At 38.1% G+C, this 72,089-nt stretch overlaps 1 long non-coding RNA gene across 1 annotated transcript; it reads left to right on the top strand.

Annotated features, from left to right (window-relative positions):
- Positions 1-16,244: 16,244 nt before the first annotated feature.
- On the top strand, positions 16,245-44,087 carry LOC138441493 (uncharacterized). The gene is made up of 3 exons (XR_011257430.1): positions 16,245-16,338; positions 18,148-18,204; positions 43,969-44,087. It is a non-coding gene; the product is annotated as an uncharacterized lncRNA (long non-coding RNA).
- The last annotated feature ends 28,002 nt before the right edge of the window (positions 44,088-72,089 follow it).

The following is a 72,089-nucleotide window of genomic DNA, read 5'->3' as shown; positions in this document are numbered from 1 at the left end:
ATGATAGGAGACTGGAATGCAAAAGTAGGAGGTCAAGAAACACCTGGAGTAACAGGCAAATTTGGCCTTGGAGTACAGAGTGAAGCAGGGCAGTTTTGCCAAGAAAACGCACTGGTCATAGCAAACACCCTCTTCCAACAATACAAGAGTAAACTCTACACATGGACATCACCAGATGGCCAACACCAAAATCAGGCTGATGATATTCTTCTCAGCCAAGATGGAGAAGCTCTATACAGTCAGCAAAAACAAGACCGGGAGCTGACTGTGGCTCAGATCATGAACTCCTTACTGCAAAATTCAGATTTATTTTAAAGAAAGTGGGGAAAAACACTAGGCCATTCAGGTATGACTTAAACCAAATCTCTTATGATTATACAGTGGAAGTGAGAAACAGATTTAAGGGCTTAGATCTGATAGAGAGAGTGCCTCATGAACTATGGACCAAGGTTCATAACATTGTCCAGGGGATAGGGATCAAGACCATCCCCAAGAAAAGGAAATGCAAATAAGCAAAATGGCTGTCTGAAGAGGGCTTACAAATAGCTGTGAAAAGAAAAGAAGCAAGGAGAAAGGAGAAAAGGAAAGATATACGCATTTGAATGCAGAGTTCCAAAGAAGAGCAAGGAGAGATAGAAAGCCTTCCTCAGTGATCAGTGAAAAGAAATAGAGGAAAACAACAGAATAAGAAAGACTAGAGATCTCTTCAAGAAAATTAGAGACACCAAAGGAACATTTCATGCAAAGATGGGCACAATAAAGAACAGAAATGGTCTGGACCGAACAGAAGCAGAAGATATTAAGAAGAGGTGGCAAGAATACGCAGAAGAACTGTATAAAAAAAGATCTTCATGACCCAGATAATCACGATGGTGTGATCACTCACCTAGAGCCAGACATCCTGGAATGTAAAGTCAAATGGGCCTTAGGAAGCATCACTACAAACAAAGTTAGTGGAGGTGATGAAATTCCAGTTGAGCTATTTAAAATCCTAAAAGATGATGCTGTGAAAGTGTAGCACTCAATATGATGGCAAATTTGGGAAATTCAGCAGTGGCCACAAGCATGAAAATGTCAGTTTTCATTCCAATCCCAAAGAAAGGCAATGCCAAAGAATGCTCAAACTACCACACAATTGCACTCATCTCACACGCTAGCAAAGTAATGCTCAAAATTCTCCAAGCCAGTCTTTAAAAATATATGAACTGTGAACTCTGAAATGTTTAAGCTGGATTTAGAAAAGGCAGAAGAACCAGAGATCAAATTGCCAACATCCACTGGATCATCAAAAAAGCAAGAGAGTTCTAGAAAAACATCTATTTCTGCTTTATTGACTATGCCAAAGACTTTGACTGTGTGGATCACAGCCAACTGTGGAAATATTCTGAAAGAGATGGGAATACTAGACCACCTGACCTGCCTCTTGAGAAACCTACATGCAGGTCAGGAAGCAACAGTTAGAACTGGACATGGGATAACAGACTGGTTCCAAATAAGAAAAGGAGTATGCCAAGGCTGTATATTGTCACCCTGCTTATTTAACTTATATGCAGAGTATATCATAAAAAACGCTGGTCTGGAGGAAGCACCAGCTGGAATCCAGATTGCTAGGAGAAATATCAGTAACCTCACAAATGCAGATGACACCATCCTTTTGGCAGGAAGTGAAGAACTAAAGAGCCTCTTGATGAAAGTGAAAGAGGAGAGTGTAAAAGTTGGCTTAAAGCTCAACATTCAGAAAATTAAGATCATGGCATCCAGTCCCATCACTTCATGGCAAATAAGTGGGGAAACAGTGAAAACAGTGTCAGAGTTTATTTTTAGGGGCTCCAAAATCACTGCAGATTTTGATTGCAGCCATGAAATTAAAAGACGCTTACTCCTTGGAAGGAAAGTCTTGACCAACCTAGACAGCATATTAAAAAGCAGAGACACTACTCTGCCACCTTAAGTCCTTCTAGTGAAGGCTATAGTTTTTCCAGTAGTCATGTACTGATGTGAGAATTGGACTATAAAGTCAAGCATCAAAGTATTGATGCTTTTGTACTGTGGTGTTGGAGAAGACACTTGAGAGCCTCTTGTACTGTAAGGAGATCCAGCTAGTTTATCTTAAAGGAGATCAGTCCAGAGTGTTCATTGGAAGGACTGATGCTGAAGCTGAAACTCCAATACTTTGGCCTGATGGGAAGAGCTGACTCGTTTGAAAAGACCCTGATGCTGGGAAAGATTGAGGGCAAGAGGAGAAGGGGATGCCAGAGGATGAGATGGTTGGATGGCATTACTGACTCAATGGACATGAGTTTGGGTAAACTCTTGAAGTTGGTGATGGGCAGGGAGGCCTGCTGTGTTGGACATGACTATCTGAACTCAATGATTACTGATACTGAAATGTTAAATAGCTCAAGTATGTTCATCTGGATTAGAAAATAACCATCTTATTTCCTATAAATTTTTCTCAAGTTTGTTGTTATTTTGTAACTTTAGTATTTATTTTTTCCTCTATATAAAGAAGGACTCATTTTATAAGTTGTTTGAGTAAATAACAATATAGGTGATACACCAAGGAAGACTGATCGATTAAGAGATTCAAGATTGACAAGCGAATCTACTAAGAGAGATTAATTAACAGCAAAGGATCCACCACAGGATTTCTGTAAGAAACATGACTGTATAATATGCTTTATATACAAAAACATGGTTATACATAATTTCCAAGAAGACAGGTGCAATATAAGAATGTACCTATTCTGAAATGGGAAAAAATGGTGGTACTCTAAGGATTTTGGAAAACTACATTTTCCTTTTTCATGTCTTTCATTAGTTGGGATTATTTCAGACATATTATTATCCTATGATAGAAAACTCTAGTCCATACCACATAGAAAATGCTCAGTCGGCAAATGAACAGTGAAAAGTCAGAATGAAGAAATTTGAAGCAATTTTTCATTCACATGAGAAAATGTTTCCAAGCCAAGCCTTAGTTGTGCTGTTTTTTGAAAATTACTTCATCATTTGGATCAGTTCTGTGGTGTGATGTACCGTTGTCTAGTTGTGATTATAAAGTAACTGCTTTTACTTTAGAGGCGTTTCAAAGCAGTAGTTTGGGTTCACATTACATGTGCACAGTCTTCTGTTTTGAAGAGAATCAACATTTCATGTAAAAAAAACTTTCCTGCCAATACCCCTTCCAAACCTGAAGGGCTTATGACTGAAATATCATCAGCATATGCCTGAGCCACTGCAATTTCTTTCTACCTAATGCCTCCCCACAATCTCTACTCACTCTAATTTGGCTTTTGACCTTCTGCTAAATTAAATTCCACAAGATCCTTCATGCAATATATTTTAATAAATTTTGAAAAAAAATTAATATGTTCTGCTGGAGTTCCAACCACCTTAGATTATAAACTAGTTTTACAGGCCCCTCAGACCCTAGGATTGAGGAATATGCAGGAATAAGGTACTCAAGAAAATGCTAAATAACAGAGAGCATGCTATCTGCTTCCAGTCCCTTACTTGGATTACTGACTACTTAAGTCAAATAAGTGTCAGTGTCCCCTTTTCATAAGTGAGGACAATAGCAGTATTTACATCATAGCATTATTCTGAAAATTAAATTAACAATCTGTGTGACACATTTAGCATAGTAGCTGCCACATATTAAGGCGTCCTGAATATTGCTACAGATTGATTGCTACTAGTGTTAATAGGAAGTTATCCTCCAATCCTTCCCTGACACCTTGTCATCCAAAAAAAAAAAAAGAAAGAAAAGAAAAAATACATACCCCTTACTATTCATATAAAGGAATGTCTCAATAGCTCATGGACAAGAAAGAACCTAGTGAGTAGACTGCTCACAGAACATATGGAATTTGCCATGAGATGGGATGGAGTGGGTCTAATCCTGAGTCTTCACTCAGGTTATCTTTTTTGAATCAAAGCATTTTTAATAACTACCTTGAGAGATAGTTATAAAGATTAACCATTATGTAGTACAAATTGCTAATAATTACTTATCTACTTACTTACTCTGAGCCTCAAGCTTCTCATCTGGAAAACGGGAATAATAATATATATCTTGCATGGAAGTTGGGAAAATTAGAAATGATAATTCTGAAATTGAAAGTAAAAGTCACTCAGTTGCGTCTGAATCTTTGCTACCCCATGGACTATATAGTCCATGGAATTCTTCAGGCCAGAATACTGGAGTGGGTAGCCCTTCCCTCCTCCAGGGGATCTTCTCAACCCACGGATCAAACCCAGGTCTCCAGTGTTGCAGGCAGATTCTTTACCAGCTGACCCACAAGGGAAGCCCTAATGATAATACTAATACTTCATTAATACTTACTATGTGCTAGGCACTGTGCTAAGCCCTTTATGTAGACTGGATTCAATAGTGTGTGCCCAATGGTGGGCACACAGTAGGCACTCAGTAAATGTTAGCTATTGTTATCGGCAATAGTGATCTAACCTAAGTTCCATCAACAGGTGAAAAAAAATGTTGTTATATATATATATACACACACACACACACACACACACACACACACACACACAAATGATGAAATATTACTCAGCCATAAAAATGACTGCAATTTTGCCATCTGCAGCAGCATGCATGTACTTGGAGGGCATTACGCTAAGTAAAATAAGTCAAAGAAAGACAAATACCACATGATATCACTGATCTAGTGGTGACCAGAGGGGGTGGGGGAGGGGTAGTGAAAAGATAGTGAAATAAGAGATACAAATTATCAGGTATAAAATAAGCTACAAGGATATATTGTACAACATGGGTAATATAGCCAATATTTTACAATAACTATAACTGGAATATAGCTTCTAAAAACTATGCATCACTATATTGTATATCTGTAGCACACAGTATTATATATATACATCAACAAAAATAAATTTAAAGAAAATGGTCTCATTATCTTAGTATTTTATTCTCCAAATAATATTTAATTTTAAATTAAATATGTATTTAAAAATATATATTTCCCTATGGATGGTAATTTCTAGTTTCATGATAAATAATTTATGACAGTTTTTCAGGCCATGGAATTGGTTAAGTGGGAGCCACAATAGAAGAAATGATCAAGATAAAAAATGTGTGATAATCATAGCGAATGTGTTTGTGGAAGCTGGGTTTCAGAATTCCTTGAAGTAACTGCTTTAGATACATGGGCGGTAGAGTTGGAGCATTTATTCTATTTATTAATATTTAAGGTATTTTCTCATCCCCTCCCCCTCCTCTTCCTCCTCCTTGTAGGAGACAGGAAGAATAAAAGAAAAGCAGGCCCCGGCAAGGGCTGCAAAAGAAATTTATAATTATTGATAAATTGGATGCTATAAGGCATGAGACTTGGAACAAGTCCAGAGGGAACAGTTCATAATCTTGAAAAAGACCCCAGACTGTTTCTCAACTGGTGTCTCGGAGTCACATGTTTTACGTATCTGGTGGAAAAATCTATAGATAAGAATATTAGTCTTAGTTACTGATTTGTTATTGATTACTGTTTCCTAATTACTCAATGGTTAATGATCATTTTGTTCTTTGGCCCTGAAGGCCACATGAGTTATAGTTTAACTCCTCGCATATTCTTTCACTCACGGCTGAGAGTATAATAAAGCTGGCTTGGATTCAGTTCTGGCACCTTCACCTCGGAGCTGTGTTGGTCTCCTGATCCTCGCCTTTCTCTGAATTCTTGGGTCTTGTTTCTCATTCGCTTGCCGAATCACGTTTTCGGAAACCCTGCTTGTCAGCTGGTCTTGACACTCCTCTTCCTCTTGTTATTATCTTATTGGCACTATTTTTATTTCCCTGATCCACTCATGGTAAGTGTAGGGATATGACAAAGTAACTTGAAACACAAGGCATTATAGTCAGAGATGAATTTCGTCAGTTTCCTAACTTGAGCTACAGAATGAGACCTCATATTTATAGCTCATTTGTGCCTGATAAGCAATTTCTGAATAAATTTTGTATCCTTTAATAATTCTTTTTTTTTTTTTTTGCTGACTTGAAACAAAATAGGGGAAAAAGTAAGTGAAAATTTGCTGTTTTATGTGTGTGTGTTCTCATTCTTAGGTAATTTAAGCTATTATCTCAGAGAATTCCTCAAACTGAAATTCTCCTGAGGTATACACAATAAAGCATGTTATACAATTTAACTAATACACATTTGAATTGTTAATGATCAAACAAACGAAACAATTTGTCAATCTCATCTATTTTTCTTTAAAAACGCAGTAAAAGAATCATAGTTAAAATGAAAAAATAAAAATGTATTGATAGTTACTAATCATATTTTTGAATAGCTATCCATATGGAGATCTTATGAATATAGCATTTTTTTCTAGTGACAAGGAAATTAAAATGGAATTAAAATCAATTGTGAAATGGTGAAATAGAATTGACCTACAGCTACAGCTCCATCTCAAGGAAATTAAAGAAAAAAGTCCACTACACCTTACTTTCCTTAGATATTTATAAATGCTTTACCAGGATGGGATAGAGCAGTTGATAAAACAATTTCTGCTAGCAAGACACGAAGAAAAAATACCAATAAATTAATTTTCCAACTTGCAAATATTTACCTAATATAGATAATTTACTTCAGTGCCAAAATGAGATATTTTCACAATTTTTTAAGCATCTCTTATTTCATGTCCTATCTTGAAAACACAGATGGTTTTGCCCTCTGTATTTCCTAAGTAGTAAAAAAATCCTTGTGCTCTTTCCTGATGCAACATCCCCATCTGGTGAATATAGATCTTCACAGTCAATCGCTCATTAAGGTAGGAGCCATTGGTGGCATTTGCAGACATAAATAAAGTTACCCTAGCATAAAAGGTCATACCACTAACTTTGTTTTTAAAGACCATTTTGAAATGACTTGCTTTAGATTCAAGTTAAAAAAATTACAACAATTTTTGTTGTTGTTGTTGGGGGAGGACAGTAGGGAAGTTTCAGGAAGAGAAGACCGTTTCAGGTGCAATTATAATTGGTTAAATCTGGGATGCATTTTAGTCCTCCATCACTTGGCAAAAACTAATACTGAATCATTTTAGAAATGGTGAAATAACGTGCAGTCAAATAAACAATGACAAGGAAAATGCAAAACTGTGGACAAAAAAAAATATCGGATATTTCATTGCTTCTTAATATTTTTCAGTGAAAAAGAAGCATAAATGATAAGACAAATGATTCACCATTGGTACTAACTGCAAAAACTAGACAGTGAGTGAGCCAGAAAACTAGACGTATGATGTTTGGTGAGACACTTTCTTCACAGTTTTCCATGTTCTCAGTGTTCCTACTACTAGAGCTAATGAACAGTTGGTCCTACTATTACACATGTTCAAAAAGACAAATAACACATATTTAATTGTTCCTTAACTCTAGCCTGTATTTAAAGAGGCAGTTTGTGAAAAATATGTGAGAACTATCAAAATATGAGTAGATATTTAAGCTGTTTTTAGAGAAGGAAATGACAACCCACTCCAGTGTTCTTGCCTGGAGAATCCCAGGGACGGGGGAGCCTGGTGGGCTGCCTGTCTGTGGGGTCACACAGAGTCAGACATGACTGAAGCAACTTAGCAGCAGCAGCAGTATGCTTTTTGAATGATTTGTGAAAGAATATATTACAAATACTCTTGATAGACCTAATTTTTTGTGTCCTAGAAAAAAGTATATGAGATTGAGGTAAGTGAAGATTAGGAGAGAAGGTGGAAATTTTCATCACAGAGACAATAGATAAAATATCTCTAGGTTGTCCATTACCAGCTGAGAATAATAATTCTTGGCATCCCCCAATTTTTTTCTCCCTCTCTCCTCTGTTTCTCCGTATATACATACATAGTATGTGCGCTGTAATATATATATATCATATATATTATATATAATCTGTAATATCATATCTATCTGTCTATCTATCTATCTATCAATACAGTCTTCCTTGATAGCTCAGCTGGTAAAGAATCCACCTGCAATACAGGAGACTTGGGTTTGATCCCTGGGTTGGGAAGATACACTGGAGGAGGGAAAGGTTACCCATTGTAGTATTCTGGCCTGGAGAATTCCATGGACAGAGGTGCCTGGCGGGCTACAGTTCATGGGGTTGCAAAAGTGTCAGACATGATCTAGCTACTAAACAACAACATCTATATGTAGAAAATACATTTACACATATTTATTTCTATTCCTCCTATCTCCACAGGTGTTTTGTGGTTAACTACAATTAAATACAGGTATATTATAGCTATGAAATAACTGACTGCATATATATTTATACAAATATATATGCAGTCAGTTGTTTATATATGTATACAAACAAGGACTTTCTCCATGGCTCAGCAGTAAAGAAAGTGCCTTCAATGCAGGAGACACAGCTTTGATCCCTAGATCAGGAAGATTCCCTGGACAAGGGCATGGCAACCCACTCCAGTATTCCTGCCTGGAGAACTCCGTGGGCAAAGGAGCCTGGTGGGTTACAGTTCCTGGGTACAGTTCATTGCAAAGAGTGGGACAGGACTGAAGCAACTTAGCATACATGCACATGTATACAGACAAGCGCACAAGTACTATGATGGCTCTGGCAAATTGGGTAATGAATTTGACTAGAACCTTTGGAGATTTTTTTTTAGAAAGACTTAAAACTCTATAAGCTGCCAGTCAACTGTTTGTTAGTTTAGTTCTATATTCATACACAGCTGTGTTGTCAGTACTATCATCTCTCATCCTCTCTGTGTCCCTCTTTATTTATAGCTCAGTCTCTGAGTCATACTATAGGAAAGAGCAATTTTTGTTCTTAGAAAAATGGCTTTCTTATTTTATTTGCACATTAGTGACTAATGTATAAAAGCCCTTTATCTGGCTAACAGCTCAATTTAATTTTTATTCCATTAAAGTTCTATAAGATTTTAATGTTGCTATTGTTCACAGAATAATAGAAAAAATAACCTAAATTAAAAAAAATTGTGCTTAAAAGAATAAAACACTCATTTATATTTGAAAGAGCAGAAGCCTTCTTAGTGGGTAGAAATATATGTAATAAATTAAATACAAACTAAATACAAATTAAATACAAACAATATATTTAAAATAGGTGAAAAGTATCACTGTGAAATTAAAATAGTTGCATTTAATGATTTTTGGAGTTTCTGGTTCTAAAATACTAATACAGCTTTTTCTCAGATCTTATGTCCTTGGCAAGTAAAAAGCTGAGTTATATAGTTATCCCGTCTCTTTTCTGACTTTTCTGCTGCCAGTTCCTGTTTCTACATACGTAACAATATTATGCAACCCCTTTAAAGAGGACACTTAAAATATAAACAGCAGATTGAGACAAGGCACAGTTTCTATGCTTCATTTTCCCCATCTAAAAAATATTTTATATATGCTGCTGCTAATTATGTAATTAAAAATAATTAAATAGAAAGAACAGTGCCTGCCAGATAAGATTGTTCTATACATTCAAGTAATGATTTATATCAGCCTGGAAATTTCTATTGAATCATTAATTCTAAGTATTCATGGATTACCTTTCTAACTAATTTTGCATTGTTTCAGTAAGTCCCTTGAATAAACAAAGGGTTTAGTATATAATTTTAATGATACTTTGGAAGAAAATAACTATTGTTTATTTCTAGTAGTCTAAGAAATTGATTTAAGCCCAGTACAATATATAGTAAAAGAATATTTTTAATGTTTAAAAATATGTGTTCTCACAGATTGCTTCCTCTTTCTTATTAAAGTTCCTATTTAGAAAGTTGGTTCAGCTATTTCTTTCAAACTGGTGCTGATTTTCAGTGAAACTGGGGCTATTATCTATACTTCAGTAGACAATTCTATTACATATCACATATCAGTGTCTATATATTGACAATTTTTAAAGAAAATCTTTTACTAACCTCTTAAGAAGTACAGTATTAAAACTGAAGTGACTAAGGCTACAAATGGAAAATTTTATTTAAGCACTTAAATTGAGATAGACCATCCAGGATTTCAGGAAAGTCATGGACCAGCATAGGTCCATGCGTTGAGCTGTCATCCAAAACCACACAACTTGGGCTTCCCTGGTGGCTCAGAGGTTAAAACATATGCTTGCAATGTGGGAGACCTAGTTTCGATCCCTGGATGGGGAAGAAATCCCTGGAGATGGAAATGGCAACCCACTCCAGCATTCTTGCCTGGTGAATCCCGTGGATGGAGGAGCCTGGTGGGCTACAGTCCATGGGGTCGCAAAGAGTCGGACACGACTGAGCGACTTCACTTCACTTCATCATTTCTTTGAAGTTTAAATTGTGTCATGTTAGAAACAGTTTGAAACACTGAACACTTCTAAAGTATTTCAGATCATTTTGCATTTTCATTCCATAAGCAGAAACTTCTAGTTAAAGATTTTTAGCAAAGGGTTGAGATTAATTTATTAGATGTAATGGGCAGGGAAAGTGAGAGAAAAAGTCTCTCTTAGTGTACCAAACTGCTATATTTCCTCAAAATTATTAAAGCTTTTCACTGTGGAGTCTCCAGGTCAATGAAATCTAAATTACAAAAAAATATATGTAAAGTCAGGACTTTGAAAGTATAGACATGAGACACAAACCCATTTTAAGCCTTCTGGTGGCCTGAAGGTTTTTAAACATTATCCAGCGATGCTGAGTACTTTGTCCTACCAGAGATTTCTGATTTAGAGAGTATTTCTACTCTGTAATAACACCCACAAAAGAAAGTTATAGTTGTATACAAACTATTTGTGCAATCTCAAAAATGACAGAATGATCTCTGCTTGTTTTGAAGGCAAATCAATCAATATCATAGTAATCCAGCCTATGCCCCAACCAGTAATGCTGAAGAAGCTGATGTTGAAAGGTTCTATGAAGACCCACAAGACCTTTTAGAACTAACACCCAAAGACGATATCCTTTTCATTATAGGGGACTGCAATGCTAAAGTAGAAAGTCAAGAAATACCTGGAGTAATGGGCAAATTTGGCCTTGGAGTACAGAATGAAGCAGGTCAAAGGCTAACAGTTTTGCTAAGACAATGCACTGGTCATAGTAAATACCCCTTTCCAACAACACAAGAGAAGACTCTACTCATAGACATCACCAGATGGTCAAAACCAAAATCAGATTGATTATATTCTTTGCAGCCAAAGATGGAAAGCTCTATACTGTTCAATTCAGTTGCTCAGTCGTATCCGACACTTTGTGACCCCATGAATTGCAGCATGAGAGGCTTCCCTGTCCATTACCATCTCCCGGAGTTCACTCAGACTCACTTCCATCGAGTCTGTGATGCCATCCAGCCATCTCATCCTCTGCCGTCCCCTTTTCCTCCTGCCCCCAAACCCTCCCAGCATCAGAGTCTTTTCCAATGAGTCAACTCTTCGCATGAGGTGGCCAAAGTACTGGAGTTTCAGCTTTAGCATCATTCCATCCAAAGAAATCCCAGGGCTGATCTCCTTCAGAATGGACTGGTTGGATCTCCTTGCAGTCCAAAGACTCTCAAGACTCTTCTCCAACAACACAGTTCAAAAGCATGCATTCTTTGGTGCTCAGCCTTCTTTACAGGCCAACTCTCACATCAATACATGACCACAGGTAAAACCATAGCCTTGACTAGACGGACCTTAGTCGGCAAAGTAATGTCTCTGCTTTTGAATATACTATCTAGGTTGGTCATAACTTTTCTTCCAAGGAGTAACCGCCTCTTAATTTCATGGCTGCAGTTACCATCTGTAGTGATTTTGAAGCCCCCAAAAATACAGTCTGACACTGTTTCCACTGTTTCCCCATCTATTTCCCATGAAGTGATGGGACCGGATGCCATGATCTTCGTTTTCTGAATGTTGAGCTTTAAGCCAACTTTTTCACTCTCCTCTTTCACTTTCATCAAGAGGCTTTTTAGCTTCTCTTCACTTTCTGCCATAAGGGTGGTGTCATCTGCATATCTGAGGTTATTGATATTTCTCCCAGCAATCTTGATTCCAGCTTGTGTTTCTTCCAGTCCAGCGTTTCTCATGATGTACTCTGCATAGAAGTTAAATAAGCAGGGTGACCATATACAGCCTTGACGTACTCCTTTTCCTATTTGGAACTAGTCTGTGGTTCCATGTCCAGTTCTAACTGTTGCTTCCTGACCTGCTTACAGGTTTCTCAAGAGGCAGGTCAGGTGGTCTGGTATTCCCATCTCTTTCAGAATTTTCCACAGTTGATTGTGATCCACACAGTCAAAGGCTTTGGCATAGACAACAAAACAGAAATAGATGTTTTTCTGAAACTCTCTTACTTTTTCCGTGATCCAGTGGATGTTGGCAATTTGTTCTCTGGTTCCTCTGCCTTTTCTAAAACCAGCTTGAACATCAGGGAGTTCACGGTTCACGTATTGCTGAAGCCTGGCTTGGAGAATTTTGAGCATTACTTTTCTAGCATGTGAGATGAGTGCAATTGTGTGGTAGTTTGAGCATTGTTTGGCCTTTCCTTTCTTTGGTACTGGAATGAAAACTGACCTTTTCCAGTCCTGTGGCCACTGCTGAGTTTTCCAAATGTGCTGGCATATTGAGTGCAGCACTTTCACAGCATCATCTTTCAGGATTTGAAACAGCTCAACTGGAATTCCATCACCTCCACTAGCTTTGTTCGTTGTGATTCTTTCTAAGGCCCACTTGACTTCACATTCCAAGATGTCTGGCTCTAGATTAGTGATCACATCATCATGATTATCTGGGTCATGAAGATCTTTTTTGTACAGTTCTTCCGTGTATTCTTGCCACCTTTTCTTAATATCTTCTGCTTCTGTTAGGTCCAGACCATTTCTGTCCTTTATCAAGCCCATCTTTGCATGAAATGTTCCCTTGGTATCTCCAATTTTCTTGAAGAGATCTCTAGTCTTTCCCATTCTGTTGTTTTCCTCTATTTCTTTGCATTGATCGCTGAAGAAGGCTTTCTTGTCTCTTTTTGCTATTCTTTGGAACTCTGCATTCAGAAGCTCTATACAGTCAGCAAATATAAGATCAGGGGCTGACTCAGGCTCAGATCATGAACTCCTTACTGCAAAATTCAGACTTAAATTGAAAGAAGTAGGGAAAACCACTAGACTATTCAGGTGTGACCTAAATCAAATCCCTTACAATTACACAGTGGAAGAAACAAAGAGATTCAAGGGATTAGATCTGATAGAGTCCCTGAAGAAATATGGACAGAAGTTGGTGACAAGAGACAGTGATCTAGACCATTCACAAGAAAAAGAAATGCAAAAAGGCAAAATGATTTTCTGAGGAGGGCTTACAAATAGCTTAGAAAAGAAAAGAAACCAAAGGCAAAGGAGAAAAGGAAAGATATAAGCATTTGAATGCAGAGTTCCAAAGAATAGCAAGGAGAGAAAAGAAAGCTTTCCTCAGTGATCAGTGTAAATAAATAGAGGAAAACAATAGAATGGGAAAGACTAGAGAGCTATTCAAGAAAAGTAGAGATACCAAGGGACCATTTCTTGCAAAGATGGGCACAATAAAGGACAGAAATGATATGGATCTAACAGAAGCAGACAATATTAAGAAGAGGTGACAAGAATACACAGAAGAACTATACAAAAAAGATCTTCACGACCCAGATAATCACACTGGTGTGATCACTCACCTAGACCCAGACATCCTGGAATATGAAGTCAAGTGGGCCTTAGGAAGTATCACTACAAGCAAAGCTAGCAGATGTGATGGAATTCCAGTTGAGCTATTTCAAATCCTAAAAGATGATGCTCTGAAGGTGTGGCACTCAATATACCAGCAAACGTGGAAAACTCAGCAGTAGCCACAGGCATGGGAAAGGTCAGTTTTCATTCCAATCCCAAATAAAGGCAATGCCAAAGAATGCTCAAACTACCGCACAATTGCACTCATCTCACACACTGGCAAAAATAATGTTCAAAATCTTCCAAGCCAGCATTCAACAGTGTGTGAACCATGAACTTCCAAACATTCAAACTGGATTCAGAAAAGGCAGAGGAACCAGAGATCAAATTGCTAACACCCGTTGGATCATCAAAAAAGCAAGAGAGTTCCAGAAAAACATCTACTTCTGCTTTATTGACTAGGCCAAAGCCTTTGACTGTGTGGATCACAATAAACTGTGGAAAATTCTTCAAGAGATGGGAATACACACCACCTGACCTGCCTCCTGAGAAATCTGTATGCAGGTCAAGAAGCAATAGTTAGAATTGGACATGGAACAACAGACTGGTTCCAAATTGGGAAAGAAGTTCATCAAGGGTGTATATTGTCACCCTGTTTATTTAACTTCTATGCAAAGTGCATCATGAGAAATACAGGGCAGGATGAGGCACAGGCTGAAGTCAAGATTGCTGGGAGAAATATCAATAACCTCAGATATGCAGATGACACCACACTTATGGCAGAAAGTGAAGAACTAAAGAGACTCTTGATGAAAGTGACAGAGGAGAGTGAAAAAGTTGGCTTAAAGTTCAACAGTCAAAAAACTAAGATCATGGCATCTGGTCCCATCACTTCATGGCAAATAGATGGGGAAACAATGGAAATAGCGAGAGACTATTTTGGGGGGCTTCAAAATAACTGCAGATGGTGACTGCAGCCATGAAATTAAAAGACACTTGCTCCTTGGAAAAAAAACTATGACCAATCTAGACAGCATGTTAAAAAGCAGAGACATTACTTTGCCAGCTAATGTCCATCTAACCAAAGCTATGGTTTTTCCAGTAGTCATGTATGAATGTACAAGTTGAACTGTAAAGAAAGTTGAGTGCCGAAAAATTGATGCTTTTGAACTATGGTGTTGGAGAAGACTCTTGAAGAGTTTCTTGGACTGCAAGGAGATCCAACGAGTCCATCCTAAAGGAGGTCAGTCCTGAGTGTTCATTGGAAGGACTGATGTTGAAGCTGAAGCTCCAATATTTGGAGCTTCAAATATTTGGCCAATATTTGGCCAAACAAATATTTTTTCTTCTAAAATAGGATCCTGAAATCACACTTGACTGTCTACACCTTTATTTCTCATTTTTAGTTAGTCATTAGGTCCTGACAATCTTCCTTGGAAACGTTGAACCTGGTTTCTTTTCAGATAGTCTGCCCATTTGGTGTTGGAGAAGATCTTGAGAGTCCCTTGGACTGCAAGGAGATCCAACCAGTCCATCCTAAAGGAAATCAGTCCTGAATATTCATTGGAAGCATTGATGCTGAAGCTGAAATTCCAAAACTTTGACCAACTGATGTGAAGAACTGACTCATTGGAAAAGACCATGATGCTGAGAAAGATTGAAGGCAGAAGGAGAAGGGGATGAGAGAGGATGAAAAGGTTGGATGGCATCCCTGACTTGATGGACATGAGTTTGAGTAGGCTCTGGGAGTTGATGATGGACAGAGAAGCCTGATCTGTAGCAGTCCATGGGGTCCCAAAGAGTCGAACATGATTGAGTGACTGATAGTTGGATATAAACAAGGCTGAATTAACATTCTAATAACTTTAAAATTGCAAACTCCAACGATGTCCCTTGGACAGCAAGGAGATCAAGCCAATCGATCTTAAAGGAAATCAACCCTGAATATTCATTGGAAGGACTAATGCTGAAGCTGAATCTCTAATAGTTGAGCCACCTGATGTGAAGTGCTGACTCATTTGAAAATACCCTAATGCTGGGAAAGACTGAGGGCAGGAGGAAATGGGGGAAACAGAGGAAGGGATGGATAGATGCCATCATCAACTCAATGGACATGAAATTGAGCAAACTCTGGGAGATAATGAAGGACAGGGAAGCCTGGTGTGCTGTAGTCCATGGGGTCGTAAAGTGTCAGGCACGACTGAGTGACTGAACAGAAACAACCATTATACGATTTTAAACGGCAGGTGTTCATTTCCATGGGTATCAAACTTAATAAGTGGTCAGTCTTGAAAAACATTGCATTAAAATATCAGATGATATTACATGTGGAATCTAAATAAATGTACAAGTGAACTTATCTACAGAACAGACTAGCTATAGATGTAGAAAACAAACATGATTACCAAGGGGAAAGGGAGGAAGGGATGAATTGGGAGACTGGGACTGACATATACACACTGCTATATATAAAGAAAAGTGAAAGTGTTCATTGCTCAGTCATGTCTGACTCGTTGTGACCCCATGGACTGTAGGTCCCAAGGCTCCTCTGTCCCTGGATTCTCCAGGCAAGAACACTGGAGTGCATTGCCATTTCCTTCTCCAGGGGATCCTCTTGACCCAGGGATTGAATCCAGTTCTTCCACACTGCAGGCAGATTCTCTACCATCTGAGTCACCAGGGACATCCTGCCAAGGAGGGTAAGATCATGTAAAAGGAAATTTTGGAACAAAATAAGTCTTAGAGTTGGGTGGATGGAGGTTTGGAAAAACATCAAAGGTGGGATGTTACCGTGGCAAAGATTTAACTGAGACACAATATAAGTTATTAAAATTGATAAATTTTCCCCTCAAATTACATATTTTAGGTGTAGGGGTGAATTGGGAGTGGAATTGGTTTTATAAACTAATAATAAGCATATTTAATCTATTTAATCTATCTTTGTTGATCTTTTGAAAGGCAGAGAAATTGTATAAACAAACCCCTCAAAAACTTGGAAGATATATATTAATAATGTGATCTTTAAAGACTGATCTAATCAAATTTCAAGGAATGATATATTTTGACTGCTGTTTGTTGTTGAGTCTTTAAGTTTATCCAATTCTATTGTGATCCCATGGACTGTAGCCAGCCAGGCTTCTCTGTCCATGGGATTTCCCAGGCAAGAATACTGGAGGAGATTGCCATTTCCTTCTCCAGGGGATCTTCCTGACCCAGGGATCAAACCCTCATCTCCAGGGTTGACATGTGGATTCTCCACCACTGAGCCACCAGGGAAGCCCTTTAACTCCTTATCCTTTATCAATGATACAAATGTTATAATTATACAAATGTTTTAATGTTAGTATTGTGAATTTTGAAGTTTAAAATGGTCCTCAAACCATTCCTTGGGCATTTCTACGTTTAGGGATTCAGGGATTTAGCATTTTGGAGGACAGAAGTAATTTCCAGATCATTGGATAAGCAGAAACTGGGCTGCCCATATGTGAAAGGAGCTGAACTAAAATAATGGGAAGACATTGTTGCTTGCCTATTTTATACATAGTGGTTTATGTCTCTTGATCTCATACCTCTAATTTTCCCCTCCTCCCTCACTCAGTCGTTTGGTAATCACTGGTTTATTTCCCACATCTGTGAATATGTTTCTCTTCTGCACATACGTTGTTATTTATTTTTTGTTATTTGTATTATTCTTTAGATTTCACATATAAATGGTATTATACAGTAATTTTCTTTCTCTAGACAAACAGCAAGAATATACTGTATGGCACTGGGAATTGTAGAAAATTTCTTGTAATAACTTTCAATGGAGTATAATCTGTAAAGCTCTGAATCACTATGCTGTACCCCAGAACCTAATCAGTTCAGTTCAGTCACTCAGTCATGTCCAACTCTTTGTGACCCCATAGACTGCAGCACACCAGGCTTCCCTGTCCATCATCAACTCCCAGAGCTTACTTAAACTCATGTCCATAGAGTCAGTGATGCCATCCAACCATAGCATCCTCTGCTGTCCCCTTCTCTTTGCCTTCAATCTGTCTCAGCATCAGGGTCTTTTCCAATGAGTCAGCTCTTCACATCTGGTGGCCAAAGTTTTGGAGTTTCAGCTTCAGCATCAATGCTTCCAATGAATATTCAGGACTGATTTCCTTTAGGATGGACTGGTTGGATCTCCTTGCAGTCCAAGGGACTCTCAAGATCTTCTCCGACACCAAATGGGCAGACTATCTGAAAAGAAACCAGGTTCAACGTTTCCAAGGAAGATTGGCAGGACCTAATGACTATCTAAAAATGAGAAATAAAGGTGTAGACAGTCAAGTGTGATTTCAGGATCCTATTTTAGAAGAAAAAATATTTGTTTGTGCTATTAATGATATTAGAAAAATAAGAGAAGTGAAAGGGAGGGAAGAGATAAGTTCATAATTGGATATGATGCTTTTGAAGATGTGAATAAAATGGCTGGTGGGCAATAGGATATATGCATTCAGAATACTTTTTTTTTTTTTAAGGTACTTTGGAAAGTCTGTTTTGGCATGAAAATTGAGAAAGTAGCCAAAGAAGTAAACGTAAGTACGGTGCTTTGTGCTGTGTGCTCAGTCATGTCTGCCTCTTTGTGACCCCATGGTTCCTAGGTTCTTGGTTTCTCTGTGCATGGAATTTTCCAGGCAAGAATAACGGAGTGGGTTGCCATTCCCTTCTCATCCAAGGGACTGAACCCACAACTCTTGCATCTCCTGCACTGGCAGGTGGATCCGTTACTGCTGCATTCCAGGAAAGCCCCATATAAGTATTTTTTTTAGTAAAGGGAAACAAGAAAAGGAAGTAAGTATAACAAAAGGCATGTTTGTTTTGTTTTGAATTTTTGGGAAAGTGGAATCTAAGATGGTTCTCAATGAGTCTTACCATGGTTTGATCCTCTCCAATTTAGATGTGAAGAAGACCTGTCAATACGATATGTCACTCAATTGATTATGGTAATTAATATGGCAAAAAGGTGATGGTCCTGTTGATTCTAACCTAATCAAGAAGCCTTTTGAAAAAAGAGTTTCTCCAGTTGATCTGAGATGAGGAAGTCAAAGGGATGTGCTCCAAATGGTCTAGAAGAAATCAAAAATCAATTTTGTGAACTGCCTATAGAGGGTTATTGGTGAGGAACTGGAGGCACCCTCTACAAACAGCCTCCAGTTATTAGACAGAAAGAAAACAGGGACATCAGTACTACACCTCAAAGAACTACATGTTGCCAACAAGATATTTCTTTTAATTTAGTTGGTTTGGCATATTGTCCAAAGAAACTAAGCTTAGGTCCAAAGATTTAAAAAAAATTGAACCCTATATGAAGCTCATAAACAGAACTTAATGGTTACTAGTAAATATTGACAAATTTATTATTTATATATTTTACGAGAAATGAAATTTTAACAACCTTATTTTTCTCAGATGCAATAATCAATGGGCCCAATAGACACATAAAAGAGAAATGAAGTTTTCTTTGGTTAAATACACATTTTAAAATATAAGAGCAGATCTTATCAGATATGACCTATGATTCACTGATGGTCTTTAAAAAGGGAACAGAAAAAGGGGAACTCTCCTTTTGAATATAGTGTAGTGTGTTAAGTCGATCAGTCTTGTCTGACTCATTGCGATCCCATGGATTGTGGCCCATCAGACTTCTCTGTCCATGGGATTCTCCAGGCAAGAATACTGCAGTGGGTTGCAATCCCCTTCTCCACAGGATCTTTCTGACCCAGAGATTGAACCTGGGTCTCCTCTTTACCATGTGAGCTCCAGGGAAGAGCTTTTGAATGTGGGCACACTTATATCAGATGTAATGGAAGGTCCGAGGTTTTGAGAATAGAACCCAACTCATTGTTCTGCTCATACTTGTAACACATAGTTTCCTACATTATGTTCTCTCAGTTAATAACAGATTGTGGGTTGCTTTTGGTACTTCTATTTTACTATCCTGTATAATCGAAAGGGATTTGATTTAGGTCATACCTGAATGGTCTACTGGTATTCCCTACTTTCTTCAATTTCAGTCAGAATTTGGCAGTAAGGAGTTCATGATCTGAGCCACAGTCAGCTCCCGGTCTTGTAATATAGAGCTTCTCCATCTTTGGCTGCGAACAAAGTAGTCAATCTAATTTCGATATTGACCATCTGGTGTTGCCCATATGTAGAGTCTTCTTTTGTGTTGTTGGAAGAGGGTGTTTGCTATGACCAGTGTGTTCTCTTGGCAAAAATCTGTTAGCCTTTGACTGGCTTCGTTTTGTACTCCAAAGCCAAATTTACCTGTTACACGAGGTATCTCTTGACTTCCTACTTTTGCATTCCAATCCCCTATAATGAAAAGGACACTTTTTTTTATTTTATATTAGTTCTAGAAGTAGAACTTCATAGAACTGTTCAACTTCAGCTTCTTTAGCACTATTATTTGGGGCATAGAATTGGATTACAGTGATATTGAATGGTTTGCCTTGGAAATGAACAGAGATCATTCTGTCATTTTTGAGATTGCATCCAAGTATTGCCTTTCAGACTCCTTTGTCGACTGTGAAGACTACTCCATTTCTTCTAAGGGATTCTTGCCCACAGTAGTAGACATAATGGTCATCTGAGTTAATTTCACCCATTCCAGTCCATTTTAGTTCACTGATTCTTAAAATGTCGATGTTCACTCTTGCCATCTCCTGTTTGACCACTTCCAATTTGCCTTGATTCATGGACCTAATATTCCAGATTCTTATGCAATATTGTTCCTTACAGCACCAGACTTTTTACTTGCAACACCTGTCACATCCACTACTGTGTTGTTTTTACTTTGGCTCCATCTCTTCATTATTTCTAGAGTTATTTCTCCACTCTTCTCCAGTAACATATTGGGCACCTACTGACCTGGGGAGTTCAAGTTTTAGTGTCCTATCTTTTTGCCTTTTCATACTCTTCATGAAGTTCTCAAGGCAAGAATACTGAAGTGGTTTGCCATTCCTTTCTCCAGTGGACCACATTTTGTCAGAACTCTCTAACATGACCTATCTGTCTTGGGTGGCCCATAGTTTCATTGAGTTAGTCAAGACTGTGGTCCATGTGATCAGACTGGTTAGTTTTCTGTGATTGTGGTTTTCATTCTATCTGCCCTCTGATTGAGAAGGATAAGAGGCTTATGGAACCTTCCTGATGGGAGATACTGACTGAGGGGGAAACTGAATCCTGTTCTGATTGAGGAGGGACATGCTCAGTAAATCTTTAATCCAATTTTCTCTTGATGGGCAGAGCTGTGATCCCTTCTTTTTGTTTGACCTGAGGCCAAACTATGGTGGAGGGAATGAAGATAATGGCGACCTCCTTCAAAAGATCCCATGCACACACTACTGCAGTCAGTGCCTCCAACCCTGCAGCAGGCCACTGCCTCCCCACAGCTCTGCCAGAGACTACTAGACAATCATGGGCAAGTCTGGGTTAGCCTTTTATGGGGTCATTGCTTCTTTCTCCTGGGTCCTGGTGCTTGCAAGCTTTTGTTTGTGCCCACCAAGAGTCTGTTTCCCCAGTACTGTGTAAGTTCTGGCAGCTCTGTGGTGGGGTTAAAGGTGACGTCCTCCAAGAGGATTTATGCCATACCCAGGTCTGCACTCACAGCCCCTTTCTAAATCAAATCCCTTACAATTTCACAGTGGAAGTGACAAATAGATTCAGTGGGTTAGATCTGATAGACAGACTGGTTGAAGAACAATGGACGGAGGTTAGTGACATTGTACAAGAGGTAGTGATCAAGACCATCCACAAGAAAAAGAAATTCAAAAAGGCAAAATGGTTGTCTCAGGAGGCCTTACAAATATCTGAGAAAGAAAAAATGCAAAAGGCAAAGGAGAAAAGGAACGATATACCCATTTGAATGCAGAGTTCCAAAGAATAGCAAGGAGAGATAAGAAAGCCTTCCTCAGTGACCAATGCAAAGAAATAGAGGGAAACAAAAGAATGGGAAAGACTAGAGAGCTATTCAAGAAAGCTAGAGATACCAAGGGAACATTTCATGCAAAGATGGGCTCGATAAAGGACAGAAATGGTATGGACCCAACAGAAGCAGAAGATATTAAGAAGAGGTGGCAAGAATACACAGAAGAACTATAAAAAAAAAATCTTCATGACCCAGATAATCACAATGGTGTAATCACTCATCTAGTGCCAGACATCCTGGAATGTGAAGTCAACTGAGCCTTAAGAAGCATCACTACAAACAAAGCTAGTGGAAGTGATGGAATTCCAGTTGAGCTATTTCAAATCCTAAAAGATGATACTATGAAAGTGTGGCACTCAGTATGTCAACAAATTTGGAAAACTCATCAGTAGCCACAGGCATGGAAAATGTCTGTTTTCATTCCAGTCCCTAAGAAAGGCAATGCCAAAGAATGCTCAAACTACCGCACAATTGCGCTCATCTCACACATTAGCAAAATAATACTCAAAATCTTCCAAGCCAGGATTCAACAGTACATGAACCATGAACTTCCAGATGTTCAAGCTGGATTTAGAAGAGGCAGAGGAACCAGAGGTCAAACTGTCAACACCCGTTGGATCATCAAAAAAGTGAGAGAGTTCCAGAAAAACATCTATTTCTGCTTTCTTAACTGTGCCAAAGCTTTTGACTGTGTGGATCACAACAAACTGTGGAAAATTCTTCAAAAGATGGGAATACCACACCACCTGACCTGTCTCCTGAGAAATCTGTATGCAGGTCAAGAAGCAATAGTTAGAATTGGACATGGAACAATAGACTGGTTCCAAATAGGGAAAGGAATCCATCAAGGCTGTATATTGTCACCCTGTTTATTTAACTTATATGCAGAGTACTTTATGAGAAATACGGGGCTGGATGAAGCACTAGCTGGAGTCAAGATTGCTGGGAGAAATATCAATAACCTCAGATGTACAGATAACACTACTCTTATGGCAGAAAGTGAAGAAGAACTAAAGAGCCTCTTGATGAAAGTGACAGAGGAGAGTGAAAAAGTTGGCTTAAAGTTCAACAGTCAAAAAACTAAGGTCATGGTATCTGGTCCTGTCACTTCATGGCAAATAGATGGAGAAACAATGAAAACAGGAAAATGCTCCAAAATAACTGCAGTTGGTGACTGCAGCCATGAAATTAAAAGACACTTGCTCCTTGGAAGAAAAGCTATGGCCAATGTGGACAGCATATTAAAAAGCAAAGACATTACTTTGGCAGCAAAATTCCATCTAGTCAAAGCTGTTTTTCCTAGTAGTCATGTATGGATGTGAGAGTTGGACTATAAAGAAAACTAAGCATGAAATAATTGATGCTTTTGAATTGTGGTGTTGGAGAAGATTCTTGAGAGTACTTTGGACTGCAAGGAGAGCCAACCAGTTCATCTTAAAGGAAATCAGCCCTGAATATTAACTGGAGGGACAGATGCTGAAGCTGAAACTCTAATACTTTGGCCACGTGATGCAAAGAACTGATTCATTGAAAAAGACCCTGATGGGGAAAGATTGAAGGTGGGAGGAGAGGGGATGGCAGAGGGTGCGATGGTTGGATGGCATCACTGACTCTATGGACAAGAGTTTGAGTTGGTGATGGATAGGGAAGCCTGGCGTGCTGCAGTCCATGGCACTGCAAAGAGTCAGACATGACTGAGCAACTGAAATGACAGATTTTACTATCCTACTGGGGCTTCCCTGGTAGCTCAGTAGTAAAGAATTCACCTGCAATGGAGCAGATGTGGATTTGTGGAGCAGATTTCTCTCAGTAGGAGGATCTCCTGGAGAAGGAAACAACAACCCACTCCAGTATTCTTGCCTGGGAAATCTCATGGATAGAGGGGCCAGGGGGGTGGGTTGTACAGTTCATGGGGGTGAAAAGAGTCAGATAGGACTTACTGATGAGACAGCAACTAATTTATTACCACCATAACTTTTTTTTCACTCCTTGTCCTTCATATCTTTTTTCACTGTTCTCTGTGTCTTTTTCACCATGAGGCTGTGAGACACTGGTCAAATATCCAGATTTAGAAACTGTTTTATGAGATGTCCCATAGTTTTACAATTCATATAAAGGGATGAAAGCACTAGAATAAACTATAGGAAAAAGAGAGTACTTACAATGTTTCAACTTAATGTTAATAGAAGAGAAGAGACTATTTTTGTTGCTATTGTTCTTGCTCTGTGCTTGGCACTATTTAATATTTGCTCACTGTATATTTGTTGAATTACTAAAGCCTTGTTTCATTGTGTTTCACTTCACTGAGCTTTGCAAATTATATATTTTTTAAAAAGTGAAGGTTTGTGGCAACCCTGCCTCCGCCAAGTCAATGGCACCATTTTCCCAACAGAATTTGTTCACTTCCTGTCTCTGTGTCTTATTTGGTAACTTTCACAATATTTCAAACCTTTTCATTTTTACTGTATGTGTTATGGTGATCTGTGTGTGATAAACGATCTTTGATATTGTAATTGTTCTGAGCTGCCAAAAACTGTGCCCATGTAAGACAGCAAACTTAATCAATAAATGTTATATGCGCTCTGATTGCTCCATAGACCAGCTATTCTGTCTCACTCTCCTTCTCCTTGAGCCTGCCTATTCCCTGAGACACAACAATATTGAAATTAGCTCAATTAATAACCTTAAATAGACTTTAAGTGAAAAAGATAGTTGCACATCTCTCACTTTAATCGAAAGCTAGAAATGATTAAGCGTAGTGAGGAAGACACATTGAAAGCAGAGTTAGGCCTCTTGCACCAAATAGCTAATTGTGAATGTAAAGGAAATTTTCTTGAAGGAAATTAAAAGTGCTACTCCAGTGAACACATAGATGATAAGAGAAATAGCATTATTGTTGATATGTAGAGAGTTTTAAAAGATCAAACAGTCACCACATTTCCTTAAGCCAAAGCTTAATCCAGAACAAAACTTGACTCTTTTTAAATCTGTGAGGACTGAGAGACGTAAGGGAGCTGCAGAAGAAAAGTTTGAAGCTAGCAAATGTTAGTTCACAAGGTTTAAGGGAAGAAGCCTTCTCCATAACACAAAAGTGTAAAGTGAAGCAGCAAGTGCCATTGTAGAACTTAACTGCAGTAAGTTATCTAGAAGATCTAACTAAGAGAACGAATGAAGGTGACTATACTAAACAACAGATTTTCCATATAGATCAAACAGCATTTTATTGGAAAAATATGTCTTCTAGGACTTTTCATATCTCGAGAATAGAAATCAATGCCTGGCTCAAAGCTTCAAAGGACAGGCTGGCTGTCTCGTTAGGCACTAATGCAGCTGGTGACTTTAAGTTGAAGCCAGTGTTCATTTACCATTTTGAAAATGCAAGGCTCCTTAAGAACTATGCTAAATCGACTCTGCCTGTGCTCTACATCCAACAAAGTTTGGGTGTAGCACACCTGCTTATAATATAGTTTAGTGGATATTTCAAGCCCACTGTTGAGAAAAAAAACATTCTTTTCAAAATATTACTGTCCATTGACAATGAACCTGGTTACCCAAGAGCTCTGATGGAGATGTACAATGAGCTTAATGTTTTCATGCCTGCTAACACAACATCCATCCTGCAGCACATAGATGAAGGAGTGCTTTCAACTTCTACGTCTTATAGTTTAAGAAATACATTTTTAAGGCTCTAGCTATCACAGATAGTGATCACTGTGATGGGTCTGAACAAAGTCACTGGAAATCTGGAAATGATTCACCATTCTAGATTCTATTAAGAACCTTCATTAAAAAAAAAAAAAAAACAACTTTGTGACTCATGGGAAGGGATCAAAATTATCAACAATAAGAGGAGTTTGAAAGAAGTTGATTCCAGCCCTCAAGGATAACTTTAAGGGGTTTAAGACTTCAGTGGAGGCTGTAACTGAACACATGGTAGAAACAGGACTAGAATTAAAAGTGGAGCCTGAAGATGTGTCTGAATCACTGTGATCTCATGGTAAAACTTTAAAGGATGAGGAGTTGCTTGTTATAGATGAACAAAGAATGCAGTTTCTTGCGATGGAAACTACTCCTAGTAAAGATGCTGTAGATTGTTGAAATGATGACCAAAGATTTAGAATATTACATGTGGCAGTGGCAGAGTTTGAGAGGACTAACAATTGTGCAAGTAATTCTACTATGGGTAAAATGATATCAAATAGCATTGCATGCTACAGAGAAATCGTTTGTAAAAGGAAGAGTAAATAGATGTGGCAAATCTTATATTTTGTTTTAAGAAGTTGCCACAGCCACCCCCCTCCCCCCCAACCTTCAGGATGCTACTACCACCCTGATCAGTCAGCAGCCATCAGCTCTGAAGCAAACCCCTTTAGTAGCGAGAAGATTTTGACTTTCTGAAGTCTCAAGTGATAGTTAGCATTTTTTAGAATAAGGTATTTTTACTAAATCATGGATATTGTTTTTTCAGACATAATGCACACTTAATAGACTACTTTATAGTATAAAAATAACTTTTTTGAGTACCGGGAAAGCAAAAGTTTCATATGATTCACTTTACTGTGATATTTGCTGCATTGAAGTCATCTAGAACTGAACCCACAATATCTCTATGGTATGACTCCACAACATTATAAAGTATAGAGTATATTGATAAATAATTAAGAAGAATAAAGGTCATAGATGTTTCTTCAGGTTTATTTTTGATAGCAGATATTTCAAGTTGACATTCTAACTCAAGCCTTTGTAAAGAATCCTTGAATATACTTTCTGGTAAAATTTCAGGTTTCTAGATATTTTCTAAATGTACATAGCCAGAAAAAAAATTTATTCTTAAAATGTAAAGTAATTGTTAAAGATTAACCATTCAGCAGAGTAAAAAGGATCAAGTTCATGATGTCTCTATTTTTTTTGTTAGTTCACCCTCTAGCTCTCATCTTATAATAGTAGTTAGTTAACAGAGATAGAGAACATCAAATGTTACCAAGTAGAACGTGGCACTGTCAAACTCAGGGGGAAGAAGATTAGTAGCTTTCCAAATTTATTCACTTACAACAAGCATTTTAACGGTTCATAGTGCAGTCAATTCCTGAAGAATAAATACAAGAGAAGACCCAGATCACTTACAAGGCAGAATTAGAATGCTCTTATTCAGCAGAGTTAGTATGGACCTCTTACTAGGAGAAGTAAGAGAAAAAAGAAAATGACAAACTTTCCTCTGGGAAAGCTCTCACACATTTGGGCAGGCTGTTTGAGTAGAGCAGGCCAAAATTTGATACTTTTATTTCCAACCTTTGACCCTACACATCTGGAAACCCAATTTGAGTCAAACAGAAGGAAGTTTTCTTTTCTATTTCAAAAACCTGGGGAAAAAAAATTAAGCACCTAGCATCCATTCTGCTAGCAAAAGTTACTACTATTTATGCACTTGTAGGGAACTATAACATATGGAGCATTTGGTCAGGATATCAATGCCCCCAAACTTCAGCAGTATTAGTACATTGTTATTTCTAATAATGGATTTACATAATGACTGAGGTAAGCAACATAACTTGGTACTTTGATGCTGTTTGATGCCCTCTAATTCTAGAATATAAAATATGCTGAACATTCTGTATCAACAAATATTCATGACACACATATTTTTTATCCTAAAGGCATTTTCTTCTACAATCAAATTTATAATCATTATACTGTATTTTAAAATATATCAAAGCAATGATATAGTTTGTTACTTGGACAATAGTAAAATTAAGAAATTGTGTCACAAAATATATACCTGAAAAATTTTCATATAAAAAACTATTTGTTGTAGCATATTAAATTTTTATTTGACCACCTCTAATATAGAGTCACTTAATTCTTGCTTATCATGTAGGTAAGCATTTACCACATAAAGATAGGCAGTAGGGTCTCAGATCCTTGGGCTTAGTCATTCAGACACTTTCTAGCTACAATGGTAGAAAAGTTATTCAGCTTTTTAAAATTAATTTTTATTGGTGTATATTTACTTTACAATGCTGTGTTAGTTTCTGCTGTACAGCAAAGTGAATCAGCTATACGTACATACATATTCCCTCTTATTTGGATTTCCTTCCCATTTATGTCACCATAAGGACAAGTTACTTAGTTTTATGAGCCCAGTTTCCTTATCTGTAATAAGCATTTTTCTGGGAGTATATATATATATATATATATACACACATATATATATCAGGATTATTATGAGAAGGAACAGTGATTTATGTAAAGTATAGAGTAGGTTCTAAAGGCCATCATCATAGTTATCATTAACAACTTTATTATTAAAATGCTGGAAAATCTATCCAGTGGAATAAGTTCTAGAATTATTAATTGCCCAGGAAAATCTAAGTAGTGGCTGTGATCTTAATTTTAACAGCCCCAGGGGTCATGGTGGCAATGTGAAGGAGAAACCATCTTCTCTTTGTATACAGAAACCACACACAGGGATAATTGGATGTTGGTCAGTTAAAAGAAAAAAAAAAACAAAAAAACAGAAAATTCTCATGGCATTTGATTAATTATATTGCAGAAACCATATCTACTCTATTGTGAATATTAACTATCCTGTAGTAAATGTTAATCATTAGTAACGGGTCTATTCACAACTCACAGTGAAAACTATTTCAGCACCATATAAAAGACATCATATTACCATGCAGCTTGCCAAAAATGAATTGACTTGGCAATAAAGCAATTTCTATTTACAGTCTATTTACTTCCTTTTATGAGACTGACTCAATATTTTCTGTTTTTTTTCCTTCTGTTTTACTGTTTTGCCAAGAATTTTTTTGCAAGATTTTAATCCTTGCTAACAGTTTGTACTTAGCTATGTTGAAAGAATTAAAAATATTTACACATCTCCAAATTTTACATACCTCAAAAAAGTACTATCTTTTGAGTTTTTGATGCTACCTGTTTTAATAGGAATTAGTTTTTATTCTTTTTTTTTTTAGTTTTTATTCTTATCAACTATTGCCTAAAATTGTAATCTTGAAAATATTTTGATACTACATATAACTATTGCTTTTATTTGAAGGATACTTTGAAATATAAATGAAAAGCCTATATTTTTTGGTCTCTACATAGCAAAAAAATTATATTTATACAGTTATATTAATTCCAGAATTTATAATTATAATATTTTAAAATCATTGAAAATAAATAACTGAAAAGAAAAAAAATAAAGTCAACACCCTCATGCAATATACCTACTGTTTTATGGAAGCAAATGAATAGCTAAAATACTAGTTGCCAAATATGATCTTGAATCTGAGCTTACACATAGGTGGGAGGGCATGAAACTACATTTAGTTTCTTTAAAAAGTACACGCTTTCATTGTCAGCATCCACAATTTTTATTATTACCATAGGAGTACAGAGGCATAATGCTAGGGATTTCTTTTCTTTTTTGTTTCTTGTTCTTTTTTTTTTTTTTAACTTCTTTTAAAATCTTATGCCTGTGTTTTCTTTTCCTTTGCAGTTCACCCAGCATAGTGCTTTCTGAAAATACACATGTAATTCCCATTATCTATAATGAAACTTGCATGCATAAAGGAGAGATCAGATTCCACTGCAAAGTATGTTTCTTGTGTGGTATTGTGAGCACCTGGTCTACCTCATGATAAACTCCTTGGATACTTTGTTTATCCTCAGGGAAGGACATTCTCATCTACAATATAGAAACTCTCCAGATGGCCACCTGTCTCGCCACATGGCAAAATCATGGGACTTTATTTTCTCATGTAGACAAATATTTTTACAAGAACTCTTTGTGCTTCATGGGAGAATTCAGACATGGATCAAAAGCATTTGGTGTACTAACGAGCATCAAAGAAAATGTTGCCTGTACTTGCCTGCAAAATTCCGTGGACCAAGGAGCCTGGTAGGCTACAGTCTATAGGGTCACAGAGTTGGACACGACTGAGCGACTTCACTTCACTTCACTTAGTGTATAGTTCTAGTACTCATCATTGACTGGGGATAAGGAACAACCCTTTTGTCAAATTTGGAATCCAATTATATCTTATATTCTAAATTTAGAGCCAGTTTCTTGTCTCTGGTGTTCCATTTTCAATAACCAATATCAGAATCTCTGCATTTATCACAGAAATAACCAGTCAATTGGAATAATTCTTTTCTCCAATGTGTATGCCACTTCCCACATCACAGGGGATTTATAGTCATTTTTTCAATGAGGAAACTGATGCACATTGTTTTAGAACAACTTAAATGAATATCTATATCCACATAAACTGACGGCAGAGCCTGTTCTAAATTTAATGGTGAAAACTATTGATTCTATTTGCTGCCAGTTTTTGCTTAAATACTCCTTGCTCTCAGAGAAGAGATCCCAACGAGGATTCCCATAATAGCTTTGCCGTTCTAAACTGTTTATGTCAGTTCAGTTCAGTCTCTCAGTTCTGTCTGATACTTTCAGACCCCATGAACGACCGCACGTCAGGCCTCCCTATCCATCACCAACTCCTCGACTAAACCTAAACCCAAGTCCATCAAGCTGGTGATGCCATCAAACCATCTCATCCTCTGTCACCCCCTTCTCCTCCTCCCCTCAATCCTTCCCAGCATCAGGGTCTTTTCAAATGAGTCAGCTCTTTGCATCAGGTGGCCAAAGTATTGGAGCTTCTTCTTCAACAACAGTCCTTCCAATGAACACTCAGAACTGATCTCCTTTAGGATGGACTGGTTGGATCTCCTTGCAGTCCCAGGAACTCAAGAGTCTTCTCCTGCCGGGGTCCAGCCCCGGTGGATCCAGGGTGATTCGAAGGTGGGGGGAAGGAGTCGGCGTCTTTGGAAAAATACATATTTAATCACAGATATAGAGAGATTAGAAATGGATAGTGTAGTAGGAAGATTAGTGGAGAAAAGGAGGCTGAATAACTTGGATTACGTGGAATAGCGTCATGCTGCAGATGGGAATTCAGCCAGAAAAACAGGAGCAAGAAAGAAGCGACATGGGGGAATCAGTCTTTCCGGAAACTGATCCGATGTCTTTATTTTTGGGTTTGCTTATATACCTTTTGTTACACATAGGGATGAATACAGAGTCACGTGGGGGTCAGCAGTCCTGACCTTTGTCAAAATCAGGTGCTTCACATAAATGTATAAAAAAGGTCTTAGGGATATTACATCATCTTCTGGCCATGAGTGAGACCTGCTGACATTTTATGATCCTTTCTTTCTGATAACCAAAAAACTTATTTCTTCCAAGGGTGTTTTTTCTTAAACCAGGCATCACCCTCCAAATAAAGTTACATTCCTATAGGGTGAGGGTGTAGTGAGTTACAATCAAGAAAGGAATTTATTTAACCCAAGGTTAACATGATTAATCTTAAAGGTTAATACTTATTTCTCCTCTATGCTTAAAAGTTAATACTTATTTCTTCCTATATGCTAGTTATATTCATTATAAGTGTAGGGAACATGGAGATTTAGCAGCAAACATCAGCCCAACAAATGAAAATCCTTTCACCAATGCTCCCTTAAGATCTATTTAGTCTTAAGATATGATAGAGTTACATTTTTACATAGCAAGGACACAGTGATTTATAATAAAGTACAGTGATCTATTACAAAAGAGAAAATCCATTAACTCAAAAAGTCTAGTATTGCTAACATCAAAAACTACTATATTTCCTTTGCTATATTCCAAATACATTGATTAATATATTCCCAGGTACCTAAGGATATAGAGGCCTGGCGGCAATCATTGACTCAACAAGAAGAAAAAGTCCTATGCTAATTAAGACTCTCAAAATACTCCAAAACTCTCTGTGCTGTTTACAGTTGAGAGGTAGTAAACAATCTTGTGCCTAGTGGCAGGAGTATGGATAATCCTGTCACACAAGCTAGTCTTTCAGCAGAGAGGTTTGACCTGAGACATCCTTGTCCCACCCAGAGCAGGGAATTAGCAGCAATTATTGACACAACAAATGAAGAACCCTTCACCAATATAATTCCTAACCAACACACCATACTAATAATTTCTAACTCCCCAAAAGAATTCGCCTTTAATAAGCCTAAAACATTTCGTGCCTCTCAGATTGGGAGGCCATAACCAATCACATGTGGCCAGACAAACCTATACAGGCGGGCTAGATAACCTTCAGAGGAGTCCGTAAGCTGAAACACTCTTGTCACACCCAGGAATTTTTATTGCCTTGGAGCTGCGCGTTTACTCCTTCTCCAAGAGAAACGGTTATGGGGGAGAGCCCCCCGTAAAGTCAGAGGTGTAGGTGAGAGCATAAAACAGACTCTGGCTTTGGGGTTAGATGCTCGGGAACAGGGGGTTTCCTGAGGCTTGATCACGCCTTTGCGTATGCCAAGCCTCCTTCCTCATGACCTTTGCCATGGGCGGAATTCCTCACGCTGGCCCCCGGCATTCTCCAACACCACAGTTCAAAAGCATCAATTCTTCGGTGCTCAGCTTTCTTTATAGTCCAACTCTCACATACATACATGACCACAGGAAAAACCATAGCCCTGACTAGATGGACCTTTGTTGGCAAAGTAATATCTCTGCTTTTGAATAAGCTGTCTAGGTTGGTTATAATTTTCCTTCCAAGGAGCAAACATCTTTTAATTTCATGGCTGCAGTCACCATCTGCAGTGATTTTGGAGCCCAGAAAAATAAAGTCTGACACTGTCTGCACAGTTTTCCCATCTATTTGCCATGAAGTGATGGGACCAGATGCCATGATCTTCGTTTTCTGAATGTTGAGTTTCAAGTCAACTTTTTCTACTCTCCTCTTTCACTTTAATCAAGAGGCTTTTTAATTCCTCTTTACTTTCTGCCATAAGGGGGTGTCATCTGCATATCTGAGGTTATTGGTATTTCTCCCGGTAGTCTAGATTCCAGCTTGTGCCTCTTCCAGCCCAGCATTTCTCATGATGTACTCTGCATATAAATTGAATAAGCAGGGTGACAATATACAGCCTTGATGTACTCCGTTTCCTATTTGGAACCAGTCTGTTGTCCCATGTCCGGTTCTAACTGCTACTTCCTCACCTGCATACAGGCGTATCAAGAGACAAGTCAGGTGGGTCTGGTATTCCCATCTCTTGAAGAATTTTTTACAGTTTGCTGTTATCCACACAGTCAGAGGCTTTGGCATAGTCAATAATGCAGAAATATATGTTTTTCTAGAACTCTCTTGCTTTTTCAATGATCCAGCAGATGTTAGCAATTTGATCTCTGGTTCGTCTGCCTTTTCCAAAACCAGCTTGAACATCTGGAAGTTCACACTTCACGTATTGCTGAAGCCTGGCTTGGAAGATTTTGAGCATTGCTTTACTAGAGTGTGAGATGAGTGCTATTGTGTGGTAGTTTGAGCAGTCTTTGGTATTGCCTTTTTTAGGTTTGGAATGAAAACTGACCTTTTCATGCCTGTGGTTACTGATAAGTTTTCCAAATTTGCTGACATATTGGGTGCCACACTTTCACAGCATCATCTTTTAGGATTTCCATCACCTCCACTAACTTTGTTTGTAGTGCTTCGTAAGGCCCACTTGACTTCACATTCCAGGATGTCTGGGTCTAGGTGAGTGATCACACCATTGTGATTATGTAGGTCATGAAGATCTTTTTGTATAGTTCTTCTGTGCATTCTTGTCACCCCTTCTTAATATCTTCTGCTTCTGTTAGGTCCATATCATTTCTGTCCTTTATAAAGCCCATCTTTGAATGAAATATTCCCTTGGTATCTCTAATTTTCTTGAATAGCTGTCTAGTCTTTCCCATTCTATTGTTTTCCTCTATTTCTTTGCATTGATCACTGAGGAAAGCTTTCTTATCTCTCCTTGATATTCTTTGGAACTCTGCATTCAAATGGATATTTCTTTTCTTTTCTCTTTCGCTTTTCACTTCTTTTCACAGCTATTTGTAAGGCCTTCTCAGACAGCCATCTTGGTTTTTTGAATTTCTTTTCCATGGGGATGATCTTGATCCCTGTCTCCTGTACAATATCATGAACCTCCCTCCATAGTTCATCAGGTGCTCTGTCTAGCAGATCTAGTCCCTTAAATCTATTTCTCACTTCCACTGAGTAATCATAAGGGATTTTATTTAGGTCATACCTGAATTGTCTAGTTAAGCACAGTAAAAGAGAAGAGATGCACTATATAGAAATTAATGGTTAATTTTCTGCATCAACTTGGTTAAGTCACAGTACTCAGATATTTGTTCAAACATCATTCTAGATGTTTCTGTAAAAATATTTTTTAAATGAGTTTAACATTTAAAACAATGGATTTTGAGTAACTAATATTATTCTCCTTAATGTGGGTAGGCCTCACAATCATTCGAAGGTCTGAATAGAAAAAAGACTAACCTCCCTCAAAGAAAAGAATATTCTGCCAACAGACTGCCTTCAGATTTGAATTGCAGCATCAACTCTTTGCTGGGTTTTCAGTTTGCCAGTGTATTATACATATTCTAGACTTGTCAGCTTTCACAGTTACATGAGCCAGTTCCTTACAATCTCTCTCTGTTTCTTTTTGTCTCTCTTATCTATATATCCATCCACGCTATTGGTTCTGTTTCTCTGGAGAATCCCAACTAATATATGAATTATCAAGTCTTTCCCAGTTTTCCCATTGGAGACTACATGATTTTCAAGTTCCTTAAAAATCCACTACCTACAGTGCAAAGCATTTGTAGGATTGTAACCTCTACTCAAAGAGTAGTTAAGACACTCAAGGGTGTATCTGAAAAAATTATGAAATGGGAAAAAATTACAATTGCTTTCATAATGGCAGCTACATAGCATAGCTCCATTTAAAATTAATAACAAAAGCATCAACCTTATGGAATCTAAACTCAGCAGTTGTGCCTAGAATTTAACTGTTTGATGGCCAAAAGTATTTCCGGAATAAGAACACAACCAAAATAAAATGGAAAGGAAGGAAGAAAGGAAAGAAAAAAGGAAGGAAGAAAAATGAAAAATGGATACTTTAAGAAAGCATCTGTGTATCTGAAACCTAGTTAGGCTGACATTATTCAATACTCAGTTTAGGAAATTTATTTAGAAAAAATAACCCTCATTTTAAGCATTGAAATTTTCAACCAGTCAATTATTAACGAGTATTAAGTCAATGCAAAGGCAGAGGAACCAGAGATCAAATTCCCAACATCTGCTGGATCATGGAAAAAGCAAGAGAGTTCCAGAAAAACATCTATTTCTGCTTTATTGGCTATGCCAAAGCCTTTCACTGTGTGGATCACAAGAAACTGTGGAAAATTAAGAGATGGGAATGCCAGACCGCCTGACTTGCCTCTTGAGAAACCTATATGCAGGTCAGGAAGCAACAGTTAGAACTGGACATGGAACAACAGACTGGTTCCAAATAGGAAAAGGAGTACGTCAAGGCTGTATACTGGCACTCTGCTTATTTAACTTATATGCAGAGTACATCATGAGAAATCCTGGGCTGGAAGAAGCACGAGCTGGAATCAAGATTGCTGGGAGATATATCAATAACCTCAGATATGCAGATGACACCCCCTTATGGCAGAAAGTAAAGAGGAATTAAAAAGCCTCTTGATGAAAGTGAAAGAGGAGAGTGAAAATGTTGGCTTAAAGCTCAACATTCAGAAAACGAAGATCATGGCATCCGGTCCCATCATTTCATGGGAAATAGATAGGGAAACAGTGGAAGCAGTGTCAGACTGTATTTTGGGGGGCTCCAAAATCACTGCAAATTGTGACTGCAGCCATGAAATGCTTACTCCTTGGAAGGAAAGTTATGACCAACCTAGATAGCATATTTAAAAGCAGAGACATTACTTTGCCAATAAAGGTCCATTTAGTCAAGGCTATGGTTTTTCCAGTAGTCATGTATGGATGTGAGAGTTGGACTGTGAAGAAAGTTGAGTGTCGAAGAATTGATGTTTTTGAACTATGGTGTTGGAGAAGACTCTTGAGAGTCCCTTGGACTGCAAGGAGATCCAACAAGTCCATTCTAGAGGAGATCAGCCCTGGGTGTTCTTTGGAAGGAATGATGCTGAAGCTGAAACTCCAGTACTTTGGCCACCTCATGTGAAGAGTTGACTCATTGGAAAAGACTCTGATGCTGGGAGGGATTGTGGGCAGGAGGAGAAGGGGACGACAGAGGACGAGATGGTTGGATGGCATCACCGACTTGATGGATATGAGTTTGAGTGAACTCCGGGAGATGATGATGGATTGGGAGGCCTGGTGTGCTACATTTCATGGGGTCGCAAAGACTCAGACACGACTGAGTGACTGGACTGAACTGAACTGAACTGAACTGAATAGAATATGTAGTAAAGATATCAGAGATTGTTGCCATTGCATTCTTTGATATTACCAACACTATGATTATAACATGAGACATTATGCCCTTATAATTGTTCATTCTTGATCTGTCTTTATTTTGATACACATATATATGTATATGCATATGTGTGCATATATATATATGAAGAGGGGAGAGAACAGTTACTAATTTCCCAAATATTTATTGAGCACATACTATGTACCAGATATCATCGAAGGCACTAACAATACAACAGTGAACCAGAGAAATAGTCTCTGTCCATAAAGACTTTACACTCCAGTAGTAAATACACCAAAACAAAGAGGAAATCACATTGGGAGACTGAGAAATCACAGCAGGAGAAAGTGCTGTGCTTGGAAAATTGGAGTGTGTCAGGGAGCACAGTAGAGACATAGCTAATCTGACCTTGGGCCTCAGGAAAGGAAGTCTAAGAAAATAAATCATTAGGCAGAGAAGAAGGTAAGAGTGTTGAGGGAAATTTCATTGATAAAGATGAGCTAAATTATCTAAATCCAAATGGATTTCTGTTTAGAGGCTCTGGCTTATTATGAAATCACTTCTATTCACTTTGCACGTGGGAATCCAGTCTTTGCATTTATGTTCCCAGTGCGACACTTTTAAAAAAGAAATTTACTCTATAAGTGACTAAAAGTTGGCATGATGTTGTCATTCTGTCATTGGTAACCTCAGTCACCAGAACACTGTCAGTGACACAGGCCAGAGGAAAGAAACAAAGGAAATGATTATGCAGATGTAATTTCTGTTTCATTTTGGAGCGAAGCCAGAGATAAATACAGTCACATATAAACTCTATGTTTATAAAACTGCCGTCTCAGTGTTGTGACTAGAAGCAGCTAAGAAGAGAGAAATGAGATTAGCTTTTCCCAAACTGCTTGGTGTGGTATCAATTTGTGTTCTGGAAAAATTAACAAACAAAACTTCAGGGGAACCAGATACTAGGAACATTGTTTTTCTAAAACGTATCATGTAAGTGGATTCAAAAATTGCATAGATTTACTTAGTTATTTTTTAATTTTATTATTGGAGTACAATTGCTTTATAGTATTGTATTAGTTTCTGCTCTACATCAAAGTGAATCAGCTATGTATATACTTACATCCCCTCCCTCTTTAGCCTTCATCCCACCCCCATCCCACCTCTCTAGGTCATCACAGAGCACCAAGCTGAGCTCCTTGTGTTATATAGCAGTTTCCCACTAGCTATCTATTTTATCCATGGTGTTGTATTTATGTCAATGCTACTGGGAATAGAGATGCAGACATAGATAGTTATTTTTAATACAAAAATTGCCTGAGGTGGGTCACCTCAGAGAAGACTAGAAAATTACTGTGACATGAATGAAGGCATGATATTCAAACTGCCCATCTACACGTAGGCAGTCCCTTCCAATAACCATCTCATCGTGTGTCATCTTGTAAATGACTACTGATTCAAATTGTGTATGGATGATGTATCTGGTGGTTACTATATATTAAACATATAAATTAAACCTAGTGTCAGCCCATGAAGCTATTAGTTTTTCTAGGAGACAAGTTTTTCCTTTCTCCTATATGCTAGCAAGCATTAGAGTTCATGAGCCTTTGCAGTTTGGGAATATAATTTTTAGAGCTTTATGGTCAAATAAGTTTCAGAGTTACTGTTCTGAATAAGTTGAATGAGAATAATTCACTGGTAGATAATTACAGTGAATCAGTCTTGGAATAGGTATCAGGAGTTTGATCATTTACATCATATTAAAGAAATAAGCTAATCAAATATTATTTTTATTAGAAATGAGACCATACATCTCTTTTTCTTCCATGTAAAACAACACTTAAAGGTTTTGATAAAAGTGAAAGAGCTAATTATCTTCATGTTTATGGGCAGATAAATAAAGATATATGAAGAGTATGTTTTTCTTAAAAATTTCACATCAAAACTAGGTACATTCCTGAAAATGGAGTCCTCATTTGGAACCTCACAAAATTCTGGCCTTTCCTTATTGTTATGAGCAAGTAGGAAAATAGAATATGCCCTATGACAATTCCACTGCTATGCATTAACAGGTTATCAATCTCTATTACATGTTAAAATAAATATACAATATGCTGTAACACACTGTGGTAGCACATTCCTTAGTATATTATAGGCATCCCATAACTATTTGATGAGTGAGTGAATGGATGAATGAACTCAGTAAAGAACTTCTGTGGAAGAATGTAAGAATTTGAGTCAAAGGTCTTGCCTGGATTCAGATTCTAGCTCCACTTATTATAAACATTTAAGAAAGACATTTCTCATCTCTGGACTCCTTTAGAATACTTTTGTAGGATTCAAAAGAGATTATATATAATTTTATAAAGATGATTTACTGATGTTATTGCTATTACTAATATAAATAGTCATAACCCTAGTGTTCTAAGTTGTTTCATGGAAGAAAAGTTTGAATTTAGTATTAAAATACAAAAAGAAAAAAAACATCTCTTTTTAGAAAATGGAAGTTAATTGGAGGGAGTATATAGCTCAGCTTCATGTTTGGGAGCCCTAAATATCAAGTAGCAGTGGTGTGTGTGTGTGTGTGTGCATGTGTGCGCCTGCGCTAGTCACTTAGTTGTGTCCGACTGGCTACTAAGTCATGTCACTTAGTAGCCCGCCAGGCTTCTCTGTCCATGGATTTTCTAGACGAGAATACTGGAGCAGGTTGTCATTTCCTACACCAGGGGATATTTTTGACCAAGGGATCAAACCCACATCTTCTGCATTGGCAGGCAGATTCTTTACCAACTGAGCCACCTGGCAAGCCCCAGACAATCTGTAATATTTTAGAGTTAGCTGATTAACAGATTTAAGCGCATCATGGAACAACAGACTGGTTCCAAATAGGAAAAGGAGTACGTCAAGGCTGTATGCTGTCACCCTGCTTATTTAACTTATATGCAGAGTATATCATAAGAAATGCTGGGCTGGAAGAAGCACAAGCTGGAATCAAGATTGCTGGGAGATATATCAATAACCTCAGATATGCAGATGACACCACCCTTATGGCAGAAAGTGAAGAGGAACTAAAAAGCCTCTTGATGAAAGTGAAAGACGAGAGTGAAAAGGTTGGCTTAAAGCTCAACATTCAGAAAACGAAGATCATGGCATCCAGTCCCATCACTTCATGGGAAATAGATGGGGAAATAGTGGAAACAGTGTCAGACTTTATTTATTTGGGCTCCAAAATCACTGCAGATGGTGACTGCAGCCATGAAATTAAAAGACACTTACTCCTTGGAAGGAAAGTTATGACCAACCCAGATAGCATATTTAAAAGCAGAGACATTACTTTGCCACCAAAGGTCCATCTAGTCAAGGCTATGGTTTTTCCAGTGGTCATGTATGGATGTGAGAGTTGGACTGTGAAGAAGGCTGAGAGCCAAAGAATTGATGCTTTTGAACTGTGGTGTTGGAGAAGACTCTTAAGAGTCCCTCGGACTTCAAGGAGATCCAACAAGTCCATTCTAGAGGAGATCAGCCCTGGATGTTCTTTGGAAGGAATGATGCTGAAGCTGAAACCCCAGTACTTTGGCCACCTCATGTGAAGAGTTGACTCATTGGAAAAGACTCTGATGCTGGGAGGGATTGGTGGCAGGAGGACAAGGGGACGACAGAGGATGAGATGGCTGGATGGCATCACTGACTTGATGGACGTGAATCTGAATGAACTCCGGGAGATGGTGATGGACAGAGAGGCCTGGTATGCTGCGATTCAAGGGGTCGCAAAGAGTCAGACACAACTGAGTGACTGAACTGAACTGAACTGAACCTTAATTCCCCATTACCATGTAATCTAATGGAGTCACAGGTTCTAGTGTTCTACTACAAAATCGACTTGAGGTCCTAGTGTTTCCTTCTCTAGTTATTTTACTTTAGGAAACTACAAAGGATCATTTAAACAACTCTTTGGCCACTGCAGATCATAGACTTCACCACTTAACCCTTTTTCTACTAGCAAAGAGGTCATTTTTGTCATCAATTCTAATCACGTGAGAGAACAATTAAAACTTTCTTTTTGAAAATTTGAAAATAATTTCAAGGAACTTGTCAAATTCTATTTATTTATTTATTTTTGGCTGCACTGGGTTTTTATCCTGCATGCAGGCTTTCTCCAGTTGCCATAAGCAGGGCTACTCTTCCTTATGGTGTGTGGACTTCTCAGTGTGGTGGTTTCTCTTGTTGTGGAGCACAGGCTCTAGGTGCTGGGCTTCAGTAGTTGTAGTGCACAGGTTTAGTTGCCCCACAGCATGTGGGATCTTCCCTGAGCAGGGATGGAACCCATGTCCCCTGTAAAGGAAAGCAGATTCTTGACCACTGGACCACCAGGGAAGTCCTGCCAAATTTTAAATAGTACAAAACACTCACTATACCCACTCACCTATTTTTTTTTAATTACTACATTTGCTTTATTGCTTCCCATCCTACACACAAACACACACACTTTTTTTTTTCTGAACCACTTGAGGATAAATTCCTTAAATTATGACTTTTTATCCTTAAAAAAAGAAGAGACTATTTCTACTCAGATGAACTGCACAAAAAAAATCTTTAAGGAAAAATAGTCTCTTACATAATCACAATACAGTTATCAACTCCAGTAAATTAACAATGATACAATGCTTTTTCCCAACTGGCTATTTGCATTTAAGTTTTTTCAGTTGAATTAATAATATCCTATATAACATTTTAATTTTCTTCAATACAGCATCCAGCTTAGGATTGGATGTTGCATTTGGTTGTCACGTTAGCCTCCTTTAACCTGGAAGATTTCCACAGCCATTTTTTTTTTGTTTGTTTGTTTTTGGTCTTTTAAGACAAGATGCTTTAATGGCTTCCACATTCTTCGTTTGGCAAAGGTTAACATCTGGCTGCCACTGCCTCTGGAGAAAAACTGCTTCTCCTTCCCCACCATCCAAGTTTACCCAAGTTCTTCTAGGTGATTAAACGGGTACCATAGAGGGAAAAGCATTCTGGGAAATGAGACTGTGAGAGGAAGTGGTGGTGCTGATTTGGCAGCAAGCCATGTGGAACAACTGTGTATACATATATATATATATGTATATATATATATATGTACTATATATATAATAGTACTATATAATTTCAACTGTCAGAAAAAATAAAGAAGTTGTAAAAAATAAAAGTATTTATGTTTCACATCTGTTGTAAATAAGGTGAAATAAAGCATTGAAAAAATATTTTCAACTTTAGGCATTAGCTTAAATACGAATGAGCACAAGGCTGTGATACTGGGGCTAATGTCATTTTAAAGAAGAGGTATAACAGCTAAACTTGGGACAAAATCAGAAGGATTCTTTTTGCCGCAGAAAAAAACTTTGAATCACCCACAACTGAGAATAGGGTCACAAAGAGTCAGACACAACTGGGCAACTGAACAACAACAACAACTACAACTCTAAACCTTCTCTATTTTCATCTTCTTAAACTTATATTCTGTGTTATGAGCTGAATGTTTGTGTCTTGATCTTGGACTTCACAATGCCTCCAGTAATGTGAGAAATAAATTTGATTTGTAAGCCACCCAACTTTGGTAGTTTTTTTTTTTTTTTTAAATAGCATCTCTAAGTGACTAAGACACCCTGTTTTCTTTTTTCCAACATAGTATTCATCACTATTTGAATTATGTTATCTGTTTTTTTTTTTCTGTCTTCTTCTCAATCCCCATTTCACTGATAACCTTGTTGAAGGCAGGGATTTTATCTTACATATTGTCATAGCTCCAAAATCTAAAATAGTACTATGTATACAATAGGTGCTTACTCATGAAAGAGTGAAGAGCAGAGGATACCAAAAAGAGCTTTGACTGCTCCAAAGAATCAAAGCAACATGAAACTGTGAAAGTGTTAGTTCCTCAGTCATGGGCTCATGGACTGTAGCCATCAGGCTCCTCTGCCCATGGAATTCTCAAGGCAAGAATACTGGATTGGGTAACCATTCCCTTCTCCAAGGGCTTTTCCTGACCCAGGGATCAAACCGGGGTCTCCTAAATTTCAAGGGGGGTGGTGGTTCTTTACCATCTGAGCCATGAGGGAAGCCCCCAATATGGCATGAAAAGCTTTCACATCATTCCACTTAAAGCTCTCTTCTAATAAAAGCCCAAATTGCCAGGATGGGGCTGGTAATTGGCTATAGGCATCATTTTTCAAGCATTCATATACAAAATTATGTTGTGTATGTTTAAATATGGATTGGGAAATGACTGTTGAATGATTATTGGATAGGCATAACATATTATAGCATTTTAGTCACCAAATGTAAAATATATAAGTAAATATTTGGACTTAAACACTTAATGAAAATTAAACTCTTCATGACTAATTAAACTACAGAAATTATAGGCACTTTCCTCGCTTGTTGGACATCATGAGGCCCATGTTCCTAAGTGGGAATAATCCACTGGACATGATTAATATCTGACCTGTGGAAATGGGGCATATGCTTAACACTATTACTTGACATCACAACTTCCTCACTAACTGTATCTTCCTGATTTCTGAAGTCACTTGAATTGAATGCTAATTTAGAGCTTCCATGAGGAGGAATGCCTAGAAAAATCCTTCTCAAGCTGGGAAAGTGATCTTTGTCCATTAGTCTGAAGGTTTAAAAGAGAGTTGCAAGGGTCCATGGTGAGGAAAAGGCCCCACTCAGTCAAATTGCCCAGATTACCTAGGCAGCCAATGTAATATTCCAGGCAGATATAACATAAGCGAGCTTCCCTGGTGGCTCAGCAATAAAGAATCTGGATGCAACGCAGGAGACACGGGGTCAAACCCTGGGTTGTGAAGATCCCATGGAGAAGGAAATGGCAACACACTCCAGTATTCTTGCTTGGGAAATCCCACAGACAGAGGAACCTGAGAGGTTACAGTCCACCAGGGTCGCAAGAGTCAGTCACGACAGAGCGACTAAACAACAACAAAAGACAGCTTCACAACCACCTTCATGTAGTCAAACATAGACTGGTTGCTAAATAATAATAATGAGCTTAAGAAATTTAACCATCATATCCATGTAATCACAGACTCTGGTCCAGAAAATACAGTAACTCTATGCTTCTAATTATTATTCTTGAGCATCTTGTTTCCCCATATTTCAGAACACCGAGAAAATGAACTTCCATTTGTCTCTCTTCAAATACAGAATGGTTTAATGTTATGATAAATCAGATGGCACTGAAATTAATAACTATCAGGTGCAGTGTATTATTACAGTAATTTATAATACACAGTACAGTTCTCCTAGTGTGATGAATTATCTTTCTAATGATTGTTCTACCATAACATATCAGCTAATAGATACTTCTGAGTTCATACTATAACATGCCTCAGGTACATGATTTTTTATTATGGAGAATTATATCAGGAAAAGTCTTTTTGTATTCTTTCCCACATTCTATTTTTTCTTCTTATGTGTATATCACTGTTAAATACTATCATTATAATCTAATCCCTAGTCCTCAATGAAAGCACTTTAAGTCCAGAACTCTTGGGCACCCCAAACTTAACTTGGGAAGACAGATCTTAAGGTGGCTCCAGAGGTCTTTTGGAGAAGGAAATGGCAGCCCGCTCCAGTATTCTTGCCTGGGAAATCCCATAGACAGAGGAGCATGGCAGGCTACCGTCCATTAGGTCTCAAAGAGTTGGACATGACCAAGAGACTAAACAACAACAGCAACAACAGAGGCCCCAATTTCCTGATGTTTACACCTCGAACAATCTCCTTCTCTTGAGTGTGAGCAGAACTTGATTCTAACCAGTAGAATATGGCAAAAATGATAGGGTGTCATCATCATTATTATGCTATGCTATATGGCCAAGATCATGGGATACCCTTCATGTGGTGACTGCACATTATGTAAGACTCCTCCACCTTGCTAGCAAGCTTGCTCTGGAGGTGCCATATTCCTTGCTAACTTTGAAGAAACAAGCTGCCATGAATCCTAAAGTTGCAAGGGCGTGAATTCTGTCAACAGTCTCTGGGAGCTTGGAAGCAAATCCATTCTGCTGTTCTGAAGAGATGGTAGACCCAAGAGCACCTTGATCGCAACTTCATGGGACCCTGAAGATGAGAACCCAGCCTAGACCAACCTCAACTGTGAGTATATTATTTTAAATCACTCTCTTTGTGGTAATTTTCATGTAGCAGTTAAAAAGTAACACAATTACACTAAAAGGACCTCATCCTAGACTTCTGGTTTAAAGCTAATGATATGAAGTTTCTTGAGGTATTACTACAGCTTCATAGCCTATCAGATTTCTTTTTTTGGTGAGAAGAGGAAAGTGTGCACCTGAAATCTTAATAGTTCAAAAACATTCAATGATTAACTTCCATAGTTTATTATATGTGAGGGCAACATATTTGAATAAGATACTTTATTAGTTTTCAAGGAGATTATAGTATAATGGAGAAGAAAAACGCAGAAACCAGCTATTGCAACGTACATATGCTCTTGCCATAGAATATAGAGAATGGGGAAGGGAGAGGTGGTACAGTTATAAATGGCCTCCTCGAGAGATGATTCTAAAATGGAAATTGCTGTCCATAGAAAGAAAGAAAACACGCCTTGTTGAACTCCTGTGCACTAGGAAATTGATCGAGTGGCTGTAACAACAACAACTAAATAGGTGATATTTATATATCCTTTGCTAGGTATTATTCCAAATGCATTATTTAATTAATTCCCACAACAATTTAATGATATAAATATTAGTTTCATTTTACAGATGGGGAAACTGAGAGTTTAAGGAACAGCTCAATAGTGACAGAGAGAGAATTCATTCCTCTGATGTCTCCATGACTCTTGGACCTATGTTCTTCCCACTAAAATGCTATCTTTTGGGAGACAGTCTTTTGACCTGCCTGTGCACTGCTCTTCTAAATTGCAGGAGCCCTGCATTTCATTCTGTTCCTGTGGTTTCCTATTCTTACATCTTTAAGGCATCAATTATGCCTTATTGTAATTATTATATAAGTCATATATCACCATGAATAGAACTTAAATTGTTTGACAGCTGAAACTATCCAAGTCATTTTTGGTCTCTTGTTTCTATCACAAGCCCTGATAAGAATGTCCAATAAATGGCAAATGCGGGAACAAATGTTTAGGGTCTCTACAGGCCAAAAGAATGCTCATTTTACTGGTCTTTGCCCATAAAAATGACTTCTAACAATGAAAGCGTCCATGTCTGGGAGTTTGATTCATTCTTGTTTATAAACATTGTTAGTAAAACAAATACTCTGCTTAATGAATAGATTAAAGATGAATGCATGGATAAATAGAAATATGAATTGATAGATAGATAACTATGCCTAAGGAACATCGAAGGATGCTCTTAGGGATTGATGACCAGCATATTTATTTGTTTGTTTTTGCTTATTTAGTAGCTGAGTGGTGTTGATTCTTTTGCGACCCCATGGACTATACATGTCCTCTGTCCATGGGATTTCCTAGGCAAGAATACTGGAGTGGGTTGCCATTTCCTTCCCCAGGGATCTTCCGGACCCAAGGATTGAATCCATGGCTCTTGCCTGGCAGGTGGATTCTTTACCACTGAGCCACCAGGAAATCCCCATGGTAAGCCATTACTTACCATTAACTGCATACCAGGCCATTATGCTAAATGGCATGGTTTTTTTCATTTGATCATTACAAGACCCCTCTGAAGTAGATACTCATCCTATTATACAGATGAGGAAAGTTCACAACGGGATTGTACCCAAGGGAGTCAGTATAATGTTCGTGCCCATGATCTTAACCACTGTGCATCCTGCCTCCTACTTAGGTCTGTAGTTTGCCTTCCTAGTTTTTGTTTCCATTAATCATCATGAGCCCTAAGTAGAAGTATTTTCAGGCTTTTATGAACCAGTTATGTGGGGAAATGAGGTTCAAAAACAAAATAAGCCTTGCTGACTGTGGCTGGATTTTTGCTTCCCAAAAGATTTTTACATTGTAACCCTGGAGGCTGCAAATGTGACCTTTTTGGAAAAAAAAAAAAAAAAGGTCATTGCAGCTGGAATTAAGTAAATGAGTTTTAACATGAGATCCTCTTGGATTCCTGGGTGGGATCTAAATCCCACGGCAAGTGTCCTCATAAAGAAGAAAAGAGTCTCGTGGAGGAAAAGGCCACATGAAGACAGAGGTAGGGATGGGGGTGATGCAGCCAAGAAAAACACCTGAAGCCCCCTAAAAGCTGGAAGAAGCCATGCAGGATTCCTTCTGAAGCCTTTGGAGGGAGGCTCACCACATTGACATCTGGATTTCAAACTCCTATCCTCTAGAGCTGTGAGCAAATAAATTTCTGTTGTTTTGTGCCATCAAGCTTTCGGCAGTTTGTAACCACAACCTTAGGAAACTAAAACACTACCACTTTCCCCATCAAGAATTCATAATATTATCTTCTTTGGTAGAAAACTGAAAATCATACTTTAGAAAACTTGCAATTCAGATGGTTCTTACACCCTGCAAAATAATATGTTTTATTTTTGAGAAAACAGTCAACACACGGATTCACAAAGGGGTCCCTGAGATAAATCAGAACCATTAACTTTGAATCAGAAAATGCACATCACCAAAAGGCTAGAAGACAGATGTTAATGAAATATGACTTTCTTTGGGCTTAATATTTGGAATATCCCGTGCTTCTTATAAATGAGTAACAATGGTCAACAACTGAGTTCCATGGATAAGATAGAAAAAAATCTTAGGCCTAGACAAAAGGTCCTCCATCCCCCAAATAGGTGACCTAAATAACAACATTTATTTTTGTAATAATGTTTTTGTAAATATGTTCTTGCAAAATAGACTTAAATACTGTGTGTTTTATATAAAAACTGGAGAGATAACAAGGTGTTGAAGATAAACAAATGCTTTGGATCTGGGTGATTCTGGACTTTTAGTTCTAATACATGCTGCCTATGTCATCATAAAGAAATTTATGAATTTTTTCTTCTATGATGCACTATCCATGAAGCCATAAAGAAATTTACTAATAAATATACATGAAACTTTTTTCTCTCCTTTGCAAAATAGGAACATGCACCATGGAAGGTTTTATGAGGATTAAAACAAAACAAAACAAAACATATACAAAATTGAGGTTTTCCCAGGTGGCACTAGTGGTAAAGAACCTGCTTGCCAATGCCGGAGACATAAGAGACGTGAGAGTCATCTCTGAGTTGGGAAGATCCCGTAGAGGAGGTTATAGCAACCCACTCCAGTATTCTTGCCTAGAGAATCCCAGAGGAACCTGGTGGGCTATAGTTGATGGGATCACAAAGAGTCAGACACGACTGAAGCAACTTAGCATGCATGCATACAAAATCGAAACTCAAAAATGGCACTTTTTAACCAAACAACTATAATAGTAGAAAATACACATAAACACTGTGTTGTATCTAACAACACTCTAACTACCCAACCTAGAAATCCATTAATGTAAAAATCCAAAAATAATTATTAATGTCTTTTGAGAATAACAAAGCGATTCTTTCCAAATCAGCCACTAGAATAAAGAAAGGGAGCTTTCATTTCAAATTTAACTTCTAAATCATAAAGTGCCACTGGATTTTGTATTTGGAATTTTGATACTAATTGTTGGTACAACACACCACATTTTAGCTGCTGTGGAGAGAGTGTCAACTTTGAGTTGATGATTCTGCTCAAATCCTCTTGATGACAACCTTCATCTTAAGGCTGTGATGAAGAAATCAGTGATGTCTGATTTAGAAAGTCTTTTTCAAAGTCCACTTCCTATCTTGTAAAACTAATTTACAAAATTCAATTGGTCCTTTTGATCACTTTCACTAATCCAGTTTAAGAGCTTAAACTCCCCCCCAAGTGGCCCTTAATTAGTGGCTAATATGAATGCATGAGCATGCACTTGAACTCTATCTGGAAGCTAACAAGTGCATTGTAACTTGAGGTTCAATAATGACCTTCCTTCTTTGGATCCCTGATTGAGACAATGCATATAGTAGTTGTTTACAAACTTCAAATAAATCTGTGAGGTACATTGATTGGTCTTACTCCTATCCTGTAATTTTTACTTTATTGGTTCCTTTTCTTCTTCACCTGCTCTACATGGGGGTGGAGAAAAACCAACTACCAGAGTATAATAAAGAAAAGAGTGCTGAACATCATTTCCATAATCTTTGAAGTATAATCATCTTATATTTTTATAAAAGCTATTTTTCTTTAGTTTATTCAAGAACAAATCTAAATTTTAGCTTATCAGAGACCAAACATTTCCTTAAGGAACATTTCCCAAATAAATTTTCTTTCCAAGGTCTTTTAAATTGATAATACATTTCTGGCTATTGTTAAACTATTAAGATATAAATAAAAGCTCTCTCTCATCTAATTTGTCTGTTTCTTCTTTTTGATTCATTCTTATGGTTGTATCATACATTATTCATTACAGTACATTTCACCAAGTGCAGCAATTGGAACACAATTTCACTTTAATATTGTTAAATGAATCAGTCAAAGAAAGTACAGGATAGGTTAATCAAAAATGCTTGAATATTTTGTAAGATACTAAGAGTTTTAATGGAAATTGTAAATTTGAAAGGTGGATTAAAATATATTAATAATAAGATCTATATTTATTAGAATTTCCAAAATTCACAACACTGCAAAAGCAGGAACTCTCATTCATTGCTAGCAAAGATGCAAAATGGTACATCACCTTGGAAGACAGTTTGGCAGCTTCTTAACAAAGCTAAGCATACTCATACTATTCACTTCAGCAATCTTACTTCTTAGTATTTACCCAAAAGAGTTGAAAACTTATGTCTACACAAAAGCCTGAGCTCACATATTTAAAGAAGCTTTGTTTATGATTTTTTAAAACTTGAAAGCAATCAAGATGTCCTTCAGGAGAGAAAGGGATAAATAAACTGTACTACATTCAGGCCAAGGAACATTATTTAGTGCTAAAAAGAATCCAAACAAAAACTCTTCTATTGCTCTTGTGTTGCAATTTCTATCCCTCATTACTTAGGTAATTATATTTTTTGTCCAAATGGGAACTTTGTAGAATTATATTTCTTAAATAAGGTTAATATAAATAATTTTAAAAAGTAATAAGCATCTACCTGTTGATATTTATATTCCAATAACCCTTCTCCTTGAGGACTTAAAAAGGCTAATAAGCAGCCACTGGTCACATGTAGCTATTTATATTTAAATTAATTGAAAGTAAATAAAATTTCAAGTTAGTTACTGGGTTGCACCAAGCGCAACCAAGTGCATTTCAAGTGTCCAATAAATCCAGATTCCAAATAGCTTCCATAGTTCACAGTGTAAATATGGAACATACCTTCATCACATAAAGTTCCATAGGTCAGAGCTGCTTGAGAGAGACAGTGGTGACCTGTTCCATTGAATTTCATTGTTTATGTTAGCAAAGGGGGAACAGCAACATTTTGTCATAAGATTAAGTTATTTCAACTTCTCTTTGGTACTTAAAATAGCCCATCCTCTTTCAAATGTACTTTTCAGATAGTACATGACAGAAATGACTCCTGAAATTGTAGCTTCACTGGTCTTGTGGAAACCATAATTGTTTCCTAACTATAGTGTGTAAAATAAGATTGAACCACTCACCGTGATTAAAATACCCTCCACAAATTCATATAGAAATCATCCAAAGAGGTAATTACTATATATTCCCCTTGTAGTATCATGCTTTTTCGTATTTTCATACATATACATGTTCTTTTTGCATTGTCTTTGATCAGTTTGAAATGAAAGAGCCAAGATGCTCTCTCTCCTGGAAAAAAAAAGCACAAAACAAAACCTCTTTTGTCTTTTACTCATTGTCACGAAAAATAAATAAATGATACAAATGGTTCTTTCACTGGTTTTAAAAGTAGAGCCAGAAATTATGTGAAGTTGGGACTCTTGAATTATTCATGTGTTCTGATTGAATGGGATCATTATCTCTGGCCTTACAAGCTAATAAATACTGTCTAATGCCTGGATACTGTTTTGATGTAATAGTGTCAGGAAAAAGAAAAAAACAACTGACTTCTTTGCAAGCTTGGGCCTAAATTAGGGAGGGGCTTCCTGATGAGTTTATTGCAAAGAAGTGTATATGTGTGTGTGTGGGCACATGTTTGTATGACTGTGTGAGTCTATCTGAAAATATGAAATATCTTAGACAATTCTGTGAGTCTTCTTTCTCTCATGCCCAGAAAGGCATCTGAAGTTATAGACATGAACTCAAGAGCTGAAGAATGGCTTGATTGCCATAACTTTACTGCTATTTTTGTTTCTTTCTCTATTCTAATGTACCGTATAGTACATACAAAGTGTTTCAGAAAACACAGACTGAGGCTCAGTAAATGATTATGCTATCTAATCATTTGCCAGTGAACAGTCAAACAATCCTAAATTATAGACCAGTGAGTTTTTCCCCCCAGACTGATTTCAACGAGTGAATTTGCTTTGAGTTTGATATCACCGTAAACCAGAAGGAGTGTAGAAAGCCTGAATTAAGGTTGTGCTCTTAAAAGCAATCACAGAAAGATGTACATTTGTAGCAGGTTTGAAAGCACAGAGATAAATATAGTTGGCAGTCACTTTCATAGGAAGTAAAATTAGAGGTGGACTATATTACAAAATACCTTTATAGGCTAATAGTTGTAGAAAAGTAGCAGAATCTGTTAGATATCAAAGGAAAATATCGTTATTGAGTATGCTGATTTGCTTAACAAAATACACACTATCTTTTTTCCTTTTAGAACATCATTTTTTTCCAAGTGATGTGAGGTCTATTTAGTGCAGAAAAACATCCAACAAAGAACCTGTTAGTAATTCAGTTGTTCACAAAATTTACACAGGACCGAAAGTCTTTCGTCTGAGACAGCTGGCTGGGTCTGACACACAGCACATAGACTTTCCAGACTGTTTTTCTTGACATCTAACATAAGATAATAAATCGTGCAATTTAATTAAGTTTTTTAACAGAAATTAAAGTGCATAAACCATCTACTGGAACGGGTGTGAATATACTGTTTCAATAATGCTGTCCTGGCAGACCTGTCTGCCTATTTCTGTCTCACATGGGAAGAAATGGAAAACCAGTGAGATCTTTTTAAAAAAAAATAAAAATAAAAATAAAGACACTATTAGCCAGGAGAATTAACCCTCACCTGGGATTTTATTATATTTTTTTCTGGAAAACAGCCATGGAATTCAATTCTTAGGTTGAAGAAAACAACTTTGCATTTAGAGTGCAAAGCAAAATGTGCAGGGTGGGTGAGCTATAGGGTTCTGTTTGCAACTGTTTCTATTTCCACCTGTGTCTTTTAGAAATAGGAAGTGTCCCTCCAAAGGTAGGGGGGAGGGAATAAGGCATTTCATGTCTTTGCCTCCTGGAAGACACAAACTGCCAATCTCCAGTGCTTTCCAACAGTCAGCATGCTAGGTGGGGACCTGACAGTCCACCCATGCTCAATTCCGCTAGGCTGGCATGGATGGCAGGACATTCACTATGCGCCTGTCCCCACATAGGGCCTTTGGCACTTAGCTTCCTGTTCTCTTGCACTGTGACAGGCTGCACACAAGACAGATATGTGGAAAAAGGGAGCGCCTGTGGATACACCCAGCAGGATCCAAGGAGCACTACTAGTGTTCTCAATAATTTGCTATTAGTGTTGCAGAGAAAGCAAGGAGTGCACTATTGAGTGATAAAAACTTGTTTTATTGGGCAAATATAAATATACACAGTATAACACAAGATGTATTTTTGATGTTGGAGGTAAAGGGGTCATCCAGAGCTGTGGAAGGGCATGCAAGAAAGGAAGCAACAGCATGGGGGAGAGGGGAAGCTTCCAGATCCCTTCATAGAGTTTTGCTCAACTGTGAAAGTGACGGATGAACATGAAAAAAATTAGGTGCAAAGAAAGATGGGAAAGAAAGTAGTTCTGCCCTGACTTTTGTCATATGCTCATATTCTTGAGTGATTATTCTTTGGTTTCCTCTTATAAGACGGAAGGTTGGTGGACTACTTTTAATTCGAGCTCTGTTTATGTAGAATTTTCTGTCGTGAGACTCTGGTCAGTCAAACTCTTAGAGTAGCTCACATTCAGTTAGCATTGCTTCACCCCCCACATCTGTGAACGTATACGTTTGCTGGTCAGCCCTCGCTGGGTTCTCAGAAAACCTTTACGAAAAGGGATGTGCACACATATTTACAATGTCTATATTTATAATTCAATATTAAATTTGTGGGGGACTTTCCTGGTGGCCCCATGATTAAAAACCCACATTGTAATGCAGGGGGTGTGGGTTCCATGCCTGGTCAGGGAAATAAGTTCCCACATGCCATGGTGCCACTAAGCTCATGCACTGCAACTACTGAGCCTGTGTGAGCCACAGCTAGAGAGTCCATGTACTGCAACAAAAGACTGGATGCAGCCAAATAAACAAATATTAAAAATTTTAAATTTATAAAGGCAACTATAAACCATGAGGTTTGTTCAACTCCATGATGGTTGAACCTGGCCCCCATCACTGAAGATTTGGAAGCTTACTCTCTTCTTCATATTTTACCTTCAGATATTTGGACTCTGTAATACACTCCATTTGCTGCCATTTTACAGAACTCATGTTTTCAAACTTATTACTTGATATTCCTTCAACAGAACATTCCACTTCCTCTCCCATCAGGGCCCAAGTCAGCACATCATGATACAGCATGCCTTCCTCAACCATTGGTACCACTTGAAGACATAAGGCTCTCAGTTTAAAGAATGAGAGGAATACAGCACTTTCCGTAGCACTGCCAATTTTTTCTTTCTCTCCTTTGCCTCCTGAAATATTAACCAACAGCCTAACTTTCTTTGTTGATCATTGTTGTTGAATCACTAAGTCATGTTCGATTCTTTTGTGACCCCATGGACTGTAGTCTGCCAGGCTCTTCTGCCCACAGGATTTTCCAGGCAACAATACTGGAGTAGGTTGCCATTTCCTTCTCCAGGGAATCTTCCCCCCGGGACTGAACCTGAGTCTCTTGCACTGTAGGCAGACTCTTTACTGCTGAGCCACAGGGGAAGCCTGTTGTTGACCATTAATTTGATCTTGAAGAGGAATTAATAAAAATAATGTAATAGGAATAATGCAGCCAATAAAAATAATGCTATAGATCAATGTTAATGTGGAAATATGTTCATAAACTAAATAAATGACCCAAATTACAGAGCAGAGTTAAACCTACCTTTTAATCCACATGTCCAGTTAGTGCATCTGAGTATAGGATAGTATAAAATACATAAATGAACATACTGTATATATATGTACATATATATTAATATATATATATATACATTTGAGCAATGGGATTACAATTTTTTAGTTTTTTTGTTTACTTATATTACTAATCTTTCAATAGTAAGAATTATTTTCGTGATACTATTAAAATTATTAATATTTTTCAAATGTAGAAATCTACCAAACTTTTTCATTATATATGTAGAGTATAAATCCATACCATGTATTTCACATTTCTCCATGTGATGGAAAATTCATTTCTCAGCATTAGCTTGAAAATACAAAAGAGCTACTTGTAGAGCTAGTAAAACTGAACTTCCTGAGGAAACTCACATTTCAGTCTCATCTGATCTCATCACCTATAACCCTGTAAGGTTGCATAACATATCAAATAAAGTTTTCTTGTATATAAAAGAGGACTGGATTAGACATTGGGAATGTCTTTTCAAATTTTAATATCTATGATCCCTGAATATCACATATAATTTGAATTATTTAAATAGGTAGATCTTAATATTTGGGGAAAATAATACTCCTCACAGGTAATAAGGCTACTAACATGCATGCACTAGCAACTATATGTTTATCATGAAAACCAAAATAAGAAATTATAATAGCAAATACCACTTGAGTATTTATTATGTTCCAGGCACTGTACAATATTATTTACATGATTTAACATCCTAAATATTCATTGGAAGGACTTATGCTGAAGCTGAAACTCCCATACTTTGACCACCTAATGCAAAGAACTGACTCATTGGAAAAGACCGTGATGCTGGGAGAGATTGAAGGCAGGAGGAGAAGGGGACGACGGAGGATGAAATGGTTGGATGGCATCACCAATGCTGTGGACGTGAGTTTGAATAGGCTCTGGGTGTTGGTGATGGACAGGGAAGCCTGGCGTGCTGCAGTCCATGGGGTCACAAAGAGTTGGATGCAGCTGAGTGACTAAATTGAACTGAGGGACCAAACAACAGCAACACCCTCCTATGAGGTAGGTTAGTAAATGAGTATCCATTTTTTTTCAAGAAGGAAAAATGATAAACTATAGTCAAAGTAAACAGGTGGGCACTCATCTTTCCAATAGGATAATTCTAGACAAGATACTCATTGAAGTCAGAAATTCTTAAGTTTTGCTTTTTCTTCATATTTTCATACAGTGATTAGAAACACAAGCTAGAATCAAGACTGCCAGGAGAAATGTCAATAACCTCAGATATGCAGATGACACCACCCTTATGGCAGAGGGCAAAGAAGAACTGAAGAGCCCTTGATGAAAGTGAAAGAGAAGAGTGAAAAAGTTGGCTTAAAACTCAACATCCAGAAAACTAAGATCATGACATCTGGTCCCATCACTTCATTACAAATAGATGGAGAAACAGTGAAATCAGTGACAGATTTATTTTGAGGGGCTCCAAAATCACTGCAGATGGTGACTGCAGCCATGAAATTAAAAGATGCTTGCTCCTTGGAAGAAAATTTATGACCAACCTAGACAGCACATTAAAAAGCAGAAACATTACTTTGTCAACAAAGGTCCATGTAGTCAAGGCTATGGTTTTTCCAGTAGTCATATGGATGTGAGTGTTTGACTATAAAGAAAGCTGAGCACTGAAGAATTGATGCTTTTGAACTGTGGTGTTGGAGAAGACTCTTGAGAGTCCCTTGGACTGCAAGGAGATCAAACCAGTCCATCCTAAAGGAAATCAGTCCTAAATATTCATTGGAAGGACTCATGTTGAAGCTGAAACTCTAATACTTTGGCCACCTGATATGAAGAACTGACTCATTTGAAAAGACCCTGATGCTGGGAAAAATTGAGGGTAGGAGGAGAAGGGGACGACAGAGGATGAGATGGTTGGATGGCATCATCTACTCAATGGACATGAGTTTGGGTAAACTCTGGGAGTTGGTGATGGACAGGGAGGTCTGGTGTGCTGCAGTCCATGGGGTCGGCTGAGTCGGACATGACTGAACTGATTAGAATATAATAAATGAAAGTTGTGTGAGAACCCTCTAGCTCTAAAACTAAATGATTATTTAGGACCATATTTAGAAAATTCAGTAGAAAGGATATAAGTGTTAAGTCCAGGACTATGAGAGAGGAAGCTAGTAGCAATGAATTTTCACTTCAGCTCCCTCAGATCTTGAGAGCGCCAACAGGCACCCTCGGCAACTCTGCACTGCAATTCCTAGACTGGCCACTAGATGTCAGGCATAAAGTCTCAGTTCAGTTCAGTTCAGTTGCTCAGTCGTGTCCGACTCTTTGCGACCCCATGAATCGCAGCACGCCAGGCCTCCCTGTCCATCACCAACTCCCGGAGTTCACTCAAATTCACGTCCATCGCGTCAGTGATGCCATTCAGCCATCTCATCCTCTGTCGTCTCCTCCTGCCCTCAATCCCTCCCAGATATGCAGATGTCTTTGCCATCAGAGTCTTTTCCAATGAGTCAACTCTTCACATGAGGTGGCCAAAGTACGGGAGTTTCAGGTTTAGCATTATTTCTTCCAAAGAACACCCAGGGCTGATCTCCTTTAGAATGGACTGGCTGGATCTCCTTGCAGTCCAAGGGATTCTCAAGAGTCTTCTCCAACACCACAGTTCAAAAGCATCAATTCTTCGGCGCCCAGCTTTCTTCACAGTCCAACTCTCACATCCATACATGACCACTGGAAAAACCATAGCCTTGACTAGACAGACCTTTGTTGGCAAAGTGATATCTCTGCTTTTGACTATGCTATCTAGGTTGGTCATAACTTTCCTTCCAAAGAGTAAGCGTCTTTAATTTCATGGCTGAGTCACCATCTGCAGTGATTTTGGGGACCAAAATAAAGTCTAGGTATGGCCATTAAGGTGCCTTTCCCCCCCATGGACTGTTTTCGAAAGGGAGTAACTCCCTGCTATTCTCCTCATGTATGTGATGGGAAATGTATGGAAGTCTGGGGAAGCAGAATATTACCATTTCAAAGGGCTGCCACAGGTGTTTGCTAACCAATTATGAGGCTTGACACCAGAAGACTAGACTTCAACCTGCAGAAGGACCTGCAGAAGAAAGCTTGTCAGAGAGAAACAGGACCAACATGTCAGTGATGCTGAAGTCAACATCAAGAAAGGGGTATGTACACGATGAATAAGGCAACAGTCCAGGGCCTAGAACCTGGTCATGGCAAGATATCAGCTACAAAATCAGAGCAAAAGGCTTGAGTGACTATTGAACCATCCAGTTATCATTCTAAACCACATAGATTTGATCTTGCAAGGAATTAGACTCATCCCACAGATGAGACAGGTGTCAATCTGTAGCAAGTGGCCTATAAATGAGAATATCAAAAAGTAGAGCTGGGGAAGCAGATATTTTTAAAGTTTACCAAATCCCTATCGCTTGCTAGTAGTATGATGGGGAGCCCCATATCAGCAAAAAATGTGACTTCTGAAATTTAGTAAAGGCATTTGGGTGGACAAAACATGCATAAATACTTTATCCTTGTCTAAAATTATAATAGCCTCTTTTAAACTAAATTTCTTGTACTTCTAGTTTCTGAGAAATATCACAATGATACGGTCAGAAAGAAATCTATCAAGGGTTAGCCTCATGGACATGTTGGCGTTATCATGGGCCTGACAGTTTTAGGTTGCATCACAAGGAGTACTGTGCTCACTGAGCATAATGAAGAGGGAAAGACAATCTTTCTTAACTATGAATGGATGTTCACAGTTTGAACACACAAAACTGGAGCCGCATAATCTTTTTCTCGTTATTTTCTATTGAGAGGCAAACTAATACATTAAAATGAGACATAAATAGGTCTGAATATTGAATCTGTCACTTACTAGATGTGTGATTACTGGAAATTTATCTTTTAGAGACCCAGTTTTCTCAACTGTAAAGTGGGAATAATTGTATCTAATATGAAGGACATCTTTCTCTACACTTGGCTGTTGAGAATAGAAGGGCAATTACCTTCTTTCAGCTCTTTCAAAGAAAAATAAAGTTCAATATGTTAATGAACAAACTGCTAAAATGGGAGGCTAACTTTCAGTTAGAATTCACATCAAAATTAAAGCTTGCCAGTTGCTGAGCAATTATGCACATAAAGTAGATAAAAAACACCTCAAATGAATAGTGTTTCCTCTACAGGATACTGAAAGCCATCCTAGGATATGGACCAGGCTAAACCCCAGTTACTTTATGTGATAATAACCACAGTGACATGGAACTGATTCTTCCTGTACTTTTTGAGCCTTAATATAAGTAGGGGAAGCTGGGATTCTTCACTCTTCCCAGTTCTATTTCCAATGTTATAAAAATAATAGTGATGTGTTAGTTGCTCAGTCATGTCTGACTCTTCATGACCCCAAGGACTATAGCCCACCAGGATCCTTTGTCCATGGGATTCTCCAAGAGAGAAATACTGGAGTGAGTAGCAATTTCCTTCTCCAGGGGATCTTGCTGACCCAGGGATCAAACCTGGCACTCTTGTATTTCAGAGGGATTCTTTACCATCTGAGCCACAAAGGAAGCTCTAAAAGTCAATTAATTCATTTATTATTTGTTTGATAATCTATTTAATATAATCTTTAAGAAACTTTTGGACATTACACAGCGGAACTTCAAATAATTCAGTGTTAATTAAACTCTGAGAATGGTGTCATTTTATACCATCCCACAACCGCCCTCCACACAGGGCCTACATACGTGCACGTTGGCACACACATACACACACATGGGAACAGGTATGTCAGCTTTCAGTTCTCTCACGGCCATATCATATACCTTTCAACAACCCCAAATCACTGTCAATACTTGGCTAAGCAGCAATGCTAGCATCATCTGGGAAAAGCTTAGAGCTTCATGGTTGATGTAAAATAGCTAAATTTTAAAACTCATCAACCGTGTGGAAAACGAAGTCTGAAAAGGCATTTTGCTAAAAGATCCCACAGGCAGGTGACTTTACAGTTCTTCTATTCATCTTGAGGTGACTATTTCAATCCTGATAGCTATTATTTCTAAATGTCTCACTCTCTTCAGGTTGCCAGCTACTGCCCCTGATCCTTCCTGCTACTATAGGGCCTAAACTTCTTTCATTACTAAAATCACTCAGAGTAATTCCTTGAACTTCCCTGTTATGAAACTTAAAACATCACTACAGCTGCATTCTTTATAATAATGGGTCTCCTTTCCCATTGAAAGAATAACTCTAGCCCCAGACCCTCCTTGGATGATTCTACCTTAATTTCTCTGGTTTTGTCATCAGCTTTCCCTCACAGACTAGATAACTGACAGGGTTACTTGGTGTGGCCAAGGATGAAATTTAAACAAATAGATTTCTAAAATGTATCCTCTTCTTTACCCCCTCTGCCCCAGTACTCTTCTCCAATATTCCATTTCTCAGGTTATAGTCCCTTTTCAGGGGAGAAGCCCAAAGTCCCCCAGATGTCTCTAAGTTGTGTAGTACTTTCTATATATCAGATAGTTTTCAGAGTATTTTCCATGTACTTACTGATCTAATCTTTTCAACACCCTATTTGAATAGGTACCATTAATATGGGCTTCCAGGTAGCATGAGTGGTAAGGAACCCACATGCCAATGCAGGAGACATAGACCTTGGGGTTTGATTAGTGGGGTTCGATTCTTGGATCAGGAAAATTATCTGAAGAAAGGAATGGCTACCCACTCTAGTATTCTTACCTTGAGAATCCCATGGACAGAGGAGTCTGGTGGACTACAGTCCATGGGGTCCCAAAGAGTTAGACATGTCTGAAGTGATTTGGCGCACATTGTACACACTATTAATATACCAATTAAACAGATGAGAAAAAAGGAGGCAGGGAAATTACAGAACTTTTCCAAGGTTGTAAGCCCCAAAAATCTATCTGACTTCAAAGACATTGTTTACAACTATTAGGATCACTCATTTTTTGACTTTTCTGCTTCCTTTATTATCGTCACTGACTTTGAATTCCTGTTGATTCTACCTCTGTAGATTTATCTTTTCATCCCCATTCCTACTGACTTAGAGTAGGATTTCATTTTTAATACTCTTCTAACTGATTTCTATGCCTCTAGTTTTTTTTTTTTTTTTTTTTTTAGTTTCTCTTCCTATGGTCAATTTCCAAAAGAGTTGATTTTAATGATTTTTCTCTGCCTCTCAATAATATCTAAGAGCATCCCTTTTGCTTCTGAATTAAACATACTTCCTCAGCCTGACATTCATTGTTCTTAGCATTATTACCTTTATATGTCTTTTTTCAGCTTCTTTCCCAAACTGGAGTATTCACTTCCCTTGAATTCTCACTCCCATGCTCTATTTTTTCCTTAGCATTGGTCCCATAACCACTGTGCAGAATATACTGTACTTCTAGAACAGGTAGATTGTATTATACTTCTAAACCACAGAATGCACTCTGCTTCCCCTAAACCAAAGCCTGGCAGTGGATAGAGATTTCAAATCTTGTTTCAGACAGAATTCCAGTCACCTATTGAAAAGACTAACTTTCCTTTCCTTTGCCTGAAGCACCTCCAACTAAGTATACTGCCAACCAAGGCAGATTCCAAGTAGAGACCCAGTAAATGTGTGCCCTCTGCTTGTTCTTATCAGCTCCCAATTCCCAAGAGGGACAGTTCTGAAAGATACTGTGATTTCCTCTGCCCTCTTATTAAACAGTTGCAACACCCAGTGTAACTCTCAGTATTCCTAGTATCTATTCTTTATGCTACCCAATGCACACTCCTGTGATGTGAATTGCTTTGGACCACTAATACTGAAACTGAAAATGTAGTTTCCCCTTATCTTGCACTAAGTATGCAGTAGGGGATTTTGGCTGAACTATACTTTCTCTTAGGTTTTGCTAGTTCCCTCTCCCTCAACTCTGTCTTTCTTTTCCTCTCAGAGCATCACCCATGTGTATAGTCCAGGCCAACAATGTACTAGGGATTAATGATGGAAACTTCACACAAACCTCAAGCATCAATGTCCTCTACCCACCTCAGCTAGGTAAACCTGATGGTATTCTGTATATATATATATATATATATATATATATATATATATATATACACACACAAGTACACACACACACACACACACACACAGTGGGCTCTTGTTAATTATCCATTTTAAATATAACAGTGTCCACATGTCTATCCCAAACTTCCAAGCTATCCCTACCCCTCATCCCCCCTCCCTCCATAACCATAAATTCATTCTCTAAATACATGAGTCAGTTTCTGTTTTATAATAAGTTTATTTGTATTATTTGTTTTCTATCTATATAAGTGATATCATATGGTATTTATCTTTCTCTGACTCACTTTACTTAGTATGATGATCTCCAGGTCTGTCCATGTTGCTTCAAAGTATTATTTCATTCTTTTTAATGGCTAAATAATACTCCATTGCATATACATACCACATCTTCTTTGTCCATTTCTCTGTTGGACATTTAGGTTGCTTTCATGCTTTGGCTATTGTTAACAATGTTTCAATGAACTCTGGGGTCCAAGTATCCTTTCAAACCATGTTTTTCTCCAGATATAGGTCCAGAAACATAACTGCTGGATCATATGGTACTCTGGTATTTCAAAGTCCATCTTATTCACCATCTGTCCAGGGAAACCCTCAATTCAGATCATTTCAGAAATCCTCCTTTATTTTTACTTTATGTACTGTACTTCTAGAGCAGGTAGATTATATTATACATCTAAATCATAGAATGTAGTCTGCTTCCGCTAAACCAAAGCCTGGCAAATATGCATTGCACATTTAATTTTTACAGAGAAAAGATCATCATTATTGAGCCTAGTTATTTAGATATGGAAATCAAGGTCTAAGAAATTGTGGCATTATCAGGGACATACTGAACTGGGATCAAACTAGGATCCATCTGACTTTTAATTCCTGTGCAGTAATTTGCAGAATGTTTTATTTCATGTAGCTATTTGAGTGCTCAAATTATATCACTTCTTCCTTTATTTGGGGTCGGTGGCTCAGAGGTTAAAGTATCTGCCTCCAATGCGGGAGACCCAGGTTCTATCCCTGGGTCGGGAAGATCCTCTGGAGAAGGAAATGGCAGCCCACCCCAGTACTCTTGCCTGGAGAATCCCATGGATGGAGGAACCTGGTAGGCTACAGTCTACGGGGTCGAGAAGAGTCAGACATGACTGAGGGACTTCACTTTCACTTTCAAGGCAGATACCCTATCTTCCTCCATTTTATATACTCCTGTAGCAGTTAGTAGAGTGTCTAACATAGTAGGACCTCAGCAAATATTTATTGGATTGAATAATTGACAAGAAATCGTTTGAGACTTACAAGCAACAGGTAAGTCTTTACTCTGAGTTTTCAGTCTCTAGTCTCTCCAAGTACATAAACAAAACAATATATACCAGCCCCCTACCCATCTTTCAAAGACATTGGATTTAGAAGTTGGTTGCATTTGACATTTGAAATGAAATGCTCTAAGACAAAACAAGAGCACCTGCATTTTTATGTCACTCATACCATTCTGGAAATTCAATCGGAACTCTATTTTTTTTTAATTTCTGTAAATCTTTAGAGGTAACAGAGGATGGGGATAAAAGAGAGAATAAATAGTCCAAATTCTCTTTGCCTAATTTAGAATTTGCATAAATTCAGAGGGAGAGAAAAACTAGGTTTTCATTTTCCTTTTTTCCTCTCAGTGGAAGGGAAAAAAATAAGGCAAAGACAAGGACAACTAGGTTAACTGAAAGAATGAACAACACAGCCACTGAATGGGAACACTTATCTGGCCACTTAAGAGAACACTTTGAATTCAAATACTTGGGGAGCATCTTTCCAAGTGCAACTGGCTAGTTAAAATGTAAGGAAAGCCTTGGATTGTTGTGGCAAAAGTTTGCTTTTCCAATTACAAACAATTTTCACCTACTCATTAAAGTAGAGTTACTATGCAATTCTTGGATTCAATTCAGTTCAATTAAATAAGTATGTATTGAGCATCTGTGTGCCAAACTGGAACCCCATGTTCAGTGCTTAGCTCAATGACCTATATGTCTTGAACAAAAATAAAATTACTACTACCGAAAATCCTGTCATTCATATGTTCACACTCATCTTGACTGGATTTCACGTCAATGAATCTAAATTGATGTTATGTTATTTTGGAGCTTTGAGGAAATGAAGTTAAGGAGACAGAAACCAACGGACTGTTGACATTTCTGATGGGGAGAAGAGAGCTGCCTTTCTCATCTGCCTTCTGGGCCTCTGTGGCAGTCCTAGCTTGTTAGCACATGGTTTGATTTCACACAAAGACAAACTTTACCACAGTGTAGCCATAAGCAAGACCCGAGAATCAATAAAAGACAATCCAAGTGTTAATGTGGCATTGTGCCAAAATCCATTTATTTCATATTATATTAAATTTTGAGTTTAGGCTTACCAAAATCCCAGTGATACAGTACCCACTAAGAAGATTTAATAGGTAGAGCTGTCAGAGAAACCTCAAGAAAAATTATCTTGAGTATTCAGTTACCTGTGCATTTATTTAAAAGAACACATTTTAGATAGGTCTTTGCTATATGTCTTCATATCAGCTGAGTCCATAAGATTAAAATACAAATAAATATGTAAGTGGTTAACCATTTTCCAGGAAAATAACTAATATCTGGTAATTTCCTCTTTCAAAGCTCAGAATGCTGAAAGTCTGCACAAATAGAATAACTTTGTAAAATCACTATTGTTATCATGTCTCTTTGGAACCATTGTGTGTAATTGCTATGGAAATGTAAAAATACCCCCTGCTTTTTTTTTTTTCCTCCTCTCCACTAGCACACGACAACCCATTCAGTCTTTTGCAAGTTGGCTGTAAATGATGCCAGTAAAAGCATCCAATGAGACCCTCAGACATTAGTGTATTAGACATTATCTGTTACACTACCAGACCAAAATAACAAATAATATGCCTGGAGGTGCTGCTGTTTGTGACTGCTAGTTTCCCTGCATGGCATATGCCTAGAGAGTCTCAGATGAGAGATGACTGCACAAAACTGTGATTGTGAGATGACTTAGCAGAACCTGTCATGATGTCCTAATGGCCTCCCGCTGGGGGAAACAGGAGTAATTGTTTGTCAGGGGAGGGAACACATCTGTAAGAAAGCATCTTCTGCAAACCAAGCAGCCATGTGGAAAGTGAGAACCGTAGAGCTGGGAGACATTGGAGAAAACACACAGGTTGAGCCGAACACAGCAGTAGCTACAAGGGTAGGCATGGAGCCAGGGAGGAGCTGGGTGGGTAAGACTGAGGTTGTGTGCTTTGGAAAACAATACAAACAATTATTTAAAAATGAAATGCCTGCTTGCTAAAGTTACCAGTTTCTTCTGGCAACCTTAAATCATAATGAAGATGAGCGACAGTGAAATGCTAGGGAAGAAATTAGAGTACCAAACAGGGAGAAAGCTTGCATAATTGCACATTCTCTAAGAGTGTTTTCAAAGCTTGGGCATTTTTTCAGCAGGAGTCCTTTCAATGTTCTGTTTTACATCCAATAGCTTCCTTTGTTCATTGCTTACCCTAGTGATATAAAACGAACCACTGTTTTTAAAACCATACTTTTAAAATCAAGGCAAAGCTATTGAATATACATGCATTAGAAACATCAATGTCATAGCATACAATTGAAGGATACTCATAACCCTGTTTGTGGCTGAACTAAGCATCCTCCATGTATTTGATCAGAAAAAAAGAGAGGACAAATAAGCTAATTAATGCTGCAAAATGCTAATTCTCTCTACCTTTTATCCTGAGTCTAAATTATCTAAATTTTATCTAATTTCTGAGGAACTGAAATGCTCATGCCAGTGGAGTCTGTCATTATTAATATATAAATCAATGCATAAGAGCATATTGGCCTATGGGAAAGACTGTAAAAAAATTTAATGCCCTCCACAAACAGCTGTGCACCTGACCCAGTGGTTTTTTGTTTGTTTGCTTGCTTTCCTGACAGACTACCAGATTGCATTTATTTTAGTACTTTCAGCACATCTGAAGATGTCTCTAGCAATTCAGATTTTAAAATATGAAATTTTATAAGTTGCTATTATTAAATTTTAGGCAAATAAACTTTTCCTCCCTGCCTCACCTCTCAAGGCTACAAATCCAATTAGCTGTTTAATATCAAATTAAACACAACTAGATGCAATTTTCAGTTTAGAGGTTTAGAGAAGTGTTAAGGAATCTTTATATCAATGTGAGCCCCATGAAGCTTGGGAAGTGCTGTATATATGAAAGTCTATGTGCAAAAATTCCCTCTTGTTTCCGTTACTTGGCATTACAGAAGGGAGGCTTTCAACCATCAACAGCCATTTCCAATAAGAAGTATCAGTAACTATCATGGTGGTTCTGATGTGCCATTGAATTCCACCAGGCAAAGAAAATGGAGGAAGGTGAAGTGAAGGAGGAAACAGACCCATGTTTGTGTCATTTAAAAACATATACTAAGAAGGACTTCCGTTGCGGTTCAGTGGTTAAGAATCTGCCTTGCAATGCAGAGGATGCAAGTTGGATCCCTGGTCAGGGGACTAAGATCCCACAGGTCCGGGGTCAACTAAACTGGCATGTTGCAACTAGAGAAGTCTGTGTGCTGCAGCAAAGACCCAGCACAACCGAACAAAAAAGAAAAAAAAAAACAGGAGGTGGGCATACGTATACCCATGGCTGATGCATGTTGATGTATGGCAGAAACCAACACAATATTGTAAAGCAATTATCCTTCAATTAAAAATAGACAAGTTTTTAAAAAGAAAGAAAAAGAACATATACTAAGATTTCAAGAGACCAAAAAGAAACATATATTAAAATTTCAGGTGACCAACAAAAACTCAGAGTTTATGCTGAGATAAAAGAAAAATAAATTTAAAAAAATAAAAGAACATATACTAAGATTTCAGGTAAATAAGGGTTTTCCCAGGATATATAGAGCCTTCAGTGTTGCATCGAGGAAAGTCTCAGGCAAACTGGCATATGCTGGTTGCTCTAGGTATTGTAATCTACATATGAGCCTGTGTAATCTAGAATTATAAAAATGCAAAGTGAGTTTTCTTTGTCTTTTAATTTCTCATACTTCAGAATCTCTGCTTACAATAGTTTGCTTTTAACTAAACTGTCTTGTACATTTGCTGATATCTACTCTCATACCCATACATTTCTTCACAGCATCATTAGTCTATTTCAGTCTATCTATTCCATTAGAACCAATTCAATATCCATGCCCCAAGTTTCAAAATAACCTCTGACATTTTTAATATGTTAATCACCAAAAAAGAATAATTCTTTTGTAAGCCTGAATGCCCATATTGTTTTAAATGCAGTAGCAGTTTGGACAACCGAAGGCAAGAGAGATATGTCCTTGCCATGGCAGTTCATTACAAAGAGCAATTACCTTCAAAAACAGACATGTCCATGCTCACTGGCAGTGCAGATATTATGCTATTGATAACTGGATTGTACTCAGTTTATTAGGAATGCATGTGTACAGGCTCAGTCACTCAGTCATGTCCAACTCTTTGTGACCCTGTGGACTGTAGCCCACCAGGCTCCTCTGTCCATGGAATTTTCCAGGCAAGAATACTAGAGTGGTTTACCATTCCCTTCTACAGGGGATCTTCCTGACCCAGAGATCCAAACCACATCTGCTGTGTCTCCTGCTTTACTGGCAGATTTTTACCATTGTGCCATCTGGAAAGCCATTCATTTTATGTATTAGGAATAAGAATCAATTAAGGCAGATCATAATATATGTTTGAATTTGTTACAACATCACCAACAAAAACAATACTCTCATTTCTGTCACCATCTATTGACTTTTTCTTTATTATGAGGTGTAGCAAAATAAAAAGTTTCTGCAAACGTGAGATCTGTAAAAGTGTAGTTTTACAAAAGTGAGATTCTTCAAAAGTGTGATCTTAGTCTACTAATAAGATTTTTCTACCTTTGTGTTAAATTGTGGCATTACAACCGACTGTATGGTTCACTTTGAAATGGGTAATTGGATTGAATAACTGACATGTTCAATGACTATAGCAGGCTAGGTGGAGGCACAAGTTAGCATCTGAGCCTGAAAGGTGACCTGATCCATTTACAGGCTCACCCACACAGCTTCAGAGAGTGTCAGATGACTCCACCATCTGACTTGAGACATCAATGCAAGTAAGGACTCATGTAAGGACTTGAAGAATCTATGAGAACAGAAATAACAACTTAAAATTTATTCTTGGTAGAAAAATATATACATGCATACTTTAAAAATAGCTTTGAACACCATGGCACGTCATATATAGGAAAGCACATAACCCACTTTTTCACAAGTTCAAAGCATTCCATGGCTCTCTCAGAACCAGCAACAGATGCTTCCTTACAAGCTGGTATTCATCTCTGCTTTTGGTTGTTCTTAATCTAGATCAGGATCTTATCTTGGTATCAGACCAGTGGCACAGACGGATCACTAGTGACAGATCAGCTGGCTGCAGTTTGTGTTAGCTGAGGACAATTGATTCACTAAAATATGATTTTCATCATAATCCAGCCACAGACCCACATCTTCAGTGACACCACACTGCACGTGGAATGAGGTTCAGACTCAGCTCACAGTCAAGTTGATCCCCAACTGCTTCTATTATTTTGTCTCTTTAACTAATTTCCTTCATTGTCAAAGTCTATGACCATGTTTGAGAAATTCTGAATGATAATTTTTTCTCAGGAATTCCTGTAGAATTAATATCTCACTTCTCTGAACAGACACGAATGGCCCTAATTAATGTTTAAGTGCTCTGGATGTGTATGTTTTTGTCTTTTGTTCTATTTTCAGTCACTATAGATGTCAGAAGTTCATAGTAAAAGCTGTAGGTCGAATGCTCCTGTCTTTATCCAACTGCCCATGTCATTCATTTACAGCGTAGTTGTATTTGTGTTTATCAGTCGCTCAGTCATGTCCAACTCTATGAGACCCCATGGACTCTAGCCTGCCAGGGTCCTCTGTCCGTGGAATTCTCTTGGCAAGAATACTGGAATGGGTTGCCATTCCCTTCTCCAGGGGTTCTTCCCGACCTGGGGATTGAACCTGGGTCTTCTGCATTGCAGGCAGATTCTTTACCATTTGAGCCACCAGGGAAGCCCATGCCAATCATTTATAACCTAGTTGTATCCAGTAGATTCCAATTGCTTCAAATTTTATTCATGTCAAATTTGTTGGGGAAATACAAATCTGCTCCTCTCAGATCATCTCCTGCAAGCATGCAGACAGCTTCTCTGGTAAAAACACCACCTCCCTCCTACCTTAAAAATTTTACCTATTCTTAGAGTTCAGGACTTGATATACCCCATGAAGCCAAGAACTCTGAATTACTGTGAGAATTTCAATATCATTAACGACTGATTTATGTATATCCTCCTTTTATGAGTTATAGTATAATATAATTAGAAATGAGAGATAGATTCTTATTTCGGGCTGTAGGAAAAATGATTGAAAAGTAATATTTTTTATCCTAACCAACCATTAACCTCATCAATAGCAAGAAAATAGGTACAAATGAATGACATTGAATGTGAATAAAGGCCTCAAGGGACTTCCCTGATGGTCCAGTGGTTAAGAATCCACCTGCTAATGCAGGTGTCACCAGTTCGATCCCTGGTCCAGGAACTAAGATCCCACATACCACAACTACAGACACCACAGCTACTGAGCCTTCATAATCTAGAACCCAGGCTCTGCAACAAGAGAAGCCACTTCAATGAGAAGCCTGTGCACTGCAACTAGAGAGTAACCCATGTTTGCTGTAACGAGAGAAAATATGGGCACAGAAACAAAGACCAAGTGCAGTCTAAATAAGAAAATAAACATATACTTTTAAAAGGCCTCATATGTGACTCCAAGTCTCTCACCTATTTTCAAATTTTAACAGCTCATTTGTTCTCTCCCAAAACTTAGCAGAACAAGGATTGTTAGCCCCATAAAAATGAGGCTAGGAGGTATTCATCATTTGCAATGATTGTAAAGTTTATAAATAGTAGAACTGGGGAAATAAAACTAAGTTTACATTAACAAACATATTACATGAGTTATTTTTCATTTTATGGAGTGTCACATGCACAAGATGGTCTGAAGACAGTGACTCAGTGGATGTAGCATGTGCTTTCCCTCCATGCTTCAATCAATTCAACAAATATTTATGGACCCCTATCACATAGCAGGGCTTCCCTGGTGGCTCAGATGGTAAAGCGTCTGCCTGCAATGCGGGAGACCTGGTTTCAATTCCTGGGTCGGGAAGATCCCCTGGAGAAGGAAATGGCAATCCACTTCAGCACTCTTGCCTGGAAAATCCCATGGATGGAGAAGCCTGCAGGCACTGTGACTGACTTGGAGAAATCTATCAGTGGACATGACACAGTATTTGCCTTCAAATTGCCATCCTAAAGTGGGCTGGTGAAATACACAAGTAAAGAGGCCAACAGAATGGAATTTAGTCACTGCTCTGAAGCTGCAACTCAAGCCTCCAGGGCCACATAACCCTGTCTTAGAAAATCAAAAAGCCTTCATTCTATTCAGCACATATTTATTAAACTTCTACTGTAGACTTGGCACTTTGCTGACAGAAGGTATAAAATGATGATAAGTAATAATAATTACTTTGTAACTCCCAGTGAACAGCTAACAAATAATGCAAATTCTGCAGTAGATTTTTCATCTCCTGAGGCTGTTGATGTGTAAAGATGTGTTTTATCCTACATACCTCCTCTCCATGTCCACATCCATCCTCATCTTACAAAGCTGTAGATGTTTGGCACCCCCTTATCAGGCACCCCCTAGTCTTAATGTCAGCCTTCACTTGCAAAGCTCAATGCTTAGGATCAAAAATGAGAAAACGAGAGAATCACAGTTCCTAGACGGCTTTACCTGCATTTGTTTATTTCAGAAGCCACCCATTTACTGTTCGTCACAGATAGTTTGCATGCTTTGTAAGCTGCTTTCACCATGCTTTTGATCATTTTGTGGATCAATACCATGTTTGGGAGGACTAATCCAAAGCAGAAGCTTTCAAGCCCTGGATTTAAGAGGTTTAAAAGAAAGCAAAAACAGAAGCACATACAGCCTGCCATTCAACTTGAAATGGAACATAGGGCCTCTGTCTATATAGGAGTCTGCTCCCTTGCACTTAGTCTGAGAGCCAGATGTTCAGAAGCCAAAAACCTTGCTAAGCTCTTCCAGCAGTTGCAAAAGCATTTGTTGCACAGTTGCAGGATCAAGTCTTTTTTCCCAACTTGCAAAGGAAATCATCTGCTGTGGACCAAGTATACATACTGTTCATAGGCACTTGCCAATTTCTCAAGGAAGACTAGGACCTACGGGGACATCAGAGATGCTCCAATCTCAGTCCACATGGCCAGAAGTCCTGTGACATACATATGCTTTCTTGCCAGGCTCTCTGACTCAGTTCTTATCATTTGGCTGGGCTCTAGCCAGGAAGCTCCCCTCCCTTCATGAAGTCATGGGAAATTTGTGTCCTTAATGTGTCACCATCTACATTCTCTGAGAATTGGCTCCATCTATTTCCTATTGTGGCTTTTGTGTAATTCCAGGTGAGGCATCCCACTAGTACCACTAAGACTGCTTCCATGGCGTGACTCTCATGGCTCTTTGCATGTGGGTATGCCCAATTTCAATCTTAGGGTGAGAAGTGGAGCACTGTTGTTCAGTCACTAACTCGTGCCTGACTCTCTGAGATCCCATGGACTGAAGCAGCCAGGCTTCCCTGTCCTTCACTATTTCCCGCAGTTTGCTCAAACTCATGTCCACTGAATCAGTAATGCCATCTCATCCTCTGCTGCCCCCTTCTCCTCCTGTCCTAAGTATTTCCAAGAATCAGGGTCTTTTCCAATGAGTCTCTTTGAATCAAGTGGCCAAAGTATTGTAGCTTCAGCTCCAGCATCAGTCCTTCCAATGAATATTCAGGTCTGATTTCCTTTAGGATTGATTGGTTTGATCAGTTTGCTCTCCAGGGGACTCTCAAGAGTCTTCTCCAGCACCACACTTTGAAAGCATCAATTCTTCAGTGCTCAGCCTTCTTTATGGTCCAACTCTCACATCCATACATGACTACTGGAAAAACCATGGCTTTGACTATACAGGCCTTTGTTGGCAAAGTGACTTCTCTGCTTTTTAATATCTCCATGGGGTTCTCAAGGCAAAGATACTAAAGTGGCTTGCCATTCCCTTCTCCAGTGATCCACTTCAGTATCCTTGCCTTGAGAACCCCATGGATAGTATGAAAAGTGAAGCATTGCTATTTATTAATCATGACTAGTTAGAATGTGCAAAACTTCAAAATAACTGTAGGACAGAGACAGACTTTGCAAGTGGGGGGTTGGTTAACTTTTTAATTGAAAAATGTTGGCTCCTGATTCTCATTACAACTTGGATGAATCTCAGAGGCATTAGACCAAGTGAAGGATGTCATTTTCAAAAAGTTAGAATTCTTAGAAGATGGAATGGGGAAAAGAATGACTCTAAATCGATAGGAGACAGTCTGGTGAGTGATGGAACTATTCTATGTCCTTAACATGGTAGTATTTGCAGAGACCTATGGTTGAGCACCGAAGAATTGATGCTTTTGAACTGAGGTGCTGGAGAAGACTCTTGAGAGTCCCTTGGACTGCAAGGAGATCCAACCAGTCCATTCTGAAGGAGATCAGCCCTGGGATTTCTTTGGAAGGAATGATGCTAAAGCTGAAACTCCAGTACTTTGGCCACCTCATGTGAAGAGTTGACTCATTGGAAAAGACTCTGATGCTAGGAGGGATTGGGGGCAGGAGGAGAAGGGGATGACAGAGGATGAGATGGCTGGATGGCATCACTGACCCGATGGACATGAATCTGAGTGAACTCCGGGAGATGGTGATGGACAGGGAAGCCTGGCGTGCTGCAATTCATGGGGTTGCAAAGAGTCGGACACGACTGAGCGACTGAACTGAACTGAACTGATACATATGTTAAAATTTCATAGGACTATACACAAAAGCAACAATAGTAACAAACCAAGGAACAGGTGAAAAATGATGAAACTTGAATAAATTTTGCAGCTTAGCTAATTGTATTTTAATAATACCAACTTTCTTATTTTAATAATTCTAGTATTATCTCAGATAATATCACTGGCATAGCTGAATGAAAGATAGACAAAAATCCTCTCTAATATTTTTTCCATGTCTATGAAAGTCTAGGACTTCCCAGGTGGTAAACAACTTGCCTGCCAATGCAGGAGATTTAAGAGATGCAAATTCTATCCCTGGTTTGGGAAGATCCCCTGGGGGAGGGCATAGCAACCCACTCCAGTATCCTTGCCTGGAGAATCCCATGGGCAGAGGAGCCTGGTCGGCTACAGTCCATAGGGTTGCAAAGAGTTGGACACAACTGAAGCAACGTAGCACGCACATATGCATGGAAGACTAAAAATATTTCAGAAAAGAAAGTTTTTTAGAAAGTAGGAACTATAAGTATATTAACAAGATCCTCATTTTCAGTAATCAGATATTTGTGTCTTACTTTTTATTTATTTAAAAGTTATTTGTGTTATCTTATTGTTTAAATGAAGATATGATCAATACAACTTAATAAAAAGAAAAGACTGCTGAGGACATAATTAACCTGTGGAATTGCAATATGTTATCTTTGCCTATATTTTGATTTGGTCTTTGAGACTGAGCCTATGCTACTTTATCTTAGTAAGATGCACAATTAGCACTTCTGCCTGTGGTTTGAACTTTTCCATTATCTAGCTGAATTC

This window comes from Ovis canadensis, chromosome 1, assembly GCF_042477335.2.
Source record: "Ovis canadensis isolate MfBH-ARS-UI-01 breed Bighorn chromosome 1, ARS-UI_OviCan_v2, whole genome shotgun sequence".
In the NCBI taxonomy this organism is placed as follows: domain Eukaryota; kingdom Metazoa; phylum Chordata; class Mammalia; order Artiodactyla; family Bovidae; genus Ovis; species Ovis canadensis.
The sequence above is the reverse complement of the archived record's forward strand: the minus strand, read 5'-3'. Positions and strand labels throughout refer to the sequence as shown.